At 49.9% G+C, this 68988-nt stretch overlaps 5 protein-coding genes across 7 annotated transcripts; 2 read left to right on the top strand and 3 right to left on the bottom strand.

Moving 5' to 3' along the window:
• Positions 1-12819: 12819 nt before the first annotated feature.
• LOC109741128 (cysteine-rich receptor-like protein kinase 6) lies at positions 12820-16877 on the top strand. Of its 2 annotated transcripts, none has more exons than XM_020300207.4 (7): positions 12820-13753; positions 14569-14700; positions 15135-15265; positions 15335-15545; positions 15697-15934; positions 16017-16167; positions 16248-16877. In XM_020300207.4, exons 1-7 carry the CDS (start codon positions 12919-12921, stop codon positions 16587-16589), a joined length of 2040 nt encoding a protein of 679 aa, XP_020155796.2. In that variant the 5' UTR covers positions 12820-12918; the 3' UTR covers positions 16590-16877. The 2 variants fall into 2 exon arrangements, with proteins under 2 accessions (XP_020155796.2, XP_020155795.1); XM_020300206.4 differs by having other exon boundaries at positions 12843-13753; positions 14572-14700.
• A 2888-nt stretch (positions 16878-19765) lies between these two features.
• On the bottom strand, positions 19766-25472 carry LOC109741120 (cysteine-rich receptor-like protein kinase 6). Of its 2 annotated transcripts, XR_006669773.2 has the most exons (5): positions 24608-25472; positions 22695-22832; positions 22080-22598; positions 21840-21987; positions 19766-20234 (listed from the first exon to the last, which is right to left on the bottom strand). XR_006669773.2 is itself a non-coding variant. In XM_045232862.1 (3 exons), exons 1-3 carry the CDS (start codon positions 25470-25472, stop codon positions 22408-22410), a joined length of 1194 nt encoding a protein of 397 aa, XP_045088797.1. In that variant the 3' UTR covers positions 21996-22407. The 2 variants fall into 2 exon arrangements, 1 of the variants encoding a protein (XP_045088797.1); XM_045232862.1 differs by lacking the exons at positions 19766-20234; positions 21840-21987 and having other exon boundaries at positions 21996-22598.
• Positions 25473-25834: 362 nt separating this feature from the next.
• Positions 25835-32576, top strand: LOC109741126 (cysteine-rich receptor-like protein kinase 6). The gene is made up of 7 exons (XM_020300202.4): positions 25835-26688; positions 26798-26920; positions 26997-27118; positions 27206-27422; positions 31561-31801; positions 31893-32046; positions 32152-32576. Exons 1-7 carry the CDS (start codon positions 25863-25865, stop codon positions 32488-32490), a joined length of 2022 nt encoding a protein of 673 aa, XP_020155791.1. The 5' UTR covers positions 25835-25862; the 3' UTR covers positions 32491-32576.
• A 10307-nt stretch (positions 32577-42883) lies between these two features.
• Positions 42884-45629, bottom strand: LOC109741119 (cysteine-rich receptor-like protein kinase 6). Its single transcript, XM_020300196.3, has 7 exons — positions 44726-45629; positions 44511-44636; positions 44261-44400; positions 43967-44177; positions 43617-43854; positions 43390-43540; positions 42884-43311 (listed from the first exon to the last, which is right to left on the bottom strand). Exons 1-7 carry the CDS (start codon positions 45573-45575, stop codon positions 43021-43023), a joined length of 2007 nt encoding a protein of 668 aa, XP_020155785.1. The 5' UTR covers positions 45576-45629; the 3' UTR covers positions 42884-43020.
• A 98-nt stretch (positions 45630-45727) lies between these two features.
• Positions 45728-47596, bottom strand: LOC141040878 (uncharacterized). Its single transcript, XM_073506993.1, has 3 exons — positions 47543-47596; positions 46555-46824; positions 45728-46356 (listed from the first exon to the last, which is right to left on the bottom strand). The coding sequence occupies exons 1-3, from the start codon at positions 47594-47596 to the stop codon at positions 45865-45867; spliced, it is 816 nt and encodes a 271-aa protein (XP_073363094.1). The 3' UTR covers positions 45728-45864.
• Between the last annotated feature and the right edge of the window lie 21392 nt (positions 47597-68988).

The following is a 68988-nucleotide window of genomic DNA, read 5'->3' as shown; positions in this document are numbered from 1 at the left end:
GTTTGAGTTCATCTTGATGCCCAAAATCTGGTGCAAGAGTGCTATATGATGTTTACTGCTGTTATTTATCAGAACTTGGTGATTTGTTATTTTTGTTGCAATTGATGTGTTCATCTTATGAGCATGAGCTCTATAGGTGTTTTGATCTATGCTATGCCATCTTTACAGAGGTGTATGCCATGTATTTTTTTTGATCTATGTGGTGACTATCACAAGCATGCAAACTAGGCTTCGTGATGTTTCTGTTTTCAGGGACTTAAGATTTTGCTAAGTCTGTGACTGTTGTTATTTTGTTGCCATGTATCCATGTGTCTACAGTGAGATCCATGCTTATTTTGGGTATGTTCAGTAAGGATTTTTTGTAGATATAGTTGTGCTCTATCCAGCCATGCCTCTGTTTGCAATTATGGAGTACCATAGCATGTCTTAATCTTGCTCTATGTTTGCTATAAAATATTCCTGGCAGATTGTTAACATGATATTCAATCTTGCCAAGGTTGTTGTAGTTGTGTCATACATTCTATGAACTTGTTCTTGCCATGGATAGCTTCATAAACATGCCATCTTGCTGTAGGTATGCTTGTTTTGTCAGGAATTGCTTTGTGATGAGTGAATAAAGCTCACCAAGATGCCCTCATAATTTCTGCTAATGCCATGCTCTGTTTTCTGCTAAGTCTGAAACCTGTTAACGAAACTTGCTACGTTTACATGAGTTCCATAATGTCTTCTGATCCTTTTTGGCTCATGGTCAGTAAGGGACTTTTGTTCTATGCTTTTAGTAGATTCATGCCATGCCTTGGTTTGCTATGACAAGTTCCTGTAGCATGTGTTTTGCTTGCTCTGAACATTGCTACCTGGTGCTGTTTCAGCCATGTCCAGTATTTTCTCTAAGTCTGCTAACCTGATATCTTTTGCACTTTTGCCATGCTTGTTTGAACCTGTTATGGTGTGAGCTAGCCGTAGCTTAGTGTTCATCTTTTGTTGAGCATCTCCTGTAGATTACTGCCATATGCTTTGTTGCTATGTTGGGGTGCTGTAGCATAGTTACTTGATGTATTCTATGTGCTATCATGCTGTTAATCGCATAATCGTGTCATTCTTGTTTTGCTTGCCATTTGCAAACCGTGCATCCGTTTCCGGTGATCTTTATATCGATTTCGACCGAAATCATCTCATCTTTCCAGTGGCATACTTGGTTTGCCAAGTTACTTCCTTGTTCATCCTTTTTCTTCCAGAGCACGCATACGCATCGCATATCATATCCCGCATATCATGCATGTATTGCATCATGTTGCTTGTGCGTTTTCCCGTGATTGATTGTGGTTCCATTGCTTGTGTTCTTGCTGTGGGTAGAGCCGGGAGACGAGTTCGTGAATGAGGAACCTGTTGAGTACGCTTACGAGGATCAAGCTTTCGACAACTCTGAGAACCTTGCAGGCAAGATGACCATACCCTCGAAATCACTTCTATCTTTGCTTTGCTAGTTGTTCGTTCTATTGCCATGCTGCGCTACCTACCACTTGCTATATCATGCCTCCCATATTGCCATGTCAAGCCTCTAACCATCCTTTCCTAGCAAACCGTTGTTTGGCTAAGTTACCGCTTTTGCTCAGCCCTTCTTATAGCGTTGCTAGTTGCAGGTGAAGTTGAAGTTGGTTCTATGTTGGAACATGGATATTTTGGAATATCACAATATCTCTTATTAAATTAATGCATCTATATATTTGGTAAAGGGTGGAAGGCTCGGCCTTATGCCTGGTGTTTTGTTCCACTCTTGCCGCCCTAGTTTCCGTCATACCGGTATTATGTTCCTTGAGTTTGCGTTCCTTATGCGGTTGGGTGATTTATGGGACCCCCTTGACAGTTTGCCTTGAATAAAACTCCTCGAGCAAGGCCCAACTTTGGTTTTACCATTTGCCACCTAAGCCTTTTTCCCTCGGGTTTTCGCGAGCCCGAGGGTCATCTTTATTTAAACCCCCGGGCCAGTGCTCCTCTGAGTATTGGTCCAACCTGTCAGTCGCCGGTGGCCACCAGGGGCAACTCTGGGCTCGCCTATCGGAAGCTTGGACAATCCGGTGTGCCCTGAGAACGAGATATGTGCAGCTCCTATCGGGATTTGTCGGCACATTCGGGCGGCTTTGCTGGTCTTGTTTTACCATTGTCGAAATGTCTTGTAAACCGGGATTCCGAGACTGATCGGGTCTTCCCGGGAGAAGGTTTATCCTTCGTTGACCGTGAGAGCTTATAATGGGCTAAGTTGGGACACCCCTACAGGGTATTATCTTTTGAAAGCCGTGCCCGCAGTTATGAGGCAGATGGGAAATTGTTAATGTCCGGTTGTAGAGAACTTGACACTTGACTTAAATTAAAATACATCAACCGGGTGTGTAGCCGTGATGGTCTCTTCTCGGTGGAGTCCGGGAAGTGAACACGGTTTGAGTTATGCATGAACGTAAGTAGTTTCAGGATCACTTCTTGATCATTTCTAGCTTCGCGACCGTTGCGTTGCTTCTCTTCTCGCTCTCATTTGCGTATGTTAGCCACCATATGCTTAGTGCTTGCTGCAGCTCCACCTCATTACCCCATCCTTTCCTATAAGCTTAAATAGTCTTGATCTCGCGGGTGTGAGATTGCTGAGTCCTCGTGACTCACAGATTCTACCAAAACAGTTGCGGGTGCCGACGATAACAGTGCAGATGACGCAACCGAGCTCAAGTGGGAGTTCGACGAGGAACGTGGTCGTTACTATGTTTCGTTTCCTGATGATCAGTAGTGGAGCCCAGTTGGGACGATCGGGGATCTAGCATTTGGGGTTATCTTATTTTTTATTTGGATTTGACCGTAGTCGGTCCATGTGTGGATTTTGGATGATGTATGAATTAATTTATGTATTTTGTGAAGTGGCGATTGTAAGCCAACTCTCATTATCCCATTCTTGTTCATTACATGGGATTGTGTGAAGATGACCCTTCTCGCGACAAAACCACAATGCGGTTATGCCTCTAAGTCGTGCCTTGACACGTGGGAGATATAGCCGCATCATGGGCGTAACACCACCACCATCGCCTCCTTGCTGCTGCCCGAGCCCCAAGTCCGTCGGCCTGCCTCCGCTTTGAACTGGCAGGAACGGGACCCCGGCGACCACCCGCGACCGGTTTCAGCAAGTTCGACGCCTGCGCCCATCGTCTGTTGCATCTTCGTCGGCCTCCTCCTCGTGCTATGGAGCTCCTGCCTGAGCCGTCCCCCTCCGGCCAACTCTGCTGCCACCGCTGCTACCTTGACCTCCCCTGGTTCAGCTTGTTTTGAACGAACAGCAGCCCGATGGCTTCTCTGCTCCAAGTGCCTTCTGCACGCCAAGGCCCGGTGCACCCCTCGATTCGCCAAGTACCACGACACCCACGTTCTCCTGCAGAATGTGTACCACTACCGTCGCAAGAACCGAGACCGGCAAGTCTGGAGACCGCCAAGTACACCTTCGGTTCACCAAGTACCGCACCGGACGTCTACAACCCGTGTACAACTACCGTCGCCAAGACCGGACCGACAAGTACCCCAACAACGTGTGTACCACTACCGTCGACCTCGAAGACCCCGTGGACGTCAAGTTCCTTGACGTGACCCCGAACATCTATGGAGTGTGTACAACTACGAGACGTGTACGACTACTTCCCTACGACCTGTGAACGACTACTTCCCTCAACGATTTTGAACCGCCCCGAAATGCACGCTTCAAAGGTATAACCGCCGAGACGATGACCCATGGACGAATGCATGTTGTCTGAGATGAACCGTATGTTTGCACCGTGCCCGTTTACTTCATGCACATTCCTCCTCGTTTGCCATGCCCGATAACCAGGATCACCCCACCATCTTTTTGCATGTTCCGCACATCCGCACACTTGCTCTTTTGCACCGGTATCTCAATGAGTTGTCGGATCATCGGAATGTTGCCGTGGCACCATTTCCGTTGTAGTTGCCGTGGCACCCCTTTCGTTCCGCCACGGTGACAAATGCTTTATAACATGCTCATGTCAATGTTTTCATAAAATTGCATAAAACTTGCATATGTCATCCGCATCATGATAACAACAATTAAAATGTTTAAAATTGTTGTTTGCGTTAAATTGCTAAATAACATATGGGGATTTCCAGAATTGTTGTTTGTTGTTCCGGCCCCATTTAAACTTGCCTAGATAGGTAGTTTTCATATGCTTCACCCCTTGCCATGTTTAATAACATTTAATATTGTTGAGTACCTAAACAGGAGATAACTAAATAATTGTTGTGGAGTTCCGTCAATATGCAACTCATTGCATATTGAGCTCCACTTAACTTGTAGTATTGTTTGTGCACTTTGCCATGCCATGCCTCATTAAACCGGACATACATCATACTTGATTGTGCATCATGCCATAATTATGCTTGTGTGTTTACCATGTTGTTTGCTTCTTTCCGGTTGGCTTCTCTCGTTAGCTTCGGTTTCGTTCCGGAGTTGTGAGGATTCGTTCGCCTACGTCCGTTTGTCTTCTTCATGGACTCGTCCTTCTTCCTAGCGGGATTTCAGGCAAGATGACCATACCCTCGAAATCACTTCTATCTTTGCTTGCTAGTTGTTCGCTCTATTGCTATGCTGCGCTACCTACCACTTGCTATATCATGCCTCCCATATTGCCATGTCAAGCCTCTAACCATCCTTTCCTAGCAAACCGTTGTTTGGCTATGTTACCGCTTTGCTCAGCCCCTCTTATAGCGTTGGTAGTTGCAGGTGAAGATGAAGTTTGTTCCATGATGGAACATGGATATGTTGGGATATCACAATATCTCTTATTTAATTAATGCATCTATATACTTGGTAAAGGGTGGAAGGCTCGGCCTTATGCCTGATGTTTTCTTCCACTCTTGCCGCCCTAGTTTCCGTCATACCGGTGTTATGTTCCTTGATTTTGCGTTCCTTACGCGGTTGGGTGATTTATGGGACCCCCTTGACAGTTCGCTTTGAATAAAATTCCTCCAGCAAGGCCCAACCTTGGTTTTAACATTTGCCACCTAAGCCTTTTTTCCCTTGGGTTCTGCAGACTCAAGGGTCATCTTATTTTACCCCCCCCCCCCCCGGGGCCAGTGCTCCTCGGAGTGTTGGTCCAAACTAGAGCCACTTGCACCGCCACCTCGGGGAAACTTGAGGGCTGGTTTTAGTTGTACGTAGTGTTCATCCGGTGTGTCCTGAGAACGAGGTACGTGCGACTCCTATCGGGATTGTCGACACATCGGGCGGCTTTGCTGGTCTTGTTTTACCATTGTCGAAATGTCTTGTAAACTGGGATTCCGAGACTGATCGGGTCTTCCCGGGAGAAGGAATATCCTTCGTTGACCGTGAGAGCTTATAATGGGCTAAGTTGGGACACCCCTGCAGGGTATAAACTTTCAAGAGCCGTGCCCGTGGTTATGTGGCGGATGGGAATTTGTTAATATCCAGTTGTAGAGAACTTGACACTTGACTTAATTAAAATACATCAACCGCGTGTGTAGCCGTGATGGTCTCTTTTCGGCGGAATCCGGGAAGTGAACACGGTTCTTGTGTTATGGTTGTGTGTAAGTAGTTTCAGGATCACTTCTTGATCACTTCTAGCTTCACGACCATTGCGTTGCTTCTCTTCTCGCTCTTATTTGCATATGTCAGCAACCATATATGCTTAGTGCTTGCTGCAGCTCCACCTCACTACCCTTTCCTACCCATAAGCTTAAATAGTCTTGATCTCGCGGGTGTGAGATTGCTGAGTCCTCATGACTCACAGATTCTACCAAAACAGTTGCAGGTGCCGACGACACCAGTGCAGGTGACGCTACCGAGCTCAAGTGGGAGTTCGACGAGGACCGTGGTCATTACTATGTTTCGTTTCCTGATGATCAGTAGTGGAGCCCAGTTGGGATGATCGGGGATCTAGCATTTGGGGTTATCTTCTTTTCATTTGGATTTGACCGTAGTCGGTCTATGTGTGTATTTTGGATGATGTATGAATTTATTTATGTATTGTGTGAAGTGGCGATTGTAAGCCAACTCTCTTTATCCCATTCTTGTTCATTACATGGGATTGTGTGAAGATAACCCTTCTTGCGACAAAACCCACAATGCGGTTATGCCTCTAAGTCGTGCCTCGACACGTGAGAGATATAGCCGCATCGTGGGCGTTACAGGTACGATATTGATCCAGGAGTGGATCACTTGACAGCGGTCAAAATTATCCTTAGAAGACTAAGGAGATATTTCTCGGTTATGGAGGTGATAAAGAGTTCGTCCTAAAGAGTTACACCGATGCAAGCTTTTACACCGATCCGGATGACACTGAGTCTCAATCTGGATACATATTGAAAGTGGGAGCAATTAGCTAGAGTAGCTCCATGCAGAGCATTGTAGACATAGAAAATTTGCAAAATACATACGGCTCTGAATATGACAGACCCATTGACTAAGTTTCTCTCACAAGCAAAACATGATCACACCTTAGTACTCTTTGGGTGTTAATCACATAGCGATGTGAACTAAATTATTGACTCTAGTAAAACCCTTTGGGTATTAGTCACGTGGCAATGTGAACTAATCACATGGTGATGTGAACTGTTGGTGTTAAATCACATGGCGATGTGAACTAGATTATTTACTCTAGTGCAAGTGGGAGACTGAAGGAAATATGCCCTAGAGGCAGTAACAAAGTTGTTATTTATATTTCCTTATATCATGATAAATGTTTATTATTCATGCTAGAATTGTATTAACCGGAAACTTAGTGCATGTGTGAATACATAGACAAAACAGAGTGTCCCTAGTATTCCTCTACTTGACTAGCTCGTTAATCAATGATGGTTATGTTTCCTGACCATAGACATGTGTTTTCATTTGGTGAACGGGATCACATCATTAGAGAATGATGTGATGGACAAGACCCATCCGTTAGCTTAGCATTATGATCGTTGAGTTTTATTGCTATTGCTTTCTTCATGACTTATACATGTTCCTCTGTCTATGAGATTATGCAACTCCCGAATACCGGAGGAACACCTTGTGTGCTATCAAACGTCACAACGTAACTGGGTGATTATAAAGATGCTCTACAGGTGTCTCCGAAGGTGTTTGTTGGGTTGGCATAGATCGAGATTAGGATTTGTCACTCCGTGTATCGAGAGGTATCTCTGGGCCCTCTCGGTAATGCACATCACTATAAGCCTTGCAAGTAATGTGACTAATGAGTTAGTTGCGGGATGATGCATTACGGAATGTTAAAGAGACTTGCAGGCAACGAGATTGAACTAGGTATGGTGATACCGACGATCGAATCTCGGGCGTAACATACCGATGACAAAGGGAACAACGTATGTTTTTATGCGGTTTGACCGATAAAGATCTTCGTAGAATATGTAGGAGCCAATATGAGCATCCAGGTTCCGCTATTGGTTATTGACCGGAGATGAGTCCCGGTCATGTCTACATAGTTCTCGAATCCGTAGGGTCCGCATGCTTAACGTTCGATGACGATCGATATTATGAGTTTATGTGTTTTGATGTACCGAAGGTAGTTCGGAGTCCCGGATGTGATCACGGACATGACGAGGAGTCTAGAAATGGTCGAGACATGAAGATTGATATATTGGAAGGTTATGTTTGGACACCGGAAAAGTTTCCGATGAGTTCGGGCATATACCGAAGTACCGGGGGGTTACCGGAACCCCCCGGGGGCTATATGGGCCTACATGGGCTTTAGTGGGAGAGAGAGGAGGCGGCCAAGAGGTGGGGGCGCCCCCCCCCCCCCAAGCCCAATCCTAATTGGGAGGGGGGCCGGGCCCCCTTTCCTTCCTCTCCTCTTCCCCTTCCTTCCCCCTCCTATTAGGACTAGGAAACGGGGAAACCTACTCCTAGTAGGAGTAGGAATCCCCCCTTGGGGCGCACCATGAGGGCCGGCCGGCCCCCTCCTCCCCTCCTTTATATACGGGGGAGGGGGCACCCCAAAGGCACTCCAAGATTTGTCTTAGCCGTGTGCGGTGCCCCCCTCCACAGTTACACACCTCGGTCATATCGTCGTAGTGCTTAGGCGAAGCCCTGTGTCGGTAACTTCATCATCACCGTCGTTACGCCGTCGTGCTGACGGAACTCTCGCTCGGCCTCAACTGGATCAAGAGTACGAGGGACGTCATCGAGCTGAACGTGTGCTGAACACGGAGGTGCCATACGTTTGGTGCTAGGATCGATCGGATCGTGAAGACGTACGACTACATCAACCGCATTGATAAAACGCTTCCGCTTTCGGTCTACGAGGGTACGTGGACACACTCTCCCCGCTCGTTGCTATGCTTCTCCTAGATAGATCTTGCGTGATCGTAGGAAATTTTTGAAATTACTGCATTCCCCAACAGTGGATCCGAGCCAGGTCTATGCGTAGATGTTATATGCACGAGTAGAACACAATGAGTTGTGGGCGATAATAGTCATACTGCTTACCAGCATGTCATACTTTGATTCAGCGGTATTGTTGGATGAAGCGGCTCAGACCGACATTACGCGTACGCTTACGCGCGACTGGTTCTACCGACGTGCTTCGCACACAGGTGGCTAGTGGGTGTCTGTTTCTACAACTTTAGTTGAATCGTGTGTGACTACACCCGATCCTTGTTGAAGGTTAAAATAGCACACTTGACGAAAAATCGTTGTGGTTTTGATGCGTAGGTAAGAACGGTTCTTGCTAGAAGCCCGTAGCAGCCACGTAAAACTTGCAACAACAAAGTAGAGGACGTCTAACTTGTTTTTGCAGGGCTTGCTGTGATGTGATATGGTCAAGACGTGATGTTATATAATTTGTTGTATGAGATGATCATGTTTTGCAACAGTTATCGGCAACTGGCAGGAGCCATATGGTTGTCGCTTTATTGTATGAAATGCAATCGCCATGTAATTGCTTTACTTTATCACTAAGCGGTAGCGATAGTCGTAGAAGCAATAGTTGGCGATACGACAACGATGCTTCGATGGAGATCAAGGTGTCAAGCCGGTGACGATGGTGATCATGACGGTGCTTTGGAGATGGAGATCAAAGGCACAAGATGATGATAGCCATATCATATCACTTATTTGATCGCATGTGATGTTTATCCTTTATGCATCTTATTTTGCTTAGTTTGGCGGTAGCATTATAAGATGATCTCTCACTAAATTTCAAGGTACAAGTGTTCTCCCTGAGTATGCACCATTGCTACAGTTCGTCGTGCCGAGACACCACGTGATGATCGGGTGTGATAAGCTCTACGTTCACATACAACAGGTGCAAGCCAGTTTTGCACACGCAGAATACTCGAGTTAAACTTGACGAGCCTAGCATATGTAGATATGACCTCGGAACACTGAGACCGAAAGGTCGAGCGTGAATCATATAGTAGATATGATCAACATAGTGATGTTCACCATTGAAAACTACTCCATCTCACGTGATGGCCGGACATGGTTTAGTTGATGTGGATCACGTGATCACTTAGATGATTAGAGGGATGTCTATCTAAGTGGGAGTTCTTAAGTAATATGATTAATTGAACTTTAATTTATCATGAACTTAGTCCTGATAGTATTTGCATAGCTATGTTGTAGGTCAATAGCTCGCGATGTAGCTGCCCGTTTATTTTTGATATGTTCCTAGAGAAAAACTATGTTGAAAAATGATAGTAGGAATGATGCGGACTAGGTCCGTAATCTGAGGATTATCCTCATTGCTGCACAGAAGAATTATGTCCTTAATGCACCGCTAGGTGACGGACCTATTGCAGGAGCAGATGCAGACGTTATGAATGTTTGGCAAGCTCGGTATGATAACTACTTGATAGTTTAGTGCGCCATGCTTTACGACTTAGAACCGGGACTTCAAAAATGTTCTGAACGCCACGGAGCATATAAGATGTTCCAAAAGCTGAAATTGGTATTTCAGACTCATGCCCGAGTCGAGAGGTATGAGACCTCTAACAAGTACTTTGCCTACAAGATGGAGGAGAATAGCTCAACCAGTGAGCATGTGCTCAGATTGTCTGAGTACTACAATCGCTTGAATCAAGTGGGAGTTAATCTTCTGGCTGTTGTGTTTCCCCTCTTGCCCCATTAGGCCCATATAGTTGCCGGGGGGTGCCCGGAACCCCTTCCCATGACCCGATATGTACCCGGTACCCCCAGAACACTTCCGGTGTCCGAATATCATCGTCCTATATATGAATCTTTACCTCTCAACCATTTCGAGACTCCTCGTTATGTCAGTGATCTCATCCGGGACTCCGAACAACATTCGGTCACCAAATCACATAACTCATATAATACAAAATCGTCATCGAACATTAAGCGTGCGGACCCTACGGGTTCGAGAACTATGTAGACATGACCGAGACACTTCTCCTGTCAATAACCAACAGCGGAACCTGGATGCTCATATTGGTTCCCACATATTCTACGAAGATCTTTATCGGTCATACCGTAATGACAACATACGTTATTCCCTTTGTCCATTGGTATGTTACTTGCCCGATATTCGATCGTCGGTATCTTCATACCTAGTTCAATCTCGTTACCGGCAAGTCTCTTTACTCGTTCTGTAATACATCATCCCGCAACTAACTCATTAGTCACATTGCTTGCAAGGCTTATTATGATGTGCATTACCGAGAGGGCCCAGAGATACCTCTCCGATACTCGGAGTGACAAATCCTAATCTCGATCTATGCCAACCCAACAAACACCTTCGGAGATACCTGTAGAGCATCTTTATAATCACCCAATTACGTTGTGACGTTTGATAGCACACTAGGTATTCCTTCGGTATCCGGGAGTTGCATAATCTCATAGTCAAAGGAATATGTATATGACATGAAGAAAGTAATAGCAATAAAACCTAACGATCAATATGCTAAGCTAACGGATAGGTCTTGTCCATCACATCATTCTCCTAATAATGTGATCTCGTTCATCAAATGACAACACATGTCCATGGTTAGGAAACTTAACCATCTTTGAGTAACGAGCTAGTCTAGTAGAGGCTTACTAGGGACACAGTGTTTTGTCTTTGTATCCACACATGTATCAAGTTTCCGGTTAATACAATTCTAGCATGAATAATAAACATTTATCATGATATAAGGAAATATAAAATAACAACTTTATTATTTCCTCTAGAGCATATTTCCTTCACGCATTTCCTAACGTGCTAATAATCAATTAAAATTTGTAATTGTACCTATTCACTTCCCTTTAGCTCCATCTCGATCCTTTCATTTTCTCCATCGGTTATTCCCCCAATTCATCCCTTGATTCCCACCTACTCATGCCCTCTCTCTCAACATCCTTCTCTCTTACCTCCTTGCACAAATCTAGCTGTCGCCGCCACTATCTCGTCGCGCCGCCCTCCTTCGCAGCGCCATGTCATGTGCACCGCGACTCCTGAGTTGCTAGTGCTTCCATGACGATGACTGTAGGCTCTATTGCCGAGGTGTTGCAAGGTGTAGACTTTTCTGAGACGACAAACCGGTTGACACGCTGCCACAAGGCATTAGGACGCAAACACCACAGGTGTGGGTCATCGGCAGCATCGAGGAAGAATGCGATAATAAAAGGAAGCAACCTGCTCTCTCGGTAGCAACATGGGAGATTTTGCTGTGGTGTGAATCAACACCACCACGCCGGTGCTATGTCTGAATCAGGCCCCGAGCGTGAAGTGTCACAAGTGAGGCACCCGGTGTTGTAGAGCGATATGCGGTGTAGCGTCACCGGTGTTGTAAAGTATTAAGGTGCTGCAGGAAAGGGCAGAGATGCTCCAAAGCACCGTCAACGGGAGGCGGGATGCCGCGATAGTGGCGATAGATATTACGGCGACGAGGCACCAGCAACGCGGGGGGGGGGGGGGGGGAGGGGGGAGGGATTCAGTGACAATGACAATGTGAGGTGTCGAGCATGTTGTGACGGCGATGCTATGGCGGAGAGGCACCGCACAAATGCTGTTGTAAGGATGAGGACGGCGGTGCTAGGCAAGGACAAGTTATTTTGCACTGGAGTAACTCGTAGGAACGCATATGCTGGGGAGAAGGCAAAGAGGAATCTGTGCCGGCAGAAAAACTCAATCCAATGGCTATAGGCCGCAAGATCTGACTGTTGTCGAGCACTCTGCTTGCACGTAGCGTGGAACTAAGAAAAATACTATCACCATCCTGACGTTTTTGGTATGCTAGAATAGAGTAAGTAACATTTAGGAGAACGTCCGGATAAAACCACACACTTTTCTCCTGTGGTACATGAATACTAATAGCTGCAAAAAGTGGGTCCCGCGCGTCATTCACGGCTCACCCCTATGGCAGTAATGCTACACTCACGGATGAATTTTACGGATACTAGGGATTATAGTTAGGTGGCATCTTCTAGTTGGAGATTAAGAGGGAGGCGGGGCCCATCCCTTGAAATCAGGGGGAGTGAGAGATTTAGTGTTAAAGGGTCCGTAATCAACCCAAAAATGCTAAACGCACAAACCGCATACGGGGCTGTTACGGGCTTTCCAACTATACTCTTCAGTCCGCCGGATTTTCACCCGGGGTGGGGCCCCGGCCTATCCCTTAATCCTATGAAAAAAAAGGCAAGGATTAAGGGATAGGCCGGGGCATACTTGTCATTTTTTGATATAGCAAAGCCGATAAAAGCCCAGTAAACGTCCGTTGATGTAGCAGAGCCGGTAATCAGCCCGTATTCATCCGTGTGTTTAGCATTTTCGCACCCTACGGAGTCAAACTAATTCTTCAGCACGTTGCAAGTCAAATGATGTTCCTTCAATTATTACTGGAGAGAGCAAACCCGTGACCGCCTTGGCCTCTTTTCTTCTTCTTTAACGGTAGCCACGCCGGAGATTTTCCGCGACCACCATGGCGACGCGCCACCGCACGTTCTACCGCCTCGCCGCCACAATCCTCATTGCGTTCCTCCTCACACCACCGACCGCAGCCCAGCCGCCGTGGCAGATCTGCGGCAAGAGCGGCAACTATGCGGCGAACGACACCTACCAATCCAACATCCGGCAGCTCTCCGCCACCCTCCCCAAGAACGCCTCCGCCTCCCGGACGCTTTTCGCCACCAGCAGCATCGGCTCCCTACCGAACATCGCCTACGCCCTCGCGCTCTGCCGCGGCGACGGCAACGCCTCCGCCTGCGAGGCCTGCGTCACCACCGCCTTCCAGGACGCGCAGCAGCTCTGCGCCTTCAACAAGGACGCCACCGTCATCTACGACCCCTGCTACCTCCGCTTCTCCAACCAGAACTTCCTCGCCACCACCAGCAACGACAACATCATCGTCCTCAAGAACACGCAGAGCGTGAGCTCGCCGGTGGACGTGTTCGACGCCGCCGTCCAAACACTCCTCAACGCCACCGGGGACTACGCGGCGGCAAACTCGTCCAGGCGGTTCGCCACGGGGGAGGAGGGCTTTGACACCACTAACCCCACCATCTACGGGCTCGTGCAGTGCACGCCCGACATGTCACCGGCCGATTGCCGGAGCTGCCTCGGAGACATAATTACGCAGATGCCGCAGGATCTCAGCGGGAGCATAGGCGGGAGGTTGATTGGGGTGCGGTGCAATTTCAGGTACGAGGTGGTTCCTTTCTTCTCCGGAAGCCCGACGCTGCGTTTGCCAGCACCTCCAGCGCCGCCGGCTCCTCCTCCTGCGCCTGTTAACGTGACGCCAACGGCGACCCCACGAGGTGAATTGCAAACACAAAATTTCCCCAATTTGCAGTTTCTTTTAAGTTTTAACACACGTGTATGGCTTATTCAGTTCAACATATGGTTGCATTGTTTGTTAAAAATTTCTGAATTTCTAGAGAAGGACTCGTGCCTTTGATGCTTTCTGATTTAGAACACTTTCTTACTGTTTAGTAGAAATGTCCGGTTAAAAATTCGAGGCAAGCGAGCAACATCTGAATCACTGACAATGGATTAACTGGAAACTGAAGATGTCAACAGATTTGGGTAGAGGTCATTATCAGGATAATCCCATAGCGATACAGACCGGCTTTGTTTAGTTGATGATGTAGACATGTCTGCAGTTCGGTCCCTGTCATTCGCTACTTGTTTGACTGATTATGCTTTAGGAATTAGGATACAATCCACACTGACTTTTCTGTGAAGCATTCAACAGTCGGTTATATTTCAAATGCCGGTATTAGAAGCTAGCACTACACGTGGTTGAATGAATTTTTTAAGTTAGTCCAAATCTCATGTTTGACACAATGATTTGTTTTGATTGTTAGAACCTATCCTGAATAGCATATTGTGACTTGTTAGTGCTACGTTACTGGTTACTTCTATCATGTTCTTGGCCAATCTGCACTAAGCTTCCAAGTGCCTTCGCTTCAGACGTCAAAATTGACTGCAGGGGAAAGAGTCTACTCACCTTTACAAAGCAAAACATGATTGCAGCAAATGTATTAGCTCCCAGCGCCAAATATTTTGGAATATTTGAGCCGTTTCTATGGTATTCTGAATACCTATTTCTGAAGTTGATGGCATCTGTTAGCAGGAAAATCGGCAAACAATGTTCTGGCTATTGTGCTGCCTATCGTTGCTGCAATTCTGGCTATCACTACCGTTTGCCTTTGTTATTTGAGGAGAAGGAGGAGAAGACAAGCAAGGAGTGAGCTACCTCATGGTATGTTGTCTTAAACTCTTAACAGTTTGGAATCATGAATAGGTAGGAAGAAAACCAATGAACTTCGACCCAACTAAAGGGAAGTTTGGATGAGGAGTACTTCTTCCTCTTCCCTGTACATATTCCTTTTTCTTAATGAAATGATACACAACTCTTCTGTGTGTTCGAGGAAAAAAAAGAGTGCTTCTTCGGGAATTTCGAACCGAACCATTAGGAGTTGAAATGTTGAATCCATAGTGCTCTTAACGAAATGGTCCCTAGTAGGGGGGATTAGCATCTACTTTTGATAAAACTGAATTTCTGTTTAGATTGAATTTTGTTATCACCTAAAAATAAAACAGTTACATCTAGTTAAAAAACATAGTCATGAAACATGTATATGGTGGAATTGGCTGCAGTGCCTATATAATGCATCTGTATGTGCTTTCTGACAGATTCAACTAATCATGAGGACATAGATAGCATTGATTCACTTATCATTGATCTATCAACCTTACGTGGTGCGACGAGTAACTTTGCTGAGGAGAATAAGCTTGGTGAGGGAGGATTTGGTGCAGTTTATAAGGTACCAGACATAACGATTCATTAACATACTTTTTTCAGCTTCAACAAATGATTGCTTATGCTTATGCAGGGAGACCTTCCTGATGGTCAAGAAATAGCTGTGAAGAGGCTCTCCAGGAATTCAGGGCAAGGAATAGGGGAGCTCAAGAATGAGCTTGTTTTGGTCGCCAAGCTTCAACATAAGAATCTTGTCAGGCTTGTTGGCGTATGCTTGCAAGAGCATGAGAAACTGCTTGTGTACGAATACATGCCCAATAGAAGCATTGACACCATTCTTTTTGGTACTAATTTATTTCAATGATTATTTATTTCAGCAATAGCATAACAAGTACTAAAGCCAAGCATTGCATGGAAAAATCCTAAGGAATTATTTTGTCCAAACACTTGGAAAACTGAACTTTACTCATTCACGGTTTCTTGTTCAAATGCCAGATTCGGAAAGAAGAAAGGAGCTAGATTGGGGAAAGAGATTGAAGATAATAAGTGGAATTGCTCGAGGATTGCAGTATCTCCATGAAGATTCACAGCTGAGAATAATCCACCGGGACCTTAAAGCTAGCAATGTTCTGTTAGACTCTGATTACACTCCTAAGATTTCAGACTTTGGCTTGGCAAGGCTATTTGGAGCAGATCAATCACGGGAGGTCACAAACCGTGTTGTTGGAACATAGTAAGTGTGGTCCAATTGGCCTGGCGGTACTCAAACGGTATGTCAACTATAATAACATTGAAACATTGTGCTCCTCTTGCAGTGGATACATGGCCCCGGAGTATGCAATGCGCGGTCACTATTCTATAAAATCGGACGTGTTCAGCTTTGGCATTTTGATGTTAGAATTTGTGACCGGACGACGAAGCAGTGGCTCCTATAACTTTGACGAGTCTGTCGATCTCTTGAGTCTCGTAAGTTCTTGTGCTGATCCTGAACTCCTTAAGGAGGTAGCTTTTGTAGTAATACAGTACTGAGTGCTAATTTGATACAGATATGGGAACACTGGAGCACGGGGACAATTTCAGAGATCATAGACTCATCTCTGAGAAGTCATGCACCAGGAGACCAGATGGTGAAGATTATTCACATCGGGCTGCTCTGCGTTCAAGATAACCCAGCTGATAGGCCTATGATGTCGACAGTAAATGTCATGCTTAGCAGTAACACCATGTCTCTCCAGTCTCCATCCAAGCCATCATTTTTCATCACCAAGAGCGGCACATACTCAACTCCATACTCGGAGTCGTCATACCCTACGGCTTCCCAGTCGACTGCTAAGTCAGCTATGGCGTCACCAAATGAAGTTTCAATCACAGAGCTTGAACCAAGATGAAGGAAGGATTGCAAAGGATAGTCGGTTTCTTATAATCATCTTATAAAGGTCCCAGTACATTTCTGCTACTGCATTTTTAGTATTTTTCTCCATTCACCTGGCAGTTTTATTTCTTATTAAAAAAAATAGATAAACTCAATGCTTTATAGATTACATATTTGTAATTTTGCCAATGTGGAAAATTCTAGAACAAAGGCTCCTACTTGTACAGTTCTGTATTTGTAAACAGGGGGAAACCGGTTTACAAGGCCGCACAAAATGATCATTCCTATCACGACCTTATTTGAATTTTTTTGAAATTGTACATTTGGGGACGCATCCTGGGTGAACCAACGAACAATTTACTTAATCCTAACTTGACACAATTCCAGTATTTTATTTTTTTCAAGTCATCCAAGGACTAACCTGGCAATCCCTAAAAAAAAAGGGACTAACCTGGCAAACATTCTAATAAACTACTCCCTCTGTACCGTTTTATTTGTCATTGGGGGTTTCTAGTACAAAGTTTGTCACGTACAATTCTTTTTGCTGTTTCCTAAACTACCCTCCCACCGCTCGCTCTCGTCCACTCTCTCGCTCACTCACAAGCTCGCTCTCCCTAGCCTGCGTTGCCGGCGCCTCTATCTCGTCTGCGTCGCCGGCGCCTCTCCCTAGCCTGCGTCGCCTGCGCCTCTACCTCGTCTGCGTCGTCGGCGCCTCTCCCTCGCCCACGTTGGCGCCGCCTTTCCATTGGCTCCGTCGCTGTCGCCGTCGCCAAGATCTCATTTTTATTCTCCGGCGGCTCGATCTGCAACGGTCTTCCTCCATTCCAACGCCAGCAGCTGCGGTACGTCGCCCCCTCCTCGCTCCCTCGCTGCTGCTCATCTACCAAGGCCTCTCCGAGATTGGTACAAGGATTGAACTTGGCGATTCAAGCAGGTGCAGATCTCCGAGCTTTACCAACGCCTCTCCGAGCTCGTCCCCAACGTGCAGCAGCCGACCATGTAGCTTCGTCGCCGACAAGCTGGAGCAGAGGAGGACCGAAGCAAGCTGGAGCAAGTTGCAGCGTGCTTCCCCGACAACGATGGTGAGTATTCTTGTTGTTCATGTTCATGTGCTTTCAGTATATGCACTGTGATTCAAGTATTCCAGTACTCCTGAACAATTACCTCATCAGATGCAGTTTATAGTGTCTGAATTTTGTTCATGTGCTTTCAGTAGATGAACTATGAGTAGTTGTACTGCATCAAATGCAGTTTATAGTGTCTGAATTTTGTTTGCGGTAGGAGTACATCAGTATTTACTGAATTTTGAAGCTACTCCACTGAAAATTCCACTGTTGCATGAGTAGTTTCAGTATTTACTGAATTTTTTCAGATACTTAACTGAAACTTTTTCAGTTACAGTAGGACTTCTCTTCTCTTTCTCTTCTTGCATCTGTAGTTTAGTGTAGGGTTTATTGGAGTAGTGCTCATCTTGAATTGCTACTGTGAGAGGATGAGTAGTGCTTTGTTAGGAATAATTTCTACTGTTGGAGGAACATGCAAGTACTCTAAACGGAGGCAACTCTGCATTGTTACTGAATCACATTTTAGTAAAAAATTACTCCACAGAAACTGTAGACTAGTGGCATGGAAATGTAGACCACATTGCTTGTTGACACTTAAACTGCAATACATCAGGCCTTAATTCAAATGGAGTAAACTCTCTTATCTTCTTCTCCTATCTAAACTGGAGTATGGAGTAGCTTAAAATGAAGTGCAGTACTATTTTAGTTTTATGTTATTTAAGGTTCTTTTCTGAGCTGAATATTCAAGCTGAGCTCATGATACCTTTGATAACAAATACTCCTGAGCTGAATATTTTCAAAAGTAAGACTATTTAGTTCATGAAATAGATCATACTCCTTCAGTACAATTTTGTTTCCTTGGCAAAAATACCAGTTTACAGAATTTAGTTTCCAAAATTTTGCAAATTCTGTAATTTTGCACATGAAGCTTCAGTAATTTTGCCCACGAAGCTTCAGTATTTTAGCACATGAAGCTTCTGCTACTGTTAATCTTGTCATGAATCTTCTGTTGACTTGGTACATTAGCTTAAAATGAAGTGCAGTACTGTTTTGGTTGCAGTAATTTTTCAGTAGCTTAAATTTAGGAGTAGGAGTAGTTCTTGGAGTAGGACTTGTTGTTGCTGCTGTTACGTTTCAGTTAATTAACTGAAAATTTCTTCTCTCTTCTCTCCATCTTCTCTTCTCTTTCTCTTCTCTCTATGTTATCTCTTCTTCCTCTCTTATGAAATTTTAAGTGAAACTTTAATTTAAACTTTAAATTGTAAAAATTCAAATGGAGCAAAAATTTCAAATGGAGTTACACATACAAGCATCATCACTAGCATCACAGGCTCATCGCAAAATTGAGGAGTACTCCTGTTCATTTGGAGAACTCAAACAACAATTAATATGCATCAAACTTGGGATCAACAGTAGCATGGGGCCTTATCATTCTTGTTTTTGGATGATTTAGTTAATCAAATTCCTCAATTGAGGAACACCTGGACTTGTCATTCCGGTCTTGGGATCGACAGTAGCATATGGACTTATCATTTTGTTTTTTGGATGAATTAGTTAATCAAATTGACCTGTTTTTTTGGATCAATTGCAGATTCTCTTGATTGGAGTGGGGAGGAGTAGAGACAAGAGGAGCAGCAGAAGTGGACAGCGCAGCGGCTGACCTCGAGCTCTTGATTGGAGTGGGGGAGGCAGCCGGCGAGGGATCTGTAGCCAGCAGGGAAGGATCCGAAGCTGTGGCGGAGCAGGCAGCCGGCGGGGAAGGGCGGCCGGCGAGGGAGCTGCGGACCGCGACGGGGAAGGGCGGCCGACGAGGGAGCTGCGGACCGTGGCGGGGAAGGGCGGACGGCGAGGGAGCTGCGGACTGCGGCGGGGAAGGACGCCGGAGATGCGGACAGCGGAGGAGCCCGGCGGAGAATCCTGGCAGAGGGGAGGAGCGACGGAGGAAGACGCCTCCTGATCAATTTCAAATCAGGGGTACTTCCGTCCTTTCACGCCATTTCACCTGGTCGGAACGAAACCCCCAACGACAAATAAATCAGAACAGAGGGAGTAGTATATTACACTAATCGTGGCATGGTTTCATCTAACAAGGGTACTCTCCCAGACGGCGATGAAATAGCGGTGAAAAGGCTCGACAAGAGTTCGACACAAGGAGTAGATGAAACCATGCCACGATTAGTGTAATATACTACTCCCTCTGTTTCGATTTATTTGTCGTTGGGGGTTTCGTTCCGACCAGGTGAAATGGCGTGAAAGTACGGAAGTACCCCTGATTTGAAATTGATCAGGAGGCGTCTTCCTCCGTCGCTCCTCCCCTCCGCCAGGATTCTCCGCCGGGCTCCTCCGTCGTCCGCATCTCCGGCGTCCTTCCCCGCCGCGGTCCGCAGCTCCCTCGCCGTCCGCCCTTCCCCGCCACCGTCCGCAGCTCCCTCGCCGGCCGCCCTTCCCCGCGGGCTGCCTGCTCCGCCACAGCTTCGGATCCTTCCCTGCTGGCTACAAATCCCTCGCCGGCTGCCTCCCCCACTCCAATCAAGAGCTTGAGGTCAGCCGCTGCGCTGTCCACTTCTGCTGCTCCTCCCCACTCCAATCAAGAGAATCTGCAATTGATCCAAAAAAACAGGTCAATTGATGTCAATTTGATTAACTAATTCATCCAAAAAACAAAATGATGAGTCCATATGCTACCGTCGATCCCAAGACCGGAATGACAAGTCCAGGTGTTCCTCAATTGAGGAATTTGATTAACTAAATCATCCAAAAACAAGAATGATAAGGCCCCATGCTACTGTTGATCCCAAGTTTGATGCATATTAATTGTTGTTTGAGTTCTCCAAATGAACAGGAATACTACTCAATTTTGCGATGAGCCTGTGATGCTAGTGATGATGCTTGTATGTGTGACTCCATTTGAATATTTGCTCCATTTGAATTTTTAACCCATTTGAATTTTTACAATTTAAAGTTTAAATTAAAGTTTCACTTAAAATTTCATAAGAGAGGAAGAAGAGATAACATAGAGAGAAGAGAAAGAGAAGAGAAGATGGAGAGAAGAGAGAAGAAATTTTCAGTTAATTAACTGAAACGTAACAGCAGCAACAACAAGTCCTACTCCAAGAACTACTCCTACTCCTAAATTTAAGCTACTGAAAAACTACTGCAACCAAAACAATACTGCACTTCATTTTAAGCTAATGTACCAAGTCAACAGAAGATTCATGACAAGATTAACAGTAGCAGAAGCTTCATGTGCTAAAATACTGAAGCTTCGTGGGCAAAATTACTGAAGCTTCATGTGCAAAATTACAGAATTTGCAAAATTTTGAAAACTAAATTCTGTAAACTGGTATTTTTGCCAAGGAAACAAAATTGTACTGAAGGAGTATGTTCTGTTTCATGAACTAAATAGTCTTACTTTTGAAAATATTCAGCTCAGGAGTATTTGTTATCAAAGGTATCATGAGCTCAGCTTGAATATTCAGCTCAGAAAATAACCTTAAATAACATAAAACTAAAATAGTACTGCACTTCATTTTAAGCTACTCCATACTCCAGTTTAGATAGGAGAAGAAGATAAGAGAGTTTACTCCATTTGAATTAAGGCCTGATGTATTGCAGTTTAAGTGTCAACAAGCAATGTGGTCTACATTTCCATGCCACTAGTCTACAGTTTTTGTGGAGTAATTTTTTACTAAAATGTGATTCAGTAACAATGCAGAGTTGCCTCCGTTTAGAGTACTTGCATGTTTCTCCAACAGTAGAAATTATTCCTAACAAAGCACTACTCATCCTCTCACAGTAGCAATTCAAGATGAGCACTACTCCAATAAACCCTACACTAAACTACAGATGCAAGAAGAGAAAGAGAAGAGAAGTCCTACTGTAACAAAAAAGTTAGAGTTAAGTATCTGAAAAAATTCAGTAAATACTGAAATTACTCATGCAACAGTGGAATTTTCAGTGGAGTAGCTTCAAAATTCAGTAAATACTGATGTACTCCTACTGCAAACAAAATTCAGACACTATTAAACTGCATTTGATGCAAATGCAGTACAACTACTCATAGTTCATCTACTGAAAGCACATGAACAAAATTCAGACACTATAAACTGCATCTGATGATGTAATTGTTCATGAGTACTGGAATACTTGAATCACAGTGCATCTACTGAAAGCACATGAACATGAATAACAAGAATACTCACCATCGTTGTCGGGGAAGCACGCTGCAACTTGCTCCAGCTTGCTTCGGTCCTCCTCTGCTCCAGCTTGTCGGCGACGAAGCTACATGGTCGGCTGCCGCACGTTGGGGACGAGCTCGGAGAGGCGTTGGTAAAGCTCGGAGATCTGCACCTGCTTGAATCGCCAAGTTCAATCCTTGTACCAAGCTCGGAGAGGCGTTGGTAGATGAGCAGCAGCGAGGGAGCGAGGAGGGGGCGACGTACCGCAGCTGCTGGCGTTGGAATGGAGGAAGGCCGTTGCAGATCGAGCCGCCGGAGAATAAAAATGAGATCTTGGCGACGGCGACGGCGACGGAGCCAATGGAAAGGCGGCGCCAACGCGGGCGAGGGAGAGGCGCCGACGACACAGACGAGGTAGAGGCGCAGGCGATGCAGGCTAGGGAGAGGCGCCGGCGACGCAGACGAGATAGAGGCGCCGACGACGCAGGCTATGGAGAGCGAGCTTGTGAGTGAGCGAGAGAGTGGACGAGAGCGAGCGGTGGGAGGGTAGTTTAGGAAACAGCAAAAAGAATTGTACGTGATAAACTTTGTACTAGAAACCCCCAACAACAAATAAAACGGTACAGAGGGAGTAGTGATTATAGTTTGATGGTATTATATATGCTTGGACTAACTTTTGTTCATTACATACCTTGTACACTGCGAAACCCCCGGTCGCAGCTCTCAGCGTAGAAATGTCGATGAGCATCGATTCTACGCTTTCCATGTTCTCGCGACTAGAATCTGATGATGTACACGTATTATAATTAGCTAATCCAAGTGAATAATCTAATCTGTTTCTTTCAAGCTGTGGAGTTTGAGAAGTTTGCAGGGCTTTACATGGTTGAGTTGCTCCTGCTTGTGGCCTCCTCATCCTCCTCCAGATACAGAGCCAAACAAGAAGGTTGATTATCACCAGAGCTGCGATGGTAGGCAGCACAATAACAAGGACCGTGGCAGTAACGACGAACTTCCTCTCTGTGAATTGAAAAATGCCCACCGCAAATGAGTGTCCCAAAGATAATTCGCCACCAATTTCTTTAACATTTTATCTAACTTGCCGTGTACTAGTACTGCGCCATGACTCCTGAAAACTTTTCTTTAACAAAAAGCTCTCTTTCCCTCTTTTCTCCTCGTATCCTCGTGTCGTCCCCGCCGGCGACCAGGGGGATCCCTAGCCGCCGTCCTCTCGGCCCTCCTCCGCATCCACCTCTCCTCGCCGTCGTCCGCAGCGCCGCCGGGCAAAGCTTGGCCAGCTAGGCGGCCGCGGGGCGTCTCTCCCCCTTATCCGTCACGGCTGGCGCCGGGCGCCGGGCTAGCGTGGGGTCGGGCGGCGCGGCGGGCGGGTTTCTTGGCGACGTCGTGCGCGGCGCGGCGGCCTGCTCGCGGCGTGGTGACGGCTGCGTGATGGGCAAGATCAGTGGTCGCGGGCGCTGTAGGGTTTAGATCGGATCCAATTCTGGGTCTTTGTCTTGAACGCCGTCGGCCGCCGCGGGTTGGTGGTGGTCGTCGCTGACCTCGTCGGATCATTGGATTCGGCGCCTGGAGATCTATGATGGATTCTTCTCGATCCTCCTTCATGGCGGGTTGAGCCTCATGGTGCTCTCGTCTCTGCAGGTTTTGGTTCGTGGTCCGTTGCTGGATCCGGAGCCGACGGAGATTTGGTAGGATGGGGACCGGAGGAAACTTTGATCGGCTTGTTCGGTCCGGCATTGGCGACGTCTCTCGACCTTGTTACCCTCCGTGGAGGTGATGTCGAGGTCTCTCCTATCCACCTCCGAACCCCTCCTGGACAAAAGTCCAAAATTTAGTCTGGATTGGGCGGCGGCGGCATCCTTCGCGCCGTACCCTACATGGAGGCGTTGTCTTGGGAGGTTCCGCTGTTCGGCGGAGAGATTATCTGGGTGATGGACTCCGTGTAGCTCCAGCAGCGGCGCCGGCGTGGAGGTTGCCAGGAGGTGCGCCGTTGTTTCTACTGCGTCGAGGACGACGAGTATTGGCGGCATGGTGCAGCTGGATATCGACAACAGATGCGGCTGGATGGACGAGCGCAGGGCGGTGACGCTGTCTGGCGTCATGGTGGCGTCGACAGCTGACCTGGCAAGGTCTTTGCGTTGATACCTGCTCTGAAGATGGTTAGGTGGATGATGGCGGCTGTAGCCTTGGTGAGTGCGCCGGACCGGTGTGTGACCCATTCCTGATATGTGGCTGGGATGGGACATCCGGCATTAGATGTTAAGTTTTGATGCGATGTCTGTTTAGTATTAGGCTCGGACATTCGGCACCCCTGCATCAAAGAGATATGTAGTGACATGTGTCGTTAAGATGGTGGCTTCAGGCTTACTGATGTAATGCTTTGTAAGGTCTCTGGAAATAATTAATAAAATGGTTGTATGCATTCTTCATATGCGGGTACATCCTCCTTAAAAAAAAGTTGAAATCTTCTTGACACTGTGCAAGTCTAATGCTGTGTGTGAACAAAATTACAGATGGCGTACGTAGAATTTTCCTTTTTCTAGAGGCATGCATGCCAAGTTGTCAACGATGGATAGCTAGGGAGAGTGGGAGATGACACAGCCTAGCATGTTAATCTTTGTGTATAGGAGTAGCCACTGAATGATTGCTAAACGAGCACTAATAACAATCTTCCATGGGACTTTAAAGGTAAGCTAGTGTCACGCACTCACGCATTCTTTAAGGATGCCACGACGCGACCAGATGAAATATGAGTATACTGTAGTAGGAAGACTCACCTCCGGCGACCGCCCCTGGAGTCGGAACCGTGGGCCCAACTGCCGGCGCAGGCGCAGGCGCGGCCGAGCTCGGCGGCGCAGCCAGCCTGACCATCACCGGGCCGTCGAGGAAGGAGTACGTCTCGTATCGGTAGCTGCACCTGACCCCAAGAGATCTCCCTCCGACGCTGCCGGTGAACCGCCTAGACATTTTGGCAATGAGTCCGGCGAGGCAACCACGGCACCGCGCCGGCGTCAGGTCCGGCGTGCACTGCGCCCAGCTGTACACCCTGGGGAACTGGCCGCCGACGCCGAGGTCGGCCTCCCCGGACGCGTACCGGCGCGTGGAGTTGTACGCCGCGTAGTCGGCGGTGGCGCTCACGAGCGCGGCCGCCTGGCGGTTGAACCGCCCGGGGTCGGACGTGACGTTCTGGTTGTTGACGCGGTTCGTCCTCCCGACGTTATCCATGGAGGCGAGGGAGGTGGCGTTGGAGGAGTAGTAGAGGGCGCAGGGGTCGTAGTAGATGGCGGCGTCCTTGTCGTAGGCGCACTGGTTCTGCACGTCCTGGAAGGCCACGGCGAGGCAGCCGGAGCAGGCCGTGGCGTTGGCGTCGCCCCGGCAGAGCGCGAGCGCCGAGACCTGGTCCGGGGCGGCGCCGACCACGGCGGTGGCGAAGAGGTGCCGGGACGAGGAGATGTTCTTGGGCAGCGCCGCGGCGAGGAGGCCGAGGTTGGCCTGGTACGTGCTGTTGGCCGTGAAGTTGGCCGCCGTGCCGCACAAATGCCACGGATACGCCGCTGCGCACCGCGCCAGCAGCACGACGGCGAGGGATGCCACGACCACGACGAGGTGGCTCATTGTGTTGTGTGTCTGTGTGTATGGCATTGGCAGGTTGGTGATCGAATCGGACTATTAAGGAACACTTTTACTACTGGAGACCGAGTGGAGACCGAGAAGATGGACTGACTGCCGGTCGACCCAATCAAATCATCAACTTGGCAACGCGAGTTGCCAATTTCTATATAGTACATACACTGCTCTACTGCAAGAGCCCCTTACCCGACGGCAACGATCCCGGCGGAGCCGAAACCACGTGCGCTTGGGTAGTGTCGTCGTGACGCGGACAAGTTGCGTTCAACGACCGTACTGATGGGTCAAAATCAGCCACTTGCAGTAGTACCCTTTTTGTTTCCGGAAGTTGCATGGCAATCCCGGAGGCCGGAGCTGTTGTCGATTGTGCAGCCAACTCGTGCTTGATCTACCATCTCTACAAGCATGCTCGGCGGCATCCTCGTTCTCGCGGCCGTGCTGCTGCCGCTGGCCGCGCCCCAGGCGACGCAGTGGCAGTCCACGACATGCGCCAGCGGCGCCTACGCGGCCAACAGCACCTACCAGACCAACCTGGGCCTGCTCGCCGCGGCGCTACCGGCCAACGTCTCGGCCTCGCCGGCCGGCTTCGCCACGGCCACCACAGGCGTGGTGCCGGACCTCATCTCCGCGCTGGCGCTCTGCCGTGGCGACACCAACGCGTCGTCCTGCCGCGCCTGCGTCGCGGCGGGCTTCCCCGGGGCGCAGCGCGGCTGCCCCAACAGCAAGGACGTCGCCATCTACCAGGACGGCTGCGTCCTCCGCTTCTCCGACCAGCGCTTCCTGGACTTCGTAGGCGTGGAATCCCCCGCCGGCACCTACTCCACGGACGTGGGGAACCTCACAGCCCCAGCGGCCTGGTTCAACGCCGCCGCCCTCGCGCTCCTGAACGCGACGGTCGACCAGGCCGTGGCCGCGACCGCGCGCGGCGACCCCGCCAAGAAGTACTTCGCCACGGGCGAGGGGAGCTTCGACGCGACCTACTACCCGAAGATTTACGGACTGGCGCAGTGCGTGCCGGAAATGACGGCCGCGCAGTGCCGGGGCTACCTCGCTGGCTTCATCGGAGCCGCGCCGTGGTTCTTGTTCCAGAACGGGAAGTCTGGCGGCCGAGCTCTTGGGGTCTGGTGCAACCTGAGGTACAGCGTGAGCCCGTTCTACACGGGAGGCGCCATGGTGAAGCTCTCGGCGCCCGCAGCCGTGCTTTCTGTTGCTACCGCAGAGACGCCAGCAGGTCGGGTTTGGTTCCTCGGTTTCCCCATCTGGCGCAAATTCCACATCATTCCACGTACTTAAAATCTCCGTTTGATGTTGTATCCATTCCAATGCTGACTTCGATGCAGGGAGGAAAGGGAGAGTGGCAGGGATCTCTACAGGCGCCGCTTGTTTCGCTGTCCTGATGTTGATTCTTGCAGTCTTTGCTTTTATTCGCTCCAAGACAAGAAAGGCCAAGAAGCATGACGACTGTGAGTAACTAACTGGTCAATTGCTCAAAGAACTGGATATTATTAGTGTGCACTATCTTATGTGTGTGTGGAACAGCATTTAACAAAATGGCAAGAGGGAAGTGCACTATCTACGATTTTCCGACGCTGCAAGAGGCAACCGGAAACTTCTCAGAGAAGCACAAGCTTGGAGAAGGCGGTTTCGGAACTGTATACAAGGTAAATGGACAAGCTTGGAGAATGCAGGGTAAAACTATTTGCCGCACTCTGTCTGTTCTTCTACTGAAAAAAGAACCTCTGCTTCAGGGAAACCTCCCAGACGGGCAAGAAATAGCAGTGAAGAAACTTATAGATGGTGCTGGTGCTGGACATGGACTGGATCAGATACGGAATGAAGTGCTGGTATTGGCACAGCTCCAGCACAAGAACCTTGTTAGGTTGCTGGGGTTTTGCCTGCATCAGAAGGAGATGCTACTTGTCTACGAATACATCAGGAACGGGAGCCTCGACAACTTCCTTTTTGGTATTTCCCAGCATCCTTTCCACTCACATCTCCATGTACTAAAATCTCTTTTAATGTTCCTCTGAGTTATCAGGTCTCATGAAAAATTAGCCGTTGGTTGTGATAAAAAATTGTCCAGCAAAATATGCCGAGAACAGAGGAATCATGAAGTGAGTATTGTTGTTTGCAAATACTCCCTCTGTAAACTAATATGAGCTCCTTTACAGTACCCCTAAATGAATATGAACCCTCCATTTCTCTTGATCCAACGGTGGATGTCTATTGGTACTCCAACGTGTGCATGAGAGAGTACCTACTAAAAAAGTGAAGGAGTGCCTTGTGCTTGGGGGTAAAAAGGTAAACTGAGTTTTATTATTATTCTCCCATCGGTGCATCACGGCTGATACAGATTCAACTCGATCGCTGGAACCCTAATTCTTCTCCTAAAAAAACCTAATTCTTCAATAGGATAGGCGCCGGCGGCCACTGTGGTCTGCGCGCGTACAAGAGAAAGACGGCCTCTGGGCCACGGACTTGCCGGAATGGCATGGACTGGGAAGTGGGAATGGTAGACGACCAGGGCTGGGCGGCGGGGCCGCCACCACCACCACGGGCGCGTTGGTGAGAGCCATCTTTCTCGCGCAACTAGAATTCTGGAAACTCGCCCGCGCTGAAGCAGGATGATGACTAGGGCGAGGCGGGATACTCAGGTTGGGTGGAGATCTATCACGTGAGCACTCCAGCCTGATATCTCTTGCGGGCTGATTAAGTGATGAACTTCTTGCGAGCATGATCTCTTGCGTGTATTCCACAACAATGTATATCTATGTTTTAATTTCCTCTGAGTACATGTTAGAGATTTTGTGTGGATTTCCAGAACTTGTAGTCTGATCGGTAACTGTTATCCACTCGCTCTCGATCAGTGCAAGGAAGCAATGGCGCGGTCGTCATGAAGACATATAACAACGCTAATGTGATGGCGGCTGCGTTGATGATCTGATTAGAAATCAGAGAAGGACCTAATTAAGAGTTGAAAAGACTAAAATGCCCTTATAAATGGAGGGTCAGATTTAAGTGGTACTCCATCTCTGCTGGAGGGAGTACCAGGGTACCATAAAAAATCTCGCTAATATAAGAGTGTTTAGATCACTATTTTAGTGATTTAAACGCTTTTATAGTGATCTAAATGTTAGCAGGGAGAGAGAGGATTCTTGCAGAATATGATGAATGTATTATTGAGCCTCGAGGGCGAGTATATATTGAGTACAAGACTTGAAAGGCAAGACACCTCCTAAAGATAAGATGGAAATAACTCTATCTAATCCCGGGCAATCTCTACTACCAAATATATCTCTAACATCCTCCCGCAGTCGTAGCGGTAACGTTGCGAACAACAGGAGCGTCGAGGACGGTCAGACTGGAGAGAATAGCAGCCGACGGACTGACATCCCCCCGCAGTCCTAGCGGGAGCGTCATGGACGGTGTCGCATCGCGGACACGTTGACTGTAGAGGAAGCCGACGAGTTGCTCAAGCGGATGATAACCCTTTGTGCCGATGTCGATGTAGCCGAGAGCGTAGGGTGGTGTAGCCGTGGTCGAGGTAGCCGTGCGAAGAACGCCGTGGTCGATGTCGAGTCGGGGTAGCCGGTGTCGAGGGAGCCGCCGTGGAGCCGCGGGCGCAAGGAGGCACCGAGTTAGTCATGGGCGCAGTGGTGTCGAAGAAGTGGTGCACCAGGAAGGAGAATGGTGTTGACGACGCGTCGCGCCAGGGTTGCCAACCCCGAGGACACATCATAGACGAAGGTACGCGTCGGTGGTGCCAACACCGGTCATGCGTAGACGGACGAAGACGAAGTTGACGAAGCGCCGCACCAGGCTTGCCAGGCCCGGGGACACGTCGTGGATGAAGGCACGCATCGGTGTTGCCAGCACCGGGCATGCGTAGATGAGGGACCTGCACGAGCTGTACGCCATGTCGAAGAAGTCGGAGGGGCCAGCAGAGAAGAACTCGAAGACAATTGCGGCGTCCATCGGCGCGGAGCCAATGTCGCCCGCGGTTGTCGGAGTAGATGAAGCGGTCGGGGTAGATGACGGCGACACTGGCGGCGAGCTGGTGCTGGACGAAGACGAAGGGGGTGGACGGGCGGCGGCGGCGGCTACGGAGGTAGCGGCGGCAGCGGCTACGGAGGTAGCGGCGGCAGCGGCCAAAGAAGAGCGGCGGCGGCGGCTAGGTTAAGAGTGCGGCGGCGGTGCTCGAAGTAGGCAAAGAACCCTGACAGCGTGACGAAGACCGGCGCAGACGGTGGCGTTCCCACGCCAAGGAAGGCGGCGCGGCCCATACCACGAGAGGTCGACACGCGGTGACGGCGGAGCGGACCGCGGGCCGCGGCGCTACGGCCCGAAGGGGCGACGCATCGGCGGCAGGCGGGTCGAGGCGACGGCGGGAAGACCTCTGGGCGACGGCGGGGACCGCGGGCCGCAACGCTGCGGCCCTAAGGGGAGACACAACGGCGGTTCGCGAGTCGGTGCAACCGTGGGGACGGCCTCGGGGCGGCGGCGCGGACCGTGTATCGCGACACTACAGCCCGAAGGGGCGACGCAGCGGCGACACACGAGTCGATGCAGCCGCGAGGAGAACCACGGGGCGGCGGCGCTGCGGCCCGACGAGGCGACGCAGCGGCAGCCTGATGCTCGATCGGTGGAGAGGCACGCTGAACTCGGGGACGATCTTCACGGGACCTGTGGAGGCGCGCGTAACCGACGGGCCAGGTCGGTCGCGCGGCGTAGATGAGGCGGATCGCGGCGGCGGGCGGGTGATCAAGCCGATCGCGCGCGAGGTCGGGGACGCCGCTCGGTGGAGGCGTGGTGGCGTCGGAGTCTGAGATGAAGCCGGCGACGACGGACGGCGTGGGACGTCATGCAGACGAGCTTGTCAGCACCGGCACCCGGGCTGCCAAAGCAACGTCGGCGCCCGGGCAGCGAGGCCCGAGGGACCAACGGAGCAGCGGCGCCCGAGTTGAGGCGGCCGACAAGCCTGACGCAGCCGTCCCGACGCAGCCAAGGACGAGGCCGACGAGGTGGACCGCCGGGCCGCCGTGCAGACGCGGCGGAGGCAGGTGATGTGGTCCATGGGCGGGCCGGCGTGCGAGCGACCGCTATGATTGGCCGTCGCATGGCGAGGCCGCCGGGTCGGGGCGATGCAGGTGTCCCGGTCGGAGCAGGGCGGTGACGGCCGGCGCAGGGTGACGGCCGGCGCAGGGCGACGGGCGGACCGACGCTGGCCCTGATGGGCTGCCTCGGCGCGCGTGGTCGCTGGGTCGGAGGAGAGGCCGGCTGGTCGCGCCGGGGTTGGAGTAGAGGCGCTCGGAGTCGACGGCGGCGGTGGGCGACGCAAACCGATCAAGAATAGATCGGAAAATCAAAAAGAAACCGCGCGATTAAGATGACCGGCGGGAGAGAAAAAAAACCCAGAGCAAGGCTCGGGGAAAAGACTCTAGGGCAGCCGGTCAACACGACCGGCGGACGAACCCTAGGTACGGGCAGCGCGGCCCCCGGCGGCGGACATGGAGGCCGATCGCCCCGGGGCGGCGCGCGGGTGCGGAAGCGGCGGCGGCTAGGGTTTAGGATCGACTTGCGATAGATACCATGTTAGAAGGGAGAGAGAGGATTGTTGCGGAATATGATGAATGTATTATTGAGCCTCGAGGGCGAGTATATATTGAGTACAAGACTTGAAGGGCAAGACACCTCCAAAAGATAAGATGGAAATAACTCTATCTAATCCCGGGCAATCTCTACTACCAAATATATTTCTAACACTAAACACTCTTATATTACTCCCTCCGTTCCAAAATAGATAGCTCAACTTTGTACTAACTATAATAGTTAGTACAAAGTTGAGCCACCTATTTTGGAACGGAGGGAGTAGTTTACAGAGGGAGTACCTTCTTTAATAGTCATTCATAATCACTGTAGCATTTCTGGAAAGGAAGTTGCTACAGGTCATAGCGTATACAGTTAGATTAGTGCAATGTACATTCTGTTGGTGTAAGGAATTACTGAAGTTTCCATTAGCAAAGTTACTACGTAGAATTGTTCTCTACTCTTTGTTATCTTTCGTCAATGCAGCTCCTGATAAAACTTGAACAATACGTTGCAGTAGATGCAAGTCGAAGAAATACACTAAACTGGGATGAAGAGTACAACATCATTCTCGGAATTGCCAAGGGCATAATGTATCTTCACGAGGACTCGAGCGTAAGGATCATCCACCGAGACCTGAAAGCTAACAACATTCTGATTGATGATGCCATGGATCCGAAGATTGCGGACTTCGGGTTAGCTAGGCTGCAAGTCGGAGGCCATACTCAGACCATGACAGCTAGAGTTGTTGGAACATAGTAAGCAACTGCATACAAAAGGGCTTTCGTAAATTGCAGATATCAACATTCAACATGTGTGCTTCTATGCCTAACTGATAATTATTTGCAGCGGGTATATGGCGCCGGAGTATGCAATACACGGAAACGTGTCGCCAAAGATCGACATTTTCAGCTTTGGTGTCTTGGTGCTTGAAATTGTAACCAAGAGGAGGAACTGCGGCTCAGATGATTGCGAGACGGATACGGTGAATCTCCTGAGCGATGTAAGTGGATCTGTATATCGCAGCAAGCCGGCAACCTTATTATTATCATGGATGAAAAGTAATTTTTTCGACAAGTTTCAAGCAGTAACAAACTGATGGGAACAGGTATGGACTTGTTGGAGCAAAGGGACGATATCACAGATGATTGATGAATCACTCGAAGGACACCCCCGAATCCAGGCGCTAAGATATATCCACATTGGGTTGCTGTGCGTCCAAGCTGACCCAGACGACAGGCCTGACATCCCATCCATCATTTTCATGTTGAGCAGGGAGGACATGGAGCTTCAGCCACCAGCACAGCCTGCATTCTTCTTCGGAGAAGACTCAAACTCACCTTCTCCGCCGTGCCAGCAGGGCATCTACGTGTACAACCGGTCTGAGGTGATCTTTGAAAATACTTCTGTGAATGAGCTCACAATTACTGACGCATATCCTAGATAATTTCTTTTATATATTGTATCTTAGATAAGCGAAAGACAAACAAGAGTGGTTTGGAATATAATCAGGCCCGGTTCTTGGATACAAAATGCACTTTGAAACACCCAAACAACAAAATGAAGTATATTAAGCAACTAACTCGATGAACAAACGCACAGAAATGAAGCCAGGGAGATGCTAAGTTATGACATACAAAAGGTCTCACTACATTCGAAATAAAATCAGAGTCTGATTAGGGTACATCAAATTGATATGTGCCGTTAAATCGAGCGAACTAGACGGTACAGATTCATTTTACTACGCATAGTATGGGGGATATTTTCATTTTCAAACCACGTCCTTTGTTCCCTCTCAAAAGTAGTCCAAGGGTAAAATGGCAAACATAAAAAATTCATTTGAGTCAAAACGTTCTCCTCTACCCATGTGTCGTCCTACACTGGGTGGAGCTAGGGTTTGAGCCCTCACCGGCGGGATCGAGCCCTGCATGTGTCCCCACCTTGCCAGCGGCGCTTTGCCTCCTCTCCCCGGCCTACTTGAAGTATATGGTGGGCCCTAAATGGCCCCAATTCGGATGGGCCTTTAACATACCGAAAAGGCACATTGAACTGTAAATGGACCCAATAACACCACTGGCCGCTAATAGGCCACAAAAACAGCTCGGTCCAAAAAATGGGCCTAAAGACACGACGGACCGTCAACATTCTAAGAGATACATCGGGCCAAAGGGCCCAATAAAACCGCAAGCCGTCAATAGGACAAAAGACACTTGGCTGCAAATGGGCCCAAAGAAAATACCTGGCGCTAACAGGCTGAAAGACACATCAGCCTGTAAATGGTCCAAAGTCAACACGGTTCGTCAATGGGCCGCAACTATTGATGGACCATAATAATGATGAAAATGTCCCACGGACGGTTGTCCGGATTAATCGACACAAGTCCTAATGGGACATATGGATCCAGGCTTTAAGTGGGTCATCTGCAAGCATTGCCGTTAATGGGCCTTGAATCCTCCAGTCCGCTAACTTTTTGACTAAGTTACCTGAAACTTGAGCATGCCTTTGACTGGGTCGGTCTTTTTAACTAGACGCGTGACTATTGGGCCATGCATGCCACATATCGTCGCTTCTCGGCATTGGACGGGCAATACTTGTTCTAATGAATTTTTTTTTAAAAAGGGGGGACTCCCCGGCCTCTGCATCAGGTCGATGCATACGGCCACTTAGATAAATAAAATAGGTTCAACAATGTCGAATAGTCGTAAAAGAAAGCAACGTCGAGCTCACATAGACCTCGACACGAAAACAAAAAAGGCCATAAAGCCACAACCGGCTGGCAGAAATAAAGGTAGGAAAACTAATTACCTATCCTATTACATGACCGCCATCCAAACCGGTTGAAGATATCCCGCGCTACCATCTCCCACCGGACAGATCCAGTAACCAAACGCTCTCTGGCCTCCGTCGGATTGAGTAGGGACCACATACGGATCAACGCCGTAGCACGGAATACAACCTGCAAAAAATGAATAGTAGTTATTCTGTTAAAAGCCAAATCATTTCTGCAGTTCCAAATTGCCCATAACAACGCACAAACTCCTACACGAATGTGTCTAGCTGTAACGGATTCTATCCCATCCAGCCACGTTCCAAATAACGACCCGACCGAACTCGGAGGAGTAATGTTAAAAGCAATTTGCACGGAGCGCCACAAAATTCTTGCCAACGGGCACTCAAAGAATAGATGCTTGATGGTTTCATCCCGATCACAAAAACTACACCTAGTAGATCCTGTCCAATTGCGCTTAACTAAGTTGTCCTTTGTTAGAATGACCTGTTTATGGACAAACCACATAAACACTTTGATTTTCAAAGAAACTTTGACTTTCCAAACATGTTTGGAGTTAGGAATGACACTCGAGTTAATAACATCGATGTACATCGATTTAACGGTAAATTGTCCAGACCTAGTAAGTTTCCAACACAACTGATCGGGCTGGTGCTGTAGCCGAACCTCCATCAGTCTACATACCAGATGAAGCCAAGCTTCCCATCTATTACCAACAAGCACCCTCCTAAACTGAATATTAAGGGGGGTGGCCTGCATAATCGTTGCCACAAGCGCATCACGACGATGCACAATACGATACATAGTTGGGTACTGTAATGCCAAAGGTGTCTCACCAAGCCAAGTGTCCTCCCAGAAGCGAGTATCGTTACCATCGCCGACAATAAACTTTGTTCTATTAAAGAAGGCTGCCTTAACTCTCATAAGCCCCTTCCAAAATGGCGAATCAGTTGGTCTCACTGTCACCTGTGACAAAGTTTTGGATTGCAGATACTTGTTACGAAGAATCTGTGCCCAAGTCGCATCAGTCCCAACTGATAACTTATATAGCCACTTACTAAGCAGGCATCTGTTCTTGACCTCAAGATTCTTGATACCCAACCCCCCCTGATCCTTAGGACGACAAATAATATCCCACTTGGCGAGTCTATACTTTCTCTTAAGATCATCACTCTGCCAAAAAAATCTTGACCGATAGAAGTCCAGCCTTTTCCTAACCCCAACTGGAACCTCAAAGAAAGATAGGAGGAACATCGGCAAACTTGTGAGCACCGAATTAATAAGAATTAACCGGCCTCCATAAGACGGAAGTTTGCCCTTCCAGCAACTAAGTTTCTTTTCGAACCGATCTTCGATACATTTACATTCTCTGTTCGTGAGCTTACGATGATGAATGGGTATACCTAGGTAAGTAAAAGGTAAAGCCCCTAATTCACAACCAAACAATTGCCTATAAGCCTCTTGTTCCTCCTTGGCTCTACCAAAGCAGAACAACTCGCTTTTATGAAAGTTTATCTTTAAACCGGACAATTGTTCAAATAAACACAACACCAGCTTCATGTTTCTCGCTTTGCCAAGTCATGCTCCATGAAGATGATTGTATCATCAGCGTACTGCAAAATGGACACACCCCCATCAACTAGGTTAGGCACCAAGCCACCTACCTGACCGGCGTTCTTTGCCCTGCCTATGAGAATGGCCAACATATCGACTACAATGTTGAACAATATAGGGGACATTGGATCTCCTTGCCTCAGGCCTTTGTGCGTCTGGAAATAATGACCTATATCATCATTTACTTTAATTCCAACACTACCTTTTTGCGTAAAGGATTCTACCTGGCGTCGCCAGGCCTCATCAAAACCCTTCATGCGTAAAGCTTGTTGAAGGAAAGGCCATTTGACTTTGTCATACGCTTTTTCGAAATCCACTTTGAAAACAACCCCATCCAGCTTTTTCGTGTGGATTTCATGGAGCGTTTCATGTAGGACCACAACACCCTCAAGGATGTTCCTGTCCGGCATGAAGGCAGTTTGGGTAGGCTGCACAACAGCATGCGCGATCTGTGAGAGCCTATTGGTCCCGACCTTGGTGAAAATTTTGAAACTAACATTAAGAAGACAGATTGGCCTGAATTGCTCAATTCTCACAGCCTCTGTTTTCTTAGGAAGAAGGGTGATCGTTCCAAAATTTAGCTGAAAAAGATGAAGCTGCCCAGCAAACAGATCATTGAACAAAGGCAACAAATCTCCTTTAATGATAAACCCGCATTTCTTATAAAACTCCGCTGGAAATCCATCTGGGCCCGGCGCTTTGTTATTTTCCATTTGTGAAACGGCCTCAAATACCTCTTTCTCGGTAAAAGGAGCCGTCAGAACATCATTCTCCACAACTGTGAGCTGAGGAACATCCTCAACCCTGGACTCATCCAGAGACACACAGTTATTTTCTGGAGGGCCAAACAACTGCTTATAGAACTCAGTAATGTACAATTTTAGGTTCTCCTGTCCTACAATTGTACCCTCATCTTGCTCAAGCTGAAAGATCCTCTTCTTTCGATGCTTACCATTAGCAATCATGTGAAAAAATTCAGTGTTCGCGTCCCCCTGGACTACTCTCCGGACCTTGGCCCGCAACGCCCACTTCAACTCTTCTTCCCTAAGAAGTTCTTTCAGCCTCAATTCCGCGTCCAGCTTGGCATGAAGCTCCACGACTGGCAGAAGCGTGGTTTATGCTTTTACATCCAGGGACTGAATAAGGGAGAGAAGCCTTTCCTTTTCAACCTTATAAATCCCGCTAAGATGCTTAGCCCATCCACGTAGGAAACTCCTCAAGTGCCTGATCTTATTCTGCCAGCGCTGAAGCGCAGTCTTTCCTCCTGAATCCTTAGCCCACTCTCTAGCCACTAGATCAAGGAAGCCTTCATGTTCAAACCAAGCCATCTCAAAGGAGAACACATTCTTGTTCCCCAAGTGGGAGGGCTGACCAGAGTCCACAAAAAGTGGCGTGTGGTCAGAAATACCACGGGACAAGGCCTGGACTGTTACTAGAGGAAACTTCTGTTCCCAATCGACACTAGCAAACACACGGTCCAACTTCTCATACGTCGGATTTGGCAGCGCATTAGCCCAGGTGAATTTTCTGCCCGAGAGCTCAATTTCTCTCAGGTTCAAACTTTCAATGATAGTATTGAACATGAACGACCATCTGCCGTCAAAGTTATCATTGTTCTTATCCTCACGCCTTCTAATACTATTGAAATCACCCCCCACCAGGTACGGCAACTGCTCGGAACCACACATCCGAACTAGATCAGCCAGGAAATCGGGCTTGAGCTCGGGCTGCGCAGCCCCATAAACTGCAACCAGAGCCCAGTTAAACCCATCTTCCTTCGACCGCACCCGGAACTTGACTGCAAAGTCACCCATAACCACACTGCGAACCTCAAGCGTCTCGCACCTAACGCCGAGTAAGATTCCACCCGATCTCCCTCTCGGCGGCAAGCAATGCCAATCAAATTCAATACCCCCTGACAAAGAATTTAGAAATTGAGGCGCAAAATTATCTCTCCCCGCCTCCAAAAGAGCGATAAAATCTAAGTGATGCTCGACAGACGCCTCAGCAAGAAACCTTCTTTTAGCCAAGTCCCTTAGACCTCTGCTATTCCAAAAGATTCCTTTCATAGTTCATCGTAGAATTTTTTGCCGAACGCATCCTAGCACTCCTACGCACTGCGGACAACGGGTATACCTTCCGTTTCCACTTGCGCTTTGGGATAGCTTGACTCTGCAACTGGTCCTCATACCCAGTGTCAGAGGGGCTTGCCAAAACTATCTCAGTAGAAACATCCTCTACCTCTGCCTCAGAACTAGGAGGCAAAAGATCCGCACAAAAATTGTCAAGCACCCTGACCCCGAGCGCATCAACCTCCGAATCACACATGGGTTTAACAGCCGCAATATTGCGAATCATCTCTAAGGCCCGCTCAGCCTCTAGGTCAAGAAGATCATTAATAGAATTAGTAATTTCAGTTTCATTACTACCTAGAGAAACTCCTAATTGATTTGCATTATCAAGAATCTCATCATTTGAAAAATGCAAAATGGAATTGGAAGTATTGACCGACATACCAGTAGTGACCTCGACATCACGAAGCTTGGCCGCCCTCATGGCGCACCGTTGCTGGATGTCGTCCACATCCGGATGTGCCTGGAGACGGACACTCACCCGGCGCCCCTCAGACATGGGATCCTGGATCCCGCCAAACGCAATGACCTCCTCCCGAGAGATCGCGGCTGGGGTACGGCCTCCTGCCTCACCCCAACCCGCAGTCCGAGCGACCTGCATGGGCTTCCCCACAGTCGCGCCAGTAGGAGGACGGGACGCCTGGCGCGCCCCACCAAACGGGGCCGTCACCGAGGGTGGTGGAGACATAGCCAGGACCGCCCGTCCTGGCTCCCCAACCTGCACCGGAGAGGCCACCACCATGGGAGAAAGCTCCGAAGCCACCTGCCCCGAGCCCACTCCCGAAGGCGAAGCCGGCACCAACCGAGAGGAAGACGCAACAGGAGAAGAAGTATCCGAGTCCTCCTGACCCGGACCTCCTCCCAGCGAAGAAGAGGATACGGGAGCCACCTGCCCCACATCCCCGTCCTCAGCACAAAAAGAGCAACCCGAAACCGCCTGGCCTATGGCTCCTCCCGGCACACCAGGCCCGGTAAGCTGCGGCATCTCCTGAGGGGGAACCACGCGCTGACCAGAAGAGGGAGTGACCACCTGCCGACTCACCTCCTCCGCCCCCCTGACCGAAAGTGATGAAACCCCGAAATCCCCAGAACCCGAGTCCACAGCATCCAGAAAATCCAAAGCAGGCAAAGCGAGCTCAAAGGCCTCCTCGGACTCAACCCGATCGCTCCACAACCTCGGCGGTGCAGAAAAAGGTTCGAAGGATCCAAATCTCAACGACTTCGAAGGCACCGAGGAGGGTTGGGCAACTCCATCCCCGGTCGTCGCGGTCTCGGACCCCGGCCCCATGGACAGCTGTCGTCCAGAGTCCTCGACCGGCGGTTCCTGAACTCCCGCGCCACCATCACCCTCATGCATATCAACGTCAGACACGCGAGCCGGCGCAGAGAGAAGGCTCTCGTCCTCAAACTCAATAACCAGGTTATAAATCCTGCCTCGATAAGCCCACTTAACCACTTCCGGCACATACTCAACGTTCAGAATACTGACCAGAACCCGAGCAATCCCTTGAGCTCTGGTGAAAGCCATGTCCACACGCTCAGGCTTCCCCACAAGAATGCCCAAACTGGCCACAACCCGAGCATCCTGTAGTGAGAGGAAGGTGCCCCGGAAAAGCGTAGCCACGCTTGCGTAAGCGGCACGCCCTGAGGCTCAACAAGCTTCCATTCCTGAAACTCAAGGATACCATCAGTACCCGGCACCTTACACATCCCAAAACTCAGCAACCTCTGCAGATCCTCCACAGACGGGCACTCGACCCTGAACATCTTATCAGCAAGACCGACAAGGTCCCACTGGAAATCCCCAGGAGCCAGCTCTCGAAGCCTCTGCACGATCTGTGCCTCAGAAACCTCCCCTCTGGTGACCTTGACAATCCCCGTGGTCTTACTCGGAGACTCGTCAGGCACCTCGTGCTCAGTCGGAGACTTGAAAAAAGTTAGCTCAGCACAATATACTCCATACATCATGAGTGAAGGTGCCTGATCGCGCAGTAACGGACAATCCCCAGATTCATGTGCCAGTTTACCACAGGTATCACATAAACGTGCCACACACTCCGCAATGAAGTGACCCTTGTCTCCGCACGATAGCAAAGCATCTTTTCCTTCCTGCGCGCCCACTTGGACGCTCTATCAGACTCAGCCCTGTCCATCATCTCCACGGACACATCAGGCATAACCTCATTCTCAGGAACCGGAGCAGAAGCAAGAGCCGTCACTACCTCCATAGCGTGATCGGACAACACAGGCTCCTCTGCAGCCCCGCTATCAGTCATCTGCTCGACAACGACCGGTGGTGGTAGCGGTCGTGGACGGTACCAGCCCCCTCGCCCGCCCCGACCACCACGATGCCCTCGGAAGCCACCACGCTGTCTAGAATCCGAACCAGAAGCACCCTCAACAAAACCACCCTGGGGGCCCAGGAACGGTCGCTCGGCCGAACCGTCGCTCTGCCAAGCGTAACCTCGGCCGCCACCCGTCGACGACGAGCCACGGTGCACACCTGCCCCATATGCGTCAAAACCATCGTCTCCCCATTGTCCCCGAGGCGCGGCATTAGCACCAGCCACAGGTTTGGTGACGAAGTGGGGTGGCGGTGCTTGCCTAGGCAGATGTCCCACAGCCCCTGTCGCCCCCGTCGTTGGCGGCTTAGTCACCGTGCCGCCCCGACCCGCAGCCCCACCAGTCTGCCCACCACGACTAGGCGCCAATCCCGAGGCCGCAATCACCGGTATGCGAGCTCCGGCAGACGCCGTGGAACCACGCCCCACGGCCGCACCCGGCAACGTTCCGCCGCGCCCTCCCACGAGAGGCACGGGGGCACCGCGCCCCGGCCAGCTCCACGACCGGAGGCAGCAAATGGCGGCGGCACAGCAGTCGCTGCAGCACGGCCACCGCCCGGCGCAGTCCCAGCGCGACCCGTCCCAGGGAGCTCGGCCGGTCTCTTCCCCGCCACACCACGTCCCGCCATGGACACTAGCGGGGGGATGCGACGAGCACGGCCGCCAGGATCCGCCCGCCGATGAGGGAGGCGCCGCACCAGAACCCTACGGCGCGAGCAGGGAGAAGAGGAAATCGGTCGACCACTGCATGCCTCCCTCACGTCCTTTTCCAGTAATACTAGGCCCGGCCCAACTGCAGTCCCTTCGCACTGGGCCACATACCCAGCTGAAGGAGGCCCAGTAGCCACCGGAGGCCTAGTAGCCACCGGAGGCCCACACGCGCCAATCAGGGAATTCAAACGCAGGGCCCTCGCCGCCGCGATCCCGATCGATGCCGCCGGCGCCGCCTGCTGCCGGCCGGCCGCCGCACGGCAGCCCTTCTTCCGTCTGACCACAGCCGTCCACGCCTCCGGCGCAACCAAATCGAATACTGTAAGTTTGGGAAGACTTACCTTGGGAATTGGACCCCTCCAGGGCCGAGGTGCGTTCGCCGCCGTCCTCCGACGCACGACACGCCGGAGCAGCTCAATCTTCTCTCCGGGCCGCAGGCCGTTCCTCGTCGGGTCCTCGGGAGGGACGACCGTCTCCACAATCTCTGCCACCTCGTCCTCATCTTGGCCGGAACAAGCCTCACAGAGTATATCTGAGGGAGTAGGCGAGCAGGTCGTCGAGCCTCCGGAGCGCCCGTCGTCGACCTCGTCATCACCGCTGTCATCATCCGCAAGAACCCAAAATCTCCCACCCACCCTCCGGCGATCACCGGAAGCAACATCGCGGGCAGATGTCGAAGTCCCCGGCGCCAACGTTGCCATCGCTATGTGCCCCGTCAGGTCAATCATCTCCGTTGCCTTTGGGCGTACGTCAATCTGCACGCAATCGCCCACAACCACGCTATAGGAATCAAATTTGAATTGAAACCCCACCTCAATCAAGTCGCCGTCCGGAAGATATTCGCCGGCGAGCACTTCGTTCTCCAGATCGAGGAGCGCCATCCAGCGCGAAGGCAGAGTGAATCGAAGACGCCCTTCGATCCATACGGCCGGATCCGACCTGTCGGCAAAAGAAACCCGCCATTGAGTCCATCGTCTCTCCTCCCGTCCGAACTCAAGCTGCGACGAGGCGACACGGTCACCGCCAGATCCCGTCGGCCCATCCTTCCCTCTCGTCGACACCACCGCGCGAGAATTGTGAGAACGAGAACCGATCTGTGACGGCCCCCCTACGCCGAATAGTTGATACATGGCTCCGTTGATGATTAAGAAGCCGACATGTGGAGGATCAATAATGGGCAACTTCATTTTACGGGTATCGGATTCGAACTCGCACCCGATAGTTTAACGACGATGCGTTACGAAGCTATCACGAGACGGTTACCCTTGACGAAACACTTCCCATGACGCCATGACGCACCATTTTCTGTCATGAAAGTGCACACTTCCATGATGAAAAAGTGATTATTATCATGAAACACATCTACGACAACACATATATGACTATCTTAATTCTGTCATAAAACCGCCAGAGATGTACATGAGTGACAGAAAACATGACCTACTATGACAACCATGTATCAATACGGGTGCGTCTTTTTTTATAGTGTTGTACACCATGCGCTCACCGGGGCTGCCATGCCTTGCCAATGTGTGGGGCCATCATGGTGGTGCCTAACATCCGGGGCTTCATGATGGAGCTAAGGCTGATTCCTGGCAGGATCTTAAACAGCGATGCATGCAGGACGAGTGTGGAGCTAAAAACACACACAATCCTTTCATATTTTCTTCTTTGCCTATTTTGGTTGCCATAATAGTGTTTTAACCCTGCATCTTCCGTTATAACCCACAGGCAATTTTCCTAGCCATTTCAGTAGAACAGAGGTATTCCGTTAGCCTGCCACCAAAATGCTCGCTAGACAGTCACACACGGCCTATGGCTTTCGGGTCCTTTGTAGAGAGAACGATATCAGGTTCTTGTTATAAAGAATCAAGATTGTCTTGCATACATTTTTCCCGCATACCAAGACACCAGGGTACATCTTACATTGGCACAAAAACAAAATGATTCTTGTAAAAGGTCGTGGTATGTTGCAGTAGGGGGCATGTTGCTCTCGGCTCGCCGTGTGGCGGCTTGGTGAGACCACTGGATTAGATGGTGTGCATTGGTGTGAGGTTAAGACACATCATCAAACTAGTAAGATGTAGTAACATAGATCGCCACGAAGATGACTTTGGATTGATTCATATAATTTGTTTTATTAGACTCGGTTTAATAGTATAATAAAGATGGTTGTGTGCATGGCTCGATGCAGAGGCCGGGGGTTATCCTCCTTTCTGAAAAAAAGTGTTGCTGCAGAGCAACATTGCCTTGAACGACATCTCTCCATCTTGCAGTGAAACCATCTTACAGAATGTGTATCACTTATGCAGGGTGACCTCTTTTAAAAAATAGATTCCTTTACACATGCCCTCAGGCATGAGGCATGAATTAATCTGCCACTGAACTTGTTAAATAGACACTCCAGGACCATCCTGCACGGACACAGTGGAGGAGATGACCGGGTGATCGGCACCGGCGTTCCTCGCGTAGAACGCCGGCTTGGACGGGGCGCTGAGAGAGACTGTTTCGCCTCCGAGCATCATGACCACCGACGACATCACCGGCCGATCCGCCGGGTTCCCCTGAACGCACAGAAGCCCTACGTGGACGCACCTTCGGACGTCGCTCTCCGAGAAGCTGCTGCTGATGCTCGGGTCCACCGTAGCCAACACTGTTCCGGCCGTCCAGTGCTCCCATATCTGCGCCATTCGCAGCAGTCATGAGCCAAACATTCTTTCTGATACGTACATATTCAGATACTGAGCAACAGCACGTACCGTAGTCAAGAGATCTTCAGACTGCTGGGAGTTGTAGCAGTCGTTGTTCTTCCTGCCCGTCACGATCTCCAGCACCATGACCCCGAAGCTGAACGCGTCCGACTTCACGGAGTAGTTCCCGCGCATCACGTACTCCGGCGCCATGTACCCGCTGGAACAACAGGGTGATAATTCAGTTAGTTTCTCTGCACGATCGTTGCCTGAGTTCGAATATGCATGGTGCTGACTATGTTCCGACGACGCGGCTGGTGACGGCCTGCGTCTGGTCTCGCCCGAAGAGCCTGGCGAGGCCGAAGTCCGAGATCTTGGGGTTCATGTTGGTGTCAAGCAAGATGTTGCTGGCTTTGAGGTCACGGTGGACTACTTTGAGCTGGGAGTCTTCATGGAGGTACTGCAGGCCTCGAGCAATCCCGTGTATGATCTTGTACCTCTTTCCCCAGTCGAGCTGCTCGCGTTTCTCCGTGTCTACCACAGGTTCAGGAAACTAGGAGTGGTGAGTGTGTGCAAGTAAACAGGCAGGCAATGGTAACACAAGTTGCAGAGAAAATGTCACAGCAGGATTCGATTCTGTTAGTACCGAATAGGATCTTATCGAGGCTCCGGTTTGGGAGGAACTCGTAGACGAGCAGCCTCTCCTGCTGCTCTAGGCAGACGCCCACAAGCCTCACCAGGTTCTTGTGCTTAAGCTTGGCAACCAAGGCGAGCTCATTCTTCAGCTCCTCCACTCCTTGTGCCGAGCTCTTCGACAGTCTCTTTACTGCTATTTCTTCGCCGTCCGGGAGAGTACCCTGTGCAAACCGAACTACAACTAAAACTAAGCCCACTTACCAAAATTTCGATGAGTTTTCTCCAAGATATGTTTGCTTGGTACCTTGTACACCGCACCAAATCCACCTTCGCCGAGCTTGTTTGTTTCCGCGAAATCTCCGGTTGCAGCTCGTAAAGTTGAGATGTCGATCAGCATCGAGTCCACACTTTCGATGTCCTCGGCTTTGGCGGAATAACCTGGATCTGTTTAAACATCAATGCCGTTTGTCACACAAGGGGGTCAGTTATGTCATGCTAGCTAGGCCCCATCAACTGTTATGCTGTCATAAATTTGAGAAATTTGCAGGGCATACATGGCTGATTTGCTTCTGCTAGTGGCCGGCGCCTCCTCCAGAGAAGGAAGCAAACGACAAGGTTTATGGCTGCTGCGGTAGGAAGAAGAACTATGAGAACCATGCCAGGAACACTGTACTTTCTCCCTGTGAATTAACCAATTCAAGAGGACAGATATCAGGTCAGTTGAGATTTGCAAATTTGAACTCGAAAAAACAGCTGGACTTGCACTCACCTTCTCCGGCCGCCGCCGCTGGCGTCAAAACGTTGGGCACCACAGCAGGCGCCGACGCCGGTGCAGCAGAGTTGGCCGACGTTCCTGCCAGCCGCACCATCACCGGGCCATCAAAGAAGGGCGTTGTTTCGTACCGGTAGCTGCACCTCATCCCAAGAATCCTGGCCCCGATGGAGTCCGTGAACACAGGCGCCCATGTCTTGATGTTCACGGCGAGGCAGTCCCGGCACCGCGCCGGCGTCAGGTCAGGTGTGCACTGCGCCCAGGCGTACACCTTGGGGAGCTCCCGGTCGAAGTCGGCCTGCCCGGACGCATACAGCCGCGTGGAGTTGGTGACGGCGTAGCTCACGGTGGCGTTCAAGAGCGCGGCCACGACGCGCTGGAACCGGGCCGGCTCCGCCGTGGCGTTGACGTTGTTGCGGAGCGGGAGCGTCGGGTTGTAGGTGGTGTCGTCGCCGGGGCGGGACCGGATGTTGGAGTAGTGGAGCACGCAGGAGTCGTAGTAGATGGTGCTGTCCCTGCTGTAGGGGCACGCGTTGGGCAGGTCCTGGAAGGCCTGGTCGAGGCAGGTGAGGCAGTAGGAGGCGTTGGCGTCGCCGCGGCAGAGCGCCAGCGCCCAGACTTGCTGCGGAACGGCGCCGACCAGGGCTGTGGCGAACAGGTCCGGCGACCGGGAGGCGTTCCTCGGAAGCGTGGCGCCGATGCGGTTGATGTTGGCCAGGTACTGGCTCTTGGCCGTGTAGGTGCTGTGGCCGCAAATTGTCCATGGGTATACTCCCGCGGCGGGGGAAGCGAGCAGTGCGACGGCGACGATGGCCACGCCCACGGACAGGACCGGGTGGTGAGCCATGCCACCACAGATGGTGGAACGGGGAAGTTGGTGCTAGCTTTTCTACACCCAATTAAATTTGACAGTCGGACACGGCAATGAGTTAGCAGTTGGAAAAGCAAGTCCTTGTCCGTTTTCACCATTTGTTTTGTGTATGGATGCCATGTTTTTTTTTAAACAGAGGCAAAAGATTTGCCTCATTCATTAATTAAGAAGAAGAGTTTTGAGTACATGAGAACCGCTTTACAACATAGCCCATCAACAAAAGGTGCAAACGAATTACTCTCGCGGCATGATGATGCTCAGATGTCTAGCCCCCGGTGACCCACGTCCTGGCCTCCTCTTGGATGAGTTTTAGAATGTTGTGCGGCGGCGTCGATTTCTTCTGGAAGACTCTAGCGTTTCTCTCATTCCAGATGACCCAACATACAAGCATGGTGAGTGAGGCCATGGTCTTCCTGTTTGTTGTATTTGGTTTGGACATGCTTGTCCACCAACACTTGATGTTGCGTTCCGTCCCCCACCTATTCATCTCCAGCGCCCCAAGTCCAAGCCATGCTTTGACCATTCTCCAAATATGCAGGGTAAACCGGCATTTAAAGAAGAGGTGACCGGATGTCTCATTGGCCCTCCTGCAAAGGGCGCATAGGCCACAATTCTCCCAACCCCTCTTCTGCAGCCTATCCGCAGTCCATATCCTGTTTTGGATGGCCAACCATGAGAAGAACTTGACCTTGGGAGGCGCCCAAACCTTCCAGATGGTCTTGTTCATGACTGTGGAGGTGGAGCCCAAGAATTGTCCCTATAAGCAGAGCCTGCCGAGTATTCTCCATTTGCCTTAAATTTCCAAGTGATGTCGTCGTCAACGTCCATTTGTAATTGTATGCCTAGAAGCCGCACCCAGAGATCAACAAACTGGACAATGTGCCCCACCGTGAGGTCGGTAGAAGGGTTAATCTTGTGCACCCAAGCCTTGTCGCGCATGGCCTTTCTCACGCACCATTTTTTTCCGCTTGCAGGACGCAAAAATGAGTGGGGCAATATCCTTTGGCCTTTTCCCTCCTAACCAGGGCGCTTCCCAGAAAGGTGTCTTCCCTCCGTTGCCCAAGGTGATGACTGTGGATGCGTAGAAAAGGTTCATATCCACCTCGGAGCATGGGTTGCCCAGGCCAACCCACAACTTAGACGGGTCCTTCCATGCCATCCAGGGCCATCTCAGCCTGAGAGCTCTCGCAAATTTCCCCAAGTGGAGTATGCCAAGCCCACCGAGCTGTGTAGGGCGACAGACTGTCTCCCAATTGACCTTGCATTTTGCTCCTGTAGTTGTGTCACTAGCTGACCACAAAAATGCCCGCTCAATCTTGTTGCCATGTTGATATACCAGGTGTTTGAGCTCGCGAGTGATCAATCCTCATTCAGTTTTTTTTTTGAAAATAAAATAATCTGGATTGTGCATTAGTAGGATGCACACAACCGTCTTTATTAAAACTGTGACATGTTCAAAAGATCCTTCACAAGTTCAATTTTTTTTTGCATGACTACTCCCCCGCTCCACGCGCCTCCCGCGTGCGTCACCGGAGCCCTAGCTCCGCCCCGGCGTCCTTCCTTTCCCCTTCCCTCCTCCTCGCCACCGCCTCAAGGCATCCGTCAAGCCGAGTCTGTGCGATGTGGGCGCCAGCAGGGCATCCATCCTCCCTCCCCTGGCCGAGAGCCTCTCATGACAAACTCTCGGTGGCAATCTCATACGCCATTGTAACTCTTCGCATGAGGTATCCCTTCATCATGAATAACGAAAGCAAGCAGGATGTAGGGTATTACTTTATGGAGGCCCGAAAACTGGATAAATCCTTCCGCGACCTCCGATCTAAGACTTCTAGTTGTGCTCGGACCTCTACCGAGGGATCTGGCGGTATTTTGCACCATCAGTTGGCGCACCAGGCATGGGCGGCTCCGGCTGGAGATCGATCTTGGATCAGATCTTCTCTCACCTTCGGCGGTCTCCTGCTGGGGAAAAGCTTAACTTTCAGCTCCCTCGCGTTCATCGCCAACGGGGAACGCCAGGTCGACATCAACCCGCCGCCCCACCCCGTCACCTACACATCTCCAACGACAGCACACGACGGCGACCCCAAACCAGGAAGGCCTACGTCTGCGCCCTGGTTGAGGGGGGGGGGGGGGGGGGCGGACCACCCTGCCTATGAATGCCTAGAGGAACCTGCACCAGCTGTATAGCTCACTGCGATGGTCTGTGGCAATTGCCACGTCACCCACACACTAGAGGACTGCATATCGCTGACCTCACCACGAGCGACAAAACCAATCTCGTCGACGCCGTCTTGGTCTCGGATGGCGAGAGCAGCGACAAAGAATCGATGTGCCTCACGAACGAGGACGAAAATGCCGGCCTCCAACCCATCAATGAGGTCACCTACTCCGATCTCTGGGGCGTATCTGAATCCTCCACCGAATCCAAGGCCGACACGACCCAGTCAGAAGCTCCGGCCGCAATATTTTTCCATCAAGTCATGATGATAGAGCCAACCACAAGTGTACTACCGATGGCAACAACAGCAGGGTCCTCCACCTCAAGCACGCCCGTGTCAGGCCCGATGGCCTTTACGACGCAGCCCAGTAGAAGGTCGAAACGGGCCTCCTAGGGAGCATACCGCCCGGTTTTCCCACAACGATGGTGACCTTGAAGAGCATGGTAGCCACCACGTCCATCTTGCCACCAATAACAGGATACACCCTGAATTATCTAACGACACCAATCCCTGGAAACGATCCAACATCCAGGATACTAGAGGCCATCAGCATGTCCCAACTAAACACACAACTAGCCCTCCAGCAGCAATCACTAGCTAGAGGCCATGACAAGGGAGGCACGGTGGCGCGAGACGATGACAAAGGAACGACCACATCGTGCTTCGCGGCGACCTCAACACATCATCAACGACCTTGCCAACCGTGGTCGACTGAAAGGAGTAGGTGTAACGCCCCGGATCCGATGCGCCAGGTGTCTGCCAGTTATTCGCCGTTCTTGCCTTGTCAGCTGCTTGCGTGTTGCATTTTGCCATGTCATCATCTGCATTGCATCATCATGTTTTTCAAAACTTGCATCCCCCGTTGTCCGTTTCGCGATCCGACACTCTCACCCGCGCCCGTCGCTCCCCTCAGACCTTATTTCGTGAGTGGGAGAAAAATGTTCTCGGAATGGGCTGAGATTTGCCAAGTGGCCTTGGTATAGCACCGACAGACTGCCGGTCAAATTTCGTTCCATTTGGAGGTCGTTTGATGCCCCAACGGTTGACCGCGTAGCCCGAAACCCCTCCCTCTTTGCAGCCCAGCACCCCTTCACCTCAGTCCACTAGTCCATCCAAACCCCCTCCATGCTCTCGGTCGTTCGGTCACGATCGTGTGGGCGAAAACCGCACCCCGTTTGGACTCTCCTAGCTCCCTCTATCTATATATATGTGACCCTCCCCGAAATTTCGCGCAGTCGAAACCCTAGCCCTGCTCCGCCCCGCCGCCGCACATGTCCGCCTCCCCGTCTGACGTGTCCACCGCCGCCGCCACGTTGCTCCGGCCAATGAGAGGCCGCCACGTCGCCTTCCCCGCCGCCTCAGCCAACCGGAGCGCGCCACCTCACCCCGCCTCTCTCTCCTCCGCCGCCGCCGGCCCGCGGGGCCCGTCCGCCGCCGCCGCTGGCCCGAGCGCCCGGCTCCCGCGCGCCTCCCCCGAGCGCCCCGCTCCACCGCCCCTTCGCCGAGCCGCGCCCCGCCGGCGCCTCCCCGCCGCCCGGCGCGCCGCCCGGCGCGCCGCCCCTGCTCCTCCCCGCCGCCCGGCGCGCCGCCCCTGCTCCTCCCGCCGGCGACCGGAGCCGTCGCGCCTCCGCCGGCGCCCTGCCAGCAGACCCTCGCCGCCTCCCGCGCCCCGCGCCGCCCGGCCTTCCTCGCCGCCGGTTCTCCTCCGTCGCCGGCGTCCAAGCTCGCCGACGCCGCCTCCTCGCCGGACCGGGTCGGGGTGGATGAGATCCACCCGTCCCGCGACCCGGATCCCTCCGTCCCGCTCCGTCTCATCCCGCGTTGACTTTTCACGAGGGTAAATTTCTGCTAAGTCCCTAAGTTTTTCTGCATTATGTACCCATGTTCATCATGCCATATCTTTATGTGTGCCGCTCCGATTCATGCATATAATATATAGAAATGTTCGCCATGAGATGATTTTCATTTCATTCCATTGTGCCATGCTTGTTTGAGTCCATCTTGATGCCCTAATCATCCTTGCAAGAGTGCTATATGATGTTAACTGCTGTCTGTTTACAGAACTTGGTGATTTGTCTTTTTCATTGCATTTTGTGTGTGCATCCTTTGAGCATGAGCTCTACTTGTGATTTGAATTACATCATGCGATCTTTACTGGGGTGCTTGCCTTGTATTTTTATGGTCTATATAGTGACTAGCACAAGCATGCAAAGTAGCCTCCGTGATGTTGCTGATTTCTGTGACTTAGTAATTTCTGCTAAGTCTGAGTCTGTTATATTTTGTTGCCATGTAAACCTGCTCCTACAAGTCATCCTATGCATAATCTTGAGATGTTCACTAAGGATGTTTTATTATACATGTTATGCTCTATCCATCCATGCCCTTGTTTGCATTTATGGCATGCTGTAGCTTGTTGTTATCTTGCTCTACGTTTGCTATAAAATATTCCTGGCAGATTGTATACATGTTAATCAATTTTGCCATTGTTGTTACTAGTAATCCATGTACCCTATGACTATGTTATTGCCATTCTTAGCTTCATATTTGTGCCATCTTACTGTTGGTTACCTCGCCATGCCATGTAATGCTCTGTGGTGAGTGATTCAAGCTCACCAACATGCCTACTTATCGTTGTTTCTGCCATGTCCTGTTATTTTCACTAAGTCTGAATCTATCATATTACTTGCTATGTTTACATGAGTCCCATCATATCTTCTGTGCCTTTTTGGCTCATATTAAGTAAGGGGCATTTGTTATATGCTTTTAGTAGATTCATTCCGTGCCTTTGTTTGCTACGATATGTTCCTGTAGCTTGTCGTTTGATAGCTCTAAACTTTGCAACCTGATGTTATTTCTGCCATGTCCAGTGATTTCTGCTAAGTCTGTGAATCTGTTATTATTTGCAATCTTGCCATGTCCATTTGAGCATGTTCTAGTGATTTCTGGAGATAGCTCAGTGTTCATATTTTGTAATGCTTTATCTGTACTTCATGTCCATGCCTTTTGTTATCATGTTGAGGTGCTGTAGTATATTGTTTTGATGCTTTGCTAGTCTGCTGCAACCTCACCACTTTACCCCTTCCTTACCCATTAAGCTTTGCTAGTCTTGATACCCATGGTAATGGGATTGCTGAGTCCTCGTGGCTCACAGATTACTACAACACCAGTTGCAGGTACAGGTTTTGCGATGATCATGACGCGAGAGCGATGTTACTTGTTTTGGAGTTCTTCTTCTGCTTCTTCTTCGATCAGGGGATAGGTTCCAGGTCGGCAGCCTGGGCTAACAGGGTGGATGTCCTTTGAGTTTCTGTTTGTGTTTCATCCGTAGTCGGATGTTGATCTTATGTATGATGTATTGATGTATTTTTGGGGCGTTTGTGCCTTTTGTATGTTTCCCCATCTTTTATGTAATGTTGATGTAATGATATCCACCTTGCAAAAGCGTCTTCAAGATGCGCTTCTATCCTTGGTGGGACCTTCGAGTTCCTTTAGGATAGGGTCGCATCTTGGGCGTGACAAGTTGGTATCAGAGCCCCGACCAACCCTAGGAGCCCCCTTGATTGATCGTGTAGTTTGGCCGTTGTTGAGTCTAGAAGAAAACTGTTTTTGGAGTCTAGTTATATCGGAGAGTAGGAATTCTTTTACTCCTCAGCCCCTTCGTCGCTCTGGTGAGGAATTTTGACGTAGGTGTTTCGACTTACTTCTCTTCTCCTTCAAATTTTTCTTTAGGATCACGCGGTTAGTTTGTGTTGAGGATATAACCATTAGAGTCACCCGCCCAGGAGGGGCCGGGTTATGTCATAATGATCATCACGTGAAGCCCAGTACCAAGCATGAGGACGGCGGTTCAGTAATGGGCTTAAGACCCGGAGGCGGCTTAAGGCCCGTAGTGATAAACCGCCATTATGGTAAGACTTGTAGTGTAAGGCAAGAATAGTTAAGAGTCCGAGCCGAACACTGTTATAAGCCGGCTGGGACTCTGAGAGCCGCTGGGCGTCAACCTCTCTAAATAAAGGGACGACCCGGCGGCGGTTCAGGACAAGCAACATCAGATCGATAGCCAGGCATAGCGGTTAAGCTCCCTGGTCATCGAAACCCTAAGTAATTCCACCTCAACTGGAGTAGGCTTTTACCTTCACCGTAAGGGGCCGAACCAGTATAATCCTCGTGTCCTTTGTCCCGTTTAACCCCTTTAAGCTTCCTAGCTGTGATGGCTCCACGACTAAGTCCTTGCTCGAGGACATCTGCCGTGACAATTCCACGACAGTTGGCGCCCACCGTGGGGCCAGCGCACGGTGGATTTGAGTTCTTGAAGGGCAGCTTCGAAGGGCTCAAGGGATACGCTGTGGGCCGGATGACCAAGAGTCGTCGCGGCAAGCTCTACATCGACGATGCAAGCTGGGGCCCCGACGCCGGCTCAATCGAGTACGGGTATCGGGTCCCCTTTGGCGGAATCCACGTTTTCATTGGCAAGATTGGCGAGCCGGGCCCTGAGCCGGACCTCTGCGCCGACCTCATCGAGACGGCTCAGCGTGCGAGACCCGCCCGGACTCTGCCTGCCTTGAAGCGTGCTTTCGTGGGATGCGTCCATGGAGGACTCTCTGAAGGATCTGGATCTGGCAATGAGACGGCCGCTCGCTCTGACGGCGAGTCGTCCACGGATGAGACCAACTCGTTACACCAGCTTCAAGATGGCAGGCTCAGGGGTTGTTTCGATGGCGACAGTATTCCGAACCCCTTTGAGCCGCCGAGCCGGGTTGGAATCTTCATGGCCGGCGCACAACCTGTTCAAAACTCCGCCACTGGGGCAGGAGGCCCTGTGCACTCGCCGGCTCAGGTGCTGATGGATCTCATAGACAAGATAACGGCCCTGTTAACCGCTACGGTCGCCCCAGCGGATCAAGCTCAACATGATGCGGAGGTGGCACAACTAAAGTTGGATATAGCAAGAGCCAAGGAAGATCTGGCAGTGGAAGGGATCAGGATGGCTGCAGAACGAGTGGCTCTCGACGCCCAGACTCAGATGATTCAGGCGCAATCTTTCCGGCTCACGATGGATCAGAACGCATCCAATGAGATCATGAGAAGGAGGCATCAGAAGGCTCAATCTCGACTCCCTCCGGTTTACGATCCTCGAATCCTCTTCAACACGCCTGGTGCAGGGCCCAGTAACCCGCCGGAGACCATGGCACCCGGGGCCGGAACACCGATTCAGCCACAAGTGATGGGGCCTCCCCGTATGAACACTACCCCGCCTCAGTATGTGCCGATACCACCGGGTTATTATGCCAACCCGTTGGAAAACATGATCGCCGCAGCGGCGCGACTGGCGGCTCTTCCAATCGAGGGCGACTCTCCAACGGCGGTCGAAACCCGCCGGGTCAGAGAACTTCTTCAAACGGCTCTGGCACAACAGGAGGCATACTCATATAGCCGGGACAGGATTCATTCAACCCCTCGTCCAAACCGGAGCCCAAGTTATAGCAGGCACATGATCTCAGCGACCGGCTCAAGCAACGTCTGGCGCCGTGACTTGCCAGCTGGCCACGGCCCGGCACATAATGAAGCCATTAACATGGTAGACCATGACAGAGCACGACAAGAGGCGGAGCAGGCGGCTCAGTTGACAGCTTACCAGCCACTCCCGGCTTATCCGAGGGATTCTATCGACGCGGGTATACCTACGAGGACCGGAGGCGTCCCTTGTCTAGTGCCGGCTCTCCGTAATGAATGTTTGCCCAAGGATTTCAAAGGACCTAGGAAGGTACCTAATTACATGGCTGATTTACAACCCGGAGCATGGATCGAGAGCTACGAGATGGCTATGGAGTTACTGGAGGTTAGTGAAGCGGCAATGGCCAAATACTTCACCATGATGTTGGATGGGACTGCCCGCACTTGGTTGAAAGGACTGCCGCCTAACTCCATCGGGTCATGGGCCGAGCTAAAAGCCCGGTTTATCCAGAACTTCAAAGATACATGTAGGCAATCTACGTCCATTGTGGATTTGACTAACTGCAAACAGCAAGAGGGCGAGTCTACAACCCATTGGGTTCTCCGGGTCAAAGAGATAATACATTCATCTGATAAGATGGATGTCGGCTCTGCAGTCTTAATGTTGGAGCAGAATTGTCGTTTTGCGCCCCTGAAGATGAAGCTCGGGCGGCTCAAGCGCGATTGCAATGATATGGGTACGCTGATGGCGGCTCTGGTCAAGTACGCCGACTCTGATAGTACCAAGGATCCCGCGTCGGATGATGAAAGGACAGGGAAGGGAAAACGGAATGGCAATGGCAAGGGCCCTCAGCATAACCCGGCGAACCAGGGAGGTAACAAGCGTAAGGCTGATGGCAGTGTGGAGTTTGTGGCCAACGCCAATGCGCAGGGTAACAACCACCGACGTAAGGGGAGACCACCTCCCCGAGCCGGCGGGTCAAGCCCGACGCTTGAGCACTTGTTGAATGAGCCTTGTCCAAGGCATGGCTCTAGGGATAAGCCGGCCACTCATCTATGGAAAGGCTGCGCAATCATGAAAGCCTTCAAAAATTCCAACGCTTTTAATGGCAACAATGGGCAGGGCGGCGGCTCAGGAGCCGGCGGATTTCATGGCCCGGGCGGCGGCTCAAATTCCAATTCTTAGAATTTTCAAGGGGGCTTTAATCAGCAGTCTGGCCAGGCTAATCAGCAGCAGCAGCAAGGGGGATACCAGACCAATCCAAAGCAGCTTAATGGTGGGCAGTATCATGTGTTTACTACCAGTCTGTGCAAGCGAGACCAGAAGCTTCATAAGAGGGCTGTAAATGCTGTTGAGCCGGCGGTTCCCCGTTATTTGAGATGGTCTGAACAACCTATTGTGTGGAGTAGGGAAGATCACCCTCCCCGGGTTGATAATCCGGGTCACTTGGCCTTGGTGGTGGCTCCTCAGGTTGGAGGGTACAAATTCACTAAAGTGCTCATGGACGGAGGCAGCAGTATCAACATCCTCTATTATGAGACCTTCTGTCGTATGGGACTAACTGATAAAAACCTCAGCCAGTCCAACACTGTTTTCCATGGGGTGGTGCCTGGTAAGTCGGCGTACCCAGTCGGTAAGATCGAGCTGGAAGTAGCCTTTGGAGATGAGTACAACTACAGAGCGGAAAAACTGACGTTTGAGGTGGTTAAAATAAGAAGCCCGTACCATGCTCTATTTGGGCGGCCGGCTTATGCCAAGTTCATGGCGCGGCTGTGTTATGTGTATTTGCAGCTCAAGATGCCGGGTCACAATGGGACCATTACGGTTCATGGCAGCCGAAAGATAGCCTTGGAATGTGAGGAAGGTGACGCTGCTTATGCTGAGTCTGTTTGTGCGACAGAGGAATTGAAGTTTTACAAGGATAGTGTTGACCCGGCAGATATGACGTCTTTGAAAAAGCCAACCACGGAGCATGAGCCGGCAATGAAATTTAAGTCAGCGGATGAGACTAAACTTGTTGATTTTGTTCAAGGTGACTCATCTCAGCAGTTCAGCATCAGTGCCAATCTGGATCCGAAATAGGAAGGCCCGCTCATCGAGTTCATCCGTGAGAACAGGGACATCTTTGCATGGAAACCTTCTGACATGCCGGGTGTACCTAGAGAACTCGCTGAGCACACCCTTAATATTGATCCGAAATTTAAGCCGGTCAGACAATTCCTCCGGCGGTTTAATGAGGAGAGGCGGAAAGCCATTGGTGAGGAGGTAGCCCGGCTCTTGGCGGCCGGGTTTATTGTTGAAGTTTTTCATCCAGAATGGTTAGCTAACCCGGTGCTCGTGCTCAAGAAGAACGGCACCTGGCGGATGTGTGTGGACTATACGGATTTAAACAAAGCTTGTCCGGCTGATCCTTTTGCTCTCCCCCGTATTGATCAAATTATTGATGCTACGGCGGGTTGTGAGCGTTTAAGCTTTTTGGATGCTTACTCTGGGTACCATCAGATCAAAATGGCAATTAAGGACCAGGAGAAGACGACATTCATCACTCCCTTTGGAGCCTTCTGTTATGTGTCTATGCCTTTTGGGCTCAAGAGGGCACAGGCGACTTACCAGCGTTGCGTGCAGAATTGTCTTCATAACCAGATTGGGCGCAATGTTCATGCCTATGTGGATGATATCGTGGTTAAATCCAGGGAGAAGGAGACCCTGATAGATGATCTGAGAGAGACCTTTGATAATCTCCGGGTCTACAAGATGATGCTTAACCCGGCCAAGTGTGTTTTTGGTGTTCCCGCAGGCAAGCTCTTGGGTTTCTGGTTTCTCACAGAGGCATTGAAGCTAACCCGGAAAAGATCAAGGCAATCACCTCTCTGGCTAAGCCGGCGTGCATAAACGACATCCAGCGTCTGGCGGGTCGCATCGCTGCTTTGAGCCGGTTGGGTGAAAAGGCCATGCCACTGTACCAGATGATGAAGAAAACAGATGACTTTATCTGGAATGATGCTGCTAATGCTGCTTTTGAGGATTTGAAAAGACAGCTAGCTGAGCCACCAGTCCTTGCTGATCCTGTTGACAAGGAGCCTTTATTGCTGTATGTAGCCGCTAACACACGAGCCGTCAGTGTGGCTGTGGTGGTGGAGCGTAAGGAAGCAGGTAAGGAGTATCTGGTTCAGCGGCCGGTTTACTACGTCAGCGAAGTACTCATTGAGTCCAAACAACGGTATCCACATTGGCAGAAGCTTGTTTATGGGGTATTCATGGCAAGCCGGAAGCTTAAACATTATTTCCAGGGTCACCCTATCACTGTGGTTAGTTCTGCTCCCCTAGGAGATATCATCCAAAACAGAGAAGCCACAGGAAGAGTTGCTAAGTGGGCTATAGAACTTGGGCCTCATGGTCTAAAATACGTGCCGCGCACTGCTATCAAATCTCATGCATTGGTGGATTTCATCAACGATTGGACAGAGCTGCAGGTGCCTGAAGAGAAACCGGATAATACATACTGGACTCTTCACTTCGACGGGTCCAGGCAATTGGAGAGCTCGGGGGCTGGAGTTGTATTAGCTTCCCCTCGAGGTGACAAGTTTTGCTATGTGCTATGGTTGATGTTTCCCTGTACTAACAATGCAGCTGAGTACGAGGCCTTGCTCCATGGTCTTCGGATGGCTAAGGAGATGAGCTTAAGCCGGGTAAGGTGCTTTGGCGACTCAGATTTAGTGGGCCAACAAGTGTCAGGCAAGTGGGATTCCAAGGACCCCCTCATGGCGGCTTATCGCCGCGAAGTTGATGCCATTGCTGGACATTTTTAGGGTTACCAAGTAGAGCACATCGATCGCAGGAACAACGAGGCGGCTGATGCATTAAGCCGGCTGGGCTCTCAGCGAAAGTCGGTGCCGCCTAATACTTTCTTGGACATTTTGCATAACCCTTCTGTTAAGTTGCCTACAGAGGAAGACTTGGCTATTCCTGACCCGGAAGCACAGTTGGTGGCGGCTCTCCACATTATCCTAGATTGGGCAGTACCATACTTGGCTTACATGACCCGGGGAGAATTGCCTGAGGATGAAACTTTGGCCAGACAAATAACCCGACGGTCTAAGTCAATGATAATTATCAATGGCGAGCTGCATCGTCGCAGTGTCACTGGAACTTTCCAGCATTGTGTTTCCCCTGAGGAAGGTCAAGAAATTTTACGTGAGATTCACGAGGGGGATTGTGGCCATCATGCCGGCTCAAAATCTCTTGTGGCCAAGACTTTTCGTCATGGTTTTTATTGGCTGACGGCTCATGCTGATGCAGAGGACTTAGTCAGTAAATGTGACGGTTGTCAGAGGTTCTCACGACGGGCTCATGTACCGGCTCAAGAGTTGAGGATGATTCCAATCACTTGGCCATTTGCGATCTGGGGGCTTGATATGGTTGGGCCTTTTAAAAGGTCCAAGGATAAGAAGACCCACCTCTTGGTGGCGGTCGACAAGTTCACAAAGTGGGTTGAGGCAGAGCCAGTTAGTAAGTCTGACACAGCCACAGCGGTTCAGTTCATGAAAAGGGTGATATTTCGCTTTGGTTTTCCACACAGCATTATAACTGACAATGGCACCAATCTGTCTAAGGGTGCCATGGAGGAATTTTGTCAATGAGAGCATATTCGGCTCGATGTTTCATCAGTGGCTCACCCTCAATCCAATGGTCAGGCTGAGAGAGCCAATCAGGAGATCTTGAAGGGCATCAAGCCCCGGCTTTTGGTCCCTTTGCAACGGACGCCGGGTTGTTGGGTAGAGGAGTTACCTTCCGTGTTATGGAGCATCAATACTACTCCTAACAGGTCTACGAGTTACACACCTTTCTTCATGGTTTACGGAGCTGAGGCGGTCCTCCCTAGCGACATCCGTCATGACTCGCCTTGAGTGGCGGCTTATGTCAAGGCGGATAATGAGCAGGCGCGTCAAGAAGCTCTTGACTTGTTGGATGAACAACGCGACGTAGCAACACCTCGCTCGGCGATTTACCAACAAGACCTGCGCCGCTATCACAGCCGCTGGGTTAAGTCCCGGGTCTTTCAGGAAGGTGATTTGGTGCTCCGGCTCATCCAGGATCAAACAGATGCGCACAAGTTATCCCCACCTTGGGAAGGGCCCTTTGTGGTCAGCAAGAACTTGCACAACGGGTCATACTATCTTATTGATGTTCGGGAGCACAGAGATTCACGTAAGTCGGAAGAGGAGACCCGCCGGCCGTGGAACATAGCTCAGCTTTGGCCTTATTACACTTGAGCCACCGGCTCTCATAATGTACATATTTCTATAGCCATGTATATATTATGATAAATAATAAAGCAGGACCTCTGTCCTTTTTTTTCCTCCAAAGGTAAATGTATTATTGTTATTTCCATTGCAACATTACATGGTCACTTGGAGGTTGACCCGACTTATGATCGTATTCGAATCTAGCTGTTAACAATATGATCACTTGGGGGCTTCCTGTTCAAACATAGGTCGTATTCGAACCAAAGAGAACATAGCTATCGATACCCACTTGATTGGCATATTGCCGAGCTCATTGGGGAGTTTTTCTTGATCATATTTGAATCATGGCTCAACCCCCTTTGGGAACCGACGTGGATCGTATTCGAATCAGCGTCGTTAAACAACTCTCAAGGTCATTTGGGGGCTTCCTGTTCAAACATAGGTCGTATTCGAACCAAAGAGAACATAGCTGTCGGTACCCTCTTGATCAGCAACGCCAAAGCCACTGGGGGCTATATGATCGTATTCGAATCTTAGCTTAACCCCTTTGGGACGGTACTCTGGTCGTATTCGAATCAGAAGCCTCCAAATTTTTGACATCTTTTTGTTACAAATAATTTCTTTTGATCATATTGAAAGTATTCGAGGGTGGTTCTACTTCCACCGGCTTAACCTTGATTAATAATGTTAATGGCATATCACAAGCATTATAAGTGCTGGCGAGCCGGAGTTCTCCACCTTATTATTCGGGTTATATCAACCGGAAGTATATTTGAAGGCTCGCAAGTATGCTATTATGGTATCTCGGAGATATAATTGAGAGCCGGTTTTATTATGGCTTTGATTCGTATTCTGGGTTATATGACTCTCCGTGCGGTAAGCCGCCTAGAGACTTGTGACTTGTTTTCCATGCAGGAAAATTAAAGACAGCTATTTAAAACTTAAGGAAAGCAGAGGATCAAACATAACCCGGAAGCATATAAAGGAGCAGTTTATATGGAGTTAAGCACTACACATCTGCACGATGGCACGACAAAATTAAGTGTTCATCCTACTCTGTTACATGACTTCCCGAGTCCGAAAGGTGAGGCATCGTTCTTTAAGACAACATATGAGCTGCCTGTGAGATCAAGGGCGTTGTTGGCCTGAGGTTTCCGGGTCATCCCTCTCCGCTCCTCCGGCTGTGTCCATGACCTGGAAGGTTGATGATTTCCATTCAATGCCACTCAAGGCTTCAAATTGAGCCTCATCATCAATTAACCCGGCCGGGTCAACTTCAGGGGCGAAGGTATGCTTACGAGTCGGAGGGATCAGGCTGACTGCTTAATAGCATGGAGTTGGGATCCTCTGATTCTCCGCGTCAAAGCCCGGTTGATACTTGGTAAGGTCTGTGTCATTCCCAATCAAGGTGGCCACCGGGCGCACGCTCTTCACACAGGCGGCGAAGTCTTTCTGGTCAAAGGGGGTGCCGTCTTCTTTCAAGCTGGGGTATCCAAGAGCGATGTCGGCTGGGTCTAGCTCCGGTAGAAACGCCTTGGCCCGGCTCAGAGCAGCTATTGCTCCGGCTCTTGCAGAAGCCCGTCTCAGCTCTTGGAAGCGTTGAGGAAGTACGGCAAGCCGCATGAGTACGTCTGCCAGGTGAGTGGGAACTTCATTAGACAGAGCCACAACGGCTAAAGCACGTTGTGACCCGGTGTAAAGTTGCTCCACCAAGGTATAAACCGCCTTCAGCTTAGTCAGCACGCTCTGGTTGAGATTGGAACTCCTGGGACCTGCATTACAAAGTCAAGTGAGCTGCTGGCAATTGAGATGTTTATGGGAACTAACCGATGTAAACTGATTAGAAATTTACCAAAGATTGCGGAGACCATCTGAGAGACATGGCGTTTTAAGCCGGATAGCTCGGCGGTTCTTTCAGTAAGAGTGGCCTCCGCTTGTTCGGCCCGGCTGGGCAAAGCAGCTTTTTCATCTGCCCAGGCTTTCCTTTCTGCTTCAAACTTTTTCTTCAGTTTCTCTTGTGCGGATACACTGAGTTCAAATTTGGAGTTGGCTTTTTGGGTTTCACTTTCCTGGGTCTTCAGGCGGCTCTTCAAATCAGAGATTTCTGATTCAAATTTCTTACAGGCGGCCTGTACAAATTCCGGGTTACAGTTAAGGTGATTATAATGCAATATTAAGTCCCAAGCACTTTGCAAGCAAAGACACTTGGCACGGGGACTAATGTATGCTGAAAGGCCCTATCTACAGTGCCGGTTCATGAAAGTAAGTCCCAAGCACTTTGCAGGCAAAGGTACTCGGCACTTGGGGGCTAATGTGTAAAGTTGCTCAACTACTTGATTAACATAAGTAATTATTAAGCCGGTATTAAGTCTACAACATATTCCATCATAAGTAATAGACTTGGGGACTGGCATGGTAAGGATGACTATGGCATAGTTAGTAATGTCCAGCCTGGCTCTGCGGCGTTCCAGAAGTTCCTCCTTGGCAGAGCACCTAGCCAGCACGGTGGGTCTTCCCGGTTCAACAAATTCGGTCCGGGTAATCACCATGTCCGGGTCATCTGGATGAGCCGGGCTGGGGATCTCCGGGTTATCAGAACCCTCCATAACTTGCTCATCAGAGGGGGCAGTGTTGGTTTGCTCAGGGGCAGAGGCATCAGGTTCAATCAAGACCGGCTCTTTGGCCGGCTTACTTTTCTTCGCCCTCTTGCTGGGCTTTACTTGTATACTGAAAGTCAAAGGGTTAGTGCAAAAACATGAGTAAGATAAGCGCAAAAGAAGCTGGCTATCATTACCCGGGTGCGGTTTTGAAGGCCGGCAAGTTAGATTGCATGGAGTCGCCGGAGGAAGGTGAAGTTCCCTGATAGTTTGAATCAGAAGAATTGAGTGGTTGACGAGTGACGCCCGCCAAAGGATGAAAAGGATATAAGTCGGAGATAACCTCGGTCCGGCGCTTCCTTGATGCTTCGGGTAAGCCGGAGGAGAGGTCTGCGTCCTTGCTAGTCTGGGTCTGCCTCCGACTCTCATGAATCTGTCGCTTCAAAAGAAATTGAGGATCTTGATAAGCTAAAGGATGTGAAAATCTTACTTTCCGGGTTACTCTTCGGACTTTCAGTCTTGGCAAGGGCTCCGAGTCGGAGGAAAGTATAGTTACCTCTTCAATCACCGGGTTACTCACTCCGGTATCCTCCTGCTGATAATCAGTGTCAATAAGACGGTTAAAAAAGGAGCCTAAAGAATCAAGGGCTACCTCTGACTCGGAGGTGTCTTCCAGGTGAAGCAGGTCCGAGGCGCTAGGCTTACTCCCCTTCTTGCAGGGAGCGGCTCTCCTGGCGGCTTTTTTAACCTTCCTGGCTTTCTTAGCAGCTTCATGGTCATACCTGACCTTCCAGAATTTGTCATTAGCCTGTAAAATACAACGAAGGTTTCTTGAAGTTAAGACGAAAATTGTTAAAATGAAAAGTAAGGTGTTCAGGTCAATAGCTTACCGCCGGGGCCGGGTTAGCCTTGCAGAAGGGGCTTAGGCCTATCCTCCCGCAATCTGCTAAGCTCTCGTTCAGAAGAGACTTGGTCATGTCATCAACGACGTCCTCAGGTAAGTCGTCGGGGCTGTGCCGAAGAGGATCATCCTTCCGGCCCGTGTAATCACACATTAAGCCGGGGCGGCGGCTTAGAGGAATCACCCGCCAAGCAATCCAGACACGGACCAGATCAATGCCGTTTAGGCCGTTTCCTAGAAGAGCTTTGATTTTGTTGTTGGTGGAAATAAGCGGTTGACGCTCAGCTTGAGATAATTTGTCTGGCAGGGGGTGATTTGACTCCAGACGCAGGGCGCGAAAGCCGGGCAGGGGGTTCTCATCAGCCGGAGAAGTATCTTGGTAGTAGAACCATGTCTGGTTCCAGTCCTTCGGGTGGCTTGGCGGCTCAGCATAAGGAAAGAGACAATCTCTCCGTCGTTGGCACATTCATTCTGGCGGTTCAGGTAAAATAACTCCCTAAAGAGTAGCAGGCTGGGTTCTTCTCCAAGGTATACCTCACAGAACACTTGAAAGTTACAAATGTTCGACACGGAGTTGGGTCCAATGTCTTGAGGTCGCAGATCGAAAAAGTGCAGAACATCTCTGAAGAATTTTGAGCCAGGAGCGGCAAAGCCCCGGCTCATGTGGTCAGCAAATATGACAACCTCTCCGTCCTTTGGTTGAGGTCTCTCTTCGGACGGGTCAGGAGCTCGGTAGGACATGACCTCCTTCTTAGGCAGGTAACCCGTTTTTACGAAGTCATCTAAGGTGCTATCAGTAACGTTGGATCTCACCCAGTTGCAGGTAATGGGCGCTTTGGGAGCCTTGGGCGGCATTGTGGAAAATGGAAGCCTATGACAAAAGAGAATTCCTGGTTCAAATTAAAGCCGGAGGAAGATTTCAGTTCAGTATTCAAGATGGCGGTTTATGAAGGGGCCTAATGATATATGACTAACTGTGTCAGGTTATCTAAGCCGCCGTGGATATCTTAAGCAATTTAAGTTATTTAACTCTATTGTGAGTGAGCCGGAGATTTCACAAAGCGGGGTCTCTTTTAAGCCGGCGATATGAGCCGCCATGGCTAACAGATGCAGTTTTTTGTCTAAGTGTTGCACAAACAAGTTTCGCAGATTGCAGGGATTACTTTGGATCAAACGATCGTCCAGACAGGAAAAATTTCTAGACCTAAAAAACTGATACAGAGGAGTTCATAAGCTCTAAATGAGGTCTTTTTTCGGGCAAAAGGGATCTACTAGCATAAAAATGGGTGAGAAACTACTACCGCAGGGAGTCTGTACCGCTTTCGGATCAAAAGGAGCCTCGATGGAGGAACTGTGAAGAAATCGAGATGAAACTACGAAGAACAGGGAAGAAGCATGGAACCCTAATGCGAATCTATTGCACGGAGTAGCAAGGACTTACTGGGTGCCGATGAGCAGCGGAGGTCGCCGCCGTTTCTCTGGACCGGTTCAGGATGATGCAGCGGCCGAGGCTGAGGAAGACGAGGGGCGCGGCGGCGGCGGCGGAGCTCGAGCTCTGGGGCGTCAGAGGAGGAAGACGATGGATCGAGAAGAGTGACGAAAGGCTTATGGGCCGGGCCTATTTATAAGGGACGGCTGGTAAATGGGCGCGAGAAACGAGGAGGCTGAAGACATGATTATCTTGCCGCAGAAACGCCTCGATTCTCGGGATGGTCATTAAGATAAGATCCGTTGGGATATGACAGAATAAAAAATGAATTTAATGGAAGATGACGTCATGGCGGGTTACCAAGAATCCAGAAGATGACGTCACGGCGGGTTATAACCTTCGCACAAGGAGAAGCCGGAATATTTTCTCTTAAAGGTATTGAAGATTGACATGAACCGGTTCAAATCAATCTGGGGCCTAATGTTGAGGATATAACCATTAGAGTCACCCGCCCAGGAGGGGCCGGGTTACGTCATAATGATCATCACGTGAAGCCCAGTACCAAGCTTGAGGATGGCGGTTCAGTAATGGGCTTAAGACCCGGAGGCGGCTTAAGGCCCGTTGTGATAAAACGCCGTTATGGCAAGACTTGTAGTGTAAGGCAAGAATAGTTAAGAGTCCGAGCCGGACACTGTTATAAGCCGGCTGGGACCCTGAGAGCCGCTGGGCGTCAACCTCTCTATATAAAGGGACGACCCGGCGGTGGTTCAGGACAAGCAACGTCGGATCGATAGCCAGGCATAGCGGTTAAGCTCCCTGGTCATCGAAACCCTAAGTAATTCCACCTCAACTGGAGTAGGCTTTTACCTTCACCGTAAGGGGCCGAACTAGTATAATCCTCGTGTCCTTTGTCCCGTTTAACCCCTTGAAGCTTCCTAGCTGCGATGGCTCCACGACTAAGTCCTTGCTCAAGGATATCTGCCGTGACAATTCCACGACAGTTTGCGTTCATTGTCCATCCTCTTTTCAATCCGGCGCATTTCTCTTTGAGTGTTTTCGATCCTCGTCATCTTTTGCTAGATTAATCCTCATCTCTTCTCAACCGGTGTTGTTCCCTGTCCGAAGTTGTCCTTGTTTTTTCCCACCCGCCCACCCTTTTTCTTCTCGGAGCCGGAGTCCGTAATCGAGTATGCATCATACTCGTGCGAAGCCTTTGCATTCTTTCCTCAATGATTTCAACCGGTGTTGTATCTTCAAAGCTATTCGTCGATTTCCCCTTCCAAGTTGCCGTTGTTTTTCCCGCCCTCCCACCCCTTTTATTCCCGGAGTCTGAGCCTCTATTCGAGCATCAATTTCATTCGTACGGAACCTCTTCAGTCTTTCCTCAATCATTTCAACCGGTGAATGCTTGTTAAGTTCATCATTGATTCGTCTTGTTTTCTTCTCCGGTGGACTCAATTCAAATTTTTCGGGTTGATCATATTCTTTTCCTTGGATCAAGTGTTTTTCCTTGCTCGTTTGTCTCTCGCCAGGTTATCCTTCCGGAGTGCTCAAGACATCTCAGGAGATTCGTCGGTGTTCGAATTAATTCGAGGTTGTCACCTCATTCAAACATTTCAGTTGTTCCAGTGCATCATCTATCTCTTGAACAGTCTTTTTCAACGGTGATTTCTCTTCAGTGGGCCCTAACCCACAGGTCTTTTCCCAGGATCCTACCTGGCTCTTCTAATTTTCCCGGAGCTATTCTCAAATCCTTTTCGAAGTTTGACATAAGTATGATTTTCATCAGTCTGACGCTTTTCCAAGATCAATTTCAAATTATTTTCATTGTTGGCTCAACCTCTTCGCGTTTCATTCTCCCGGAGTATCTCAACAATTTTGGTGTTCTTTCTCGTCGTCTTTCTCAACATTTGAAGACTGAAGTAGAATTTTCTCAAATCTTGTCCGTTCTCTCAAAGATTCGTGGTTCTACTTCATGTTATCCTCTCAAATTATTTCGTTTGCCAGAAATTGTTTTCTTATCCATCCGGAGTATTTCAGGAGTTGTTTTTCCATCTCGATCATCCGGAGGCCATCTTTTTGGAATATTTCTTCGTTCTAAGTTTTCATATTCGTTCTCCATTTATTGTATATCCGTGCCCCTTCATTCGTCTCAATATTCTTCCGGTGCTTTGCTCTTTAATCAGTTCGCGGTCCCTTCGTTCTCTTGTCTCTTAATTCCCTCAAGTATCTTTGTGCTTTTCTAATTCTTCCCGATGATTCATTCTCTTTCGTCATTCAATTTTGAATTCCTACGGTGGCTCGTTCAAGAATCCTTCTATTGTTATCATATCAATTAATTCGTTCTCTCCAAATCCTACCGGTGGTTCATGAAGACTTTCCCAAATTTTGCGCTATATCCCCCCTTAATCTTTCCAACGAGAATAAGTAGTATGCAAATCCATTGTTTCTCATCAATTTAATTGGTGGAGGATAAGCATAACGTAATCCTTATTTTCTTTCTTCAAGTGGTTTTATCTCTTCTTTTCGGAGATTGTTCATCTTATCACATTCTCGGTTCAAAGTGTTTTCATCTTTTCTTTTCCGGAGTTCCAAGCTTCTCGCTCGTCTCGTCGCGAATCTCCATCCAAATCACCGCAAGGATTTAATCTCATCCCTTTCATCCTTCAATTTTATCTCGTCATTCTTTTGTTACCGGAGTTCATCACGGTGGCTCGTCATGATTTAATTCATTCGTCAAGTGTTCATCAAGATTCTTGTTCAAGGAGCTCAAGTATCTTCTTCTTGCTTCTCAAAGTGCAATTAATTCTTCGTATTCTTTTGAAGTGGAGTTTTGCATTTCCTCGTTCCTCGCAACTATTCAATCTTTTCCGCTTGTGGTTGGTTATCACCTCATAATTTGGAGATATTATCCATAAGTCCACAACAAGCTTATTCTTTTGTTGTTGAATTTCCAACAACTCCGTTCAATGTTTCCTTCTAAGGTTGCTCTCTATTTCATTCTTGGTAGAAGTTGTAATCTTCTTCCCTGTTCTTCTCATTCCACTCGTTCAAGTCTTCCGGAGGTTTTGTGTTGTTCCTCAAGTCAAGTATCATTCCATTTCTCAAGTTCATGTTCTATTCTTTCCTTGTTCAGCCGGAGTGCTGCATAAATTCCTTCGTTATTATTCCTTTTCTATCTTGTCCTAACCGAAGTGGTTTCAAATTCAGTCTTATTCCTTAAGCTTTTGCTTCTTGTCTCATTCTACATTCCTCTTTCCTACTCGAGTGTTCTTGACTTTGTTCGTCCTCACTATTTTGTTCTTATTTCACCTCATCCCTTTTTCCTTCCGTCTCGGTCCTAAGATCTCGCGACGAGATCTCTTGTTAGTGGAGGAGTGTTGTAACGCCCCGGATCCGATGCGCCAGGTGTCTGCCAGTTATTCGCCGTCCTTGCCTTGTCAGTTGCTTCCGTGTTGCATTTTGCCATGTCATCATCTGCATTGCATCATCATGTTTTTCAAAACTTGCATCCGGTCCTTTTCCCCATTGTCCGTTTCGCGATCCGACACTCTCACCCTCGCCCGTCGCTCCTCTCAGACCTTGTTTCGTGAGTGGGAGAAAAACGTTCTCGGAATGGGCCGAGATTTGCCGAGTGGCCTTGGTATAACACCGACAGACCGCCGGTCCAATTTCGTTCCATTTGGAGGTCGTTTGATGCCCCAACGGTTGACCGCGTAGCCCGAAACCCCTCTCTCTTTGCAGCCCAGCACCCCTTCACCTCAGCCCACTAGTCCATCCAAACCCCCTCCATGCTCTCGGTCGTTCGATCACGATCGTGTGGGCAAAAACCGCACCCTGTTTGGACTCTCCTAGCTCCCTCTATCTATATATATGTGACCCTCCCCGAAATTTCGCGCAGTCCAAACCCTAGCCCCGCTCCTCCCCGCCGCCGGACAAGTCCGCCTCCGCGTCGGACGTGTCCACCGCCGCCGCCACGTCGCTCCGGCCAATGAGAGGCCGCCACGTCGCCTTCCCCGCCGCCTCAGCCAACCGGCGCGCGCCACCTCACCCCGCCTCTCTCTACTCCGCCGCCGCCGGCCCGCGCGGCCCGCAGCCGGCCCGTCCGCCGCCGCCGCTGGCCCGAGCGCCCGGCTCCCGCGCGCCTCCCCCGAGCGCCCCGCTCCACCGCCCCTTCGCCGAGCCGCGCCCCGCCGGCGCCTCCCCGCCGCCCGGCGCGCCGCCCCTGCTCCTCCCGCCGGCGACCGGAGCCGTCGCGCCATCCGCCCGTGGCCACGCGCCTCCGCCGGCGCCCTGCCAGCCGACCCTCGCCGCCTCCCGCGCCCCGCGCCGCCCGGCCTTCCCCGCCGCCGGATCTCCTCCGTCGCCGGCGTCCAAGCTCGCCGACGCCGCCTCCTCGCCGGACCGGGTCGGGGTGGATGAGATCCACCCGTCCCGCGATCCGGATCCCTCCGTCCCGCTCCGTCTCGTCCTGCGTTGACTTTTCACGAGGGTAAATTTCTGCCAAGTCCCTAAGTTTTTCTGCATTATGTACCCATGTTCATCATGGCATATCTTTATGTGTGCTGCTCCGATTCATGGATATAATATATAGAAATGTTCGCCATGAGATGATTTTCATTTCATTCCATTGTGCCATGATTGTTTGAGTCCATCTTGATGCCCTAATCATCGTTGCAAGAGTGCTATATGATGTTAACTGTTGTCTGTTTACAGAACTTGGTGATTTGTCTTTTTCATTGCATTTTGTGTGTGCATCCTTTGAGCATGAGCTCTACTTGTGATTTGAACTACATCATGCGATCTTTACTGGGGTGCTTGCCTTGTATTTTTGTGGTCTATATGGCGACTAGCACAAGCATGCAAAGTAGCCTCCGTGATGTTGCTGATTTCTGTGACTTAGTAATTTCTGCTAAGTCTGAGTCTGTTATATTTTGTTGCCATGTAAACCTGCTCCTACAAGTCATCGTATGCATAATCTTGAGATGTTCACTAAGGATGTTTTATTATACATGTTATTCTCTATCCATCCATGCCCTTGTTTGCATTTATGGCATGCTGTAGCTTGTTTTTATCTTGCTCTACGTTTGCTATAAAATATTCCTGGCAGATTGTTTACATGTTAATCAATTTTGCCATGGTTGTTATTAGTAATCCATGTACCCTATGACTATGTTATTGCCATTCTTAGCTTAATATTTGTGCCATCTTACTGTTGTTTACCTTTCCATGCCATGTAATGCTTTGTGGTGAGTGATTCAAGCTCACCAACATGCCTACTTATCGTTGTTTCTGCCATGTCCTGTTATTTTCACTAAGTCTGAATCTATCATATTACTTGCTATGTTTACATGAGTCCCATCATATCTTCTGTGCCTTTTTGGCTCATATTCAGTAAGGGACATTTGTTATCTGCTTTTAGTAGATTCATTCCGTGCCTTTGTTTGCTACGATATGTTCCTGTAGCTTGTCGTTTGATAGCTCTAAACTTTGCAACCTGATGTTATTTCTGCCATGTCCAGTGATTTCTGCCAAGTCTGTG

Source organism: Aegilops tauschii, chromosome 2, assembly GCF_002575655.3.
Source record: "Aegilops tauschii subsp. strangulata cultivar AL8/78 chromosome 2, Aet v6.0, whole genome shotgun sequence".
Lineage (NCBI taxonomy): Eukaryota > Viridiplantae > Streptophyta > Magnoliopsida > Poales > Poaceae > Aegilops > Aegilops tauschii.
This window is presented reverse-complemented; position numbering and strand designations above follow the sequence as displayed.

What these genes read in the sequence shown, in the direction of transcription:
- LOC109741128 (XM_020300207.4), top strand. Translation starts at nt 12,919, where the DNA reads ATGGCGACGCGCCACCGCACGTTCTACCGCCTCGCCGCCACAATCCTC. An exon ending in AAGGAGTGAGCTACCTCATG is followed by an intron (nt 14,701 to 15,134) that starts GTATGTTGTCTT and finishes GCTTTCTGACAG; the next exon opens with ATTCAACTAATCATGAGGAC. An exon ending in AACCGTGTTGTTGGAACATA is followed by an intron (nt 15,935 to 16,016) that starts GTAAGTGTGGTC and finishes CTCCTCTTGCAG; the next exon opens with TGGATACATGGCCCCGGAGT.
- LOC109741120 (XM_045232862.1), bottom strand. Translation starts at nt 25,472, where the DNA reads ATGCCATACACACAGACACACAACACAATGAGCCACCTCGTCGTGGTC. An exon ending in TCCAGGGGCGGTCGCCGGAG is followed by an intron (nt 22,833 to 24,607) that starts GTGAGTCTTCCT and finishes TTCAATTCACAG; the next exon opens with AGAGGAAGTTCGTCGTTACT. An exon ending in AGCAGGAGCAACTCAACCAT is followed by an intron (nt 22,599 to 22,694) that starts GTAAAGCCCTGC and finishes GTACATCATCAG; the next exon opens with ATTCTAGTCGCGAGAACATG.
- LOC141040878 (XM_073506993.1), bottom strand. Translation starts at nt 47,596, where the DNA reads ATGAACGCGAGGGAGCTGAAAGTTAAGCTTTTCCCCAGCAGGAGACCG. An exon ending in CCAGCAGGAGACCGCCGAAG is followed by an intron (nt 46,825 to 47,542) that starts GTGAGAGAAGAT and finishes CGCCCTACACAG; the next exon opens with CTCGGTGGGCTTGGCATACT. An exon ending in CCTGCAAGCGGAAAAAAATG is followed by an intron (nt 46,357 to 46,554) that starts GTGCGTGAGAAA and finishes CTCTGCTTATAG; the next exon opens with GGACAATTCTTGGGCTCCAC.
- LOC109741119 (XM_020300196.3), bottom strand. Translation starts at nt 45,575, where the DNA reads ATGGCTCACCACCCGGTCCTGTCCGTGGGCGTGGCCATCGTCGCCGTC. An exon ending in AGCGGCGGCGGCCGGAGAAG is followed by an intron (nt 44,637 to 44,725) that starts GTGAGTGCAAGT and finishes GTTAATTCACAG; the next exon opens with GGAGAAAGTACAGTGTTCCT. An exon ending in GATTTGGTGCGGTGTACAAG is followed by an intron (nt 44,178 to 44,260) that starts GTACCAAGCAAA and finishes CGGTTTGCACAG; the next exon opens with GGTACTCTCCCGGACGGCGA.
- LOC109741126 (XM_020300202.4), top strand. Translation starts at nt 25,863, where the DNA reads ATGCTCGGCGGCATCCTCGTTCTCGCGGCCGTGCTGCTGCCGCTGGCC. An exon ending in GGCCAAGAAGCATGACGACT is followed by an intron (nt 26,921 to 26,996) that starts GTGAGTAACTAA and finishes TGTGTGGAACAG; the next exon opens with CATTTAACAAAATGGCAAGA. An exon ending in GCTAGAGTTGTTGGAACATA is followed by an intron (nt 31,802 to 31,892) that starts GTAAGCAACTGC and finishes AATTATTTGCAG; the next exon opens with CGGGTATATGGCGCCGGAGT.